Here is a 72,089-nt window from a genome sequence, read left to right as displayed (position 1 = left end):
AGTACAATAATCTCACTGCATGCTCATCTGGATTTGCGGAGACAATGCCAAGGTTCAAAATGGGGCAAATCAAATGTGAAATTGGGGTGCAAATATGGGTTTGGGTTGGGTAGTTTTTTCAATAAAGAAATGGGTAGAACTTATACTTGTGTTCCGGCCTCTTTTTTATTTTTATTTTTTATACAGGAGTTGTCAAAAGCCCAGCCCAAAAGGAAAGCCCAAGTTATACGGGCCCCATAAGCAAGGTGAGGTCCAAGTCCTTAGTAAGGGTCAGGGGCGGAGCCACGTTGCCCCTTGGGGGGGCCGCGGCCCCTGCAAAAAAATAAAAAAGTTCACCAGCATATATACAAATTTTAATTGGGCCCCCCCAATGATGTACATCCGGCCCCCCTCTCATTTTCTGTTCAAGACTTCAATTTACTCCCAGGCTCTAGTTTCTATCTTCTAATAAAACAAAACATAGCCCACAGCCCACTTATATTTAAATACCCAACACACTAACCAACAAAACAACACTTTATCACTCATTCTCCAACTCAAAATCAAAAGATTCAAAACCCTTTCTTTTGTTTCTCTTTTTACTCTCTTCTTGTCTATTGTGTACACGCCACCGCCCACTCCACTGGTTCCAGCAGCCCCTAAACAAAACAAAACCCTCAGCTCAGCTCGGCTCTCCTCTCAAACTCAGTCCTTACAATCCTAAAAAAAAAATGACCATTATTTTCTTTCTTCTTACTTTCTTAAAATAAATCATTTAGAGTAGGGGCGTAGCCAGAGCATGAGTTTTTAGTTTCCGCTTCATCTCTTTTTAGTGTTTTTTTTTTTTTTTCTCAACTATCTACACTTAAATATTCACATGCTCTTTAATTTTTCATAGATTTTTAGAGAATTATATGGTTGAAGGCATGGGCATGGGGAGGTCGTTTATGATGAGTCTTGAAGGGAAGATAAAGTTCGCACTTTGTGAAGATAAAGTTTCTAAGGTAATTTTTTTATTTTTTTTATTTATTACCTATTTTTGATTAGTTAGATATCATGTGGCAGTTAGTGTTGTTAAATTATTTGGTTTATGTTGTATACTTGGGTGTTTAATTTTTGCTTTTCTTTGAGGAGTTATTCTTAATTAAAAAAAATTAAAATATAGGAAAATTTGAATAATAGGAATGATGATGGGTTAATTGTTTAAATTATGGTGGAAATTTTATTTTTTTTTCTTGAGTCTGAATAACATTCATATAATTAAGTAAAAATTTCTAATTAAGATTTTATTTTTTAAGTTATTTTCAGGTTAATTTTTGAGTCATATTCTTAAAGTTAAAAGAATTATGAGTAAACAAAAAACAATTGATGCATTCTTAATGAAAAAAGATGTTAGAAATTCAAAATTTAGGACACCTGTGGCCATGGAAACAAATGTGGTTCTAGAAATAAATGTCGATACTTCAGTGCCTAATGAACACGTACCCCTCCAAATGTTCAAGAATTTAATCTAAAGAGATAGATCGTGATCCAGGATCACGTAAATAAATATGTGAATTTCCTATCAACAAACAAAATGAAATCCGACAAGCTTATCTCAAAGAAGATCTATATCAACCTAAATATATAGACGGTCCATACAACGATGATAATCATTATCGTCGAAAATTGGCCCCCCCATGTAAAAAATCCTGGCTACGCCCCTGGTAAGGGTCTACAAAGTATTTGAAAAGCTATTCATGGCAAAGCATGCCAAGGCAAGCCCCATATCAAAGCAAAGGTTCCCAAATACAATGAAGCGGACTAATGAAGCTTGGAGAGATCAACCTTGGTTATGCACTTATGCCACGAAACAGAGAATGTTTGAGTGATAGAATGGGAAGAGGCCCAACAAAGGGTTCAACAATCTCCATATCCGCTACAACAAGCCAATGCAGACATGATTCTATTCCAAGTATGTGCTCTGCTCTTAAAGGGTGAATGACACAATCTGCGACCTAAGCATGCAGAATATATAGCACAACTCATTACCATCGAAGGCTCAAGGAGATAAGGTTTGGTTGGAAATAGTATTCTGCTGCGGCTTTTAATTAGCTAATGTTTTTGTTGGTAAAACACATCATTCCAGAAAGCTTTCACACGGACACATATATTATAAATTTGTTTACGTGACACTAATAGTATTTTTGTCATGTCAGCTTGTGTGATTTTTTTAGTAAAATTTTGTACCACTCTCTCTGTTCCATCAATATAAACCTGACACATGTCCACTATCAAGTTAAATTCTGCCATTTTCCCTCTCCTTATTTCAATGACCAAAATAATAATAATAATAATAACAATAAATTATAAATCTCATCACAACACCACCACCACCGCCAAGAACTTTTGTCAGCACAGGCTATCGAATTTTAAATAATAAATAAAAGTATAGGTTGTTGCATATATATATATATATATATAGCCAAAGTTTTTAGAAATAGATTTTAATTAGATTCTCAATTTTATGTCATGTGTTCTATTTAATTTTAATTTTGTGCCAAGAAAAGTATTGAGTGTAAAAATTGAAGAGTTCAAATCCAATTAGATTCTAAATTATATTTCAATTGGAGTCAAATTTTCCGCCATGTGTCTATCTAAGCTTTTAATTTTTGTGGCAAGTGAATTATTACGTGCAAAAATCAAAAAGTCTAAAACCAATTATATTCTAGATCATATATATATGATGCCGAAAAATCACCAATGAGCCACACAATTCTCGCACGCTCGAAACAACACCTGCATAACACAAAAGTTGAAGACCTTAAGAGGAGTACCGGTGTGGTACCGGCCAAATACCTTCCAATGGTCAAGTTAGAGAAATCTCTTGCTCACAACTCTAAAATACCAGAGTTGAGGTGAATTATGCGTACTTTGGCTAGTGAGGGTATTGGGACTTTTATAGTAGCAGAGGGTTAACATCCTTTCCTTGAGTCAGAAATCTTTTCCTTATAGGAGTCTTTATAAGCGTATTTAGCGGAACCCTTTCCTTGTAGGAGTCCTTTTGATTAGCACTAAACGTGAAGCGCAAGACATTTCCTTATATGCACAAACGTGGGGACCAAGACAAACCACGTTAGAGTCGTCAGCTTCGCCTACTCCCTTTAGCTTTATTGGTGTTAGCTACCCATCTTCGTTGCCTAAGGTCAACTCGTCGGCTATGTGGTGAGCTTCGTGGACTCCCTAACATTATCACTTACTAATGGATCTCGACGGAGGTTTTCTTAGCCTTTTTAGCTTGTTCTCATCAGCTTCTTCTTCAGCTTACTGTCTTCAGCTTATTATCTTTAGCTTACTGTCTTCAGCTTACTGTGCCCAAGATGCAGCCATCAGGTATGGGGTGGAGCTGTAGACTTTACAACAAGGTTGTCTCTCATGAGTGAAGCTGACAACCTTGTTATGTCCATTGCATTTTGTTTTGTCATGGATTAATTACAAAATTACCCTTATCAACTGCCCCCTACTTTATAGCCTCGTCAGCTTTAGCTGACAGGTTTTGGAGTTAACGTCGTGGAAGGGTCATTTATGTGTGATGCCTCAAGCTACCTTTCTTAAATGCTTGAGGACGTGGCGCGAGCTGATTGGTTCCGCTTCTTAACGAGCGTGTCGCTTCGTCTTTCGTGCATTCTTTGCCTATATATATATTTCAACTCATCCCTCATTTCCTACTTTTTAACCCCTACTGGCTTTGAGAGAGAGGGAGTTCGTCGCCTCCTGAGCTCCTTACTTCCGTCATTAGCTTTTACTCATGTTTAGTAAGCTGACGGCTTTTCCACCGTATAGGCGTTGGTTCGTATGAAGGCTTTGTAGGATAGGGGCTTCGCCAAAGAGGGAGTGATCACTTGTCTGCACAAGCGCATCAACAAGGAGGTGTAGGAGCTAAAAAAAATAGTTGAAGGAGGAGGGTTGTCAGAGTAAACAAGAACAAGAAGCCAAAGCGATGGTGGAAAAGGAGCTAACAGCTCTTCTAGGCCAGGTGGAGATGGCCAGGACTGATGCAGTGGCAGAGTTTAAGGCTTCGCAGCCTTTTATAGATGCTTGTGCCGTCTATTATGGTGACAGGTTTGAGGACTGCCTAAAGCAGGTCAAGTCCGTCTACCCTAACTTGGATTTTTCCAAGGTCACTATGGACGATCCTCTGTCGTCGACACCCGTGGGCGATATTGTCTTTGAAGAGAGTGACGGCCTCACCGAGTCCGAGGCAAATCTGAAAACTGACAATGTTATCCTCGCTCAACTCGCTGTGGATCAGCCCGTCGACTTATTGACCCCATCAGCCAGTCCTCCTACAGTTGAAGACCCTTCTACTCAAGGCGTCTAGGACCTTCCTCCCAAGGGTGACGAAGACCCACGAGACTCCCCGACCTCTTGAACTTAGCCTTTTCTTTTTTCTTTTTTTTTTCCTTTTCTTTTTTGGGCTCCGTTTGTAACAGCAACATTCTATTTATGGTATTTCATATCCTTCATATGCGTGTTGCTTTGTTGGTATATGCTCAAGATATGTTTGCATAAGTTTAGAGATGCACCCGTCTATTTAGTTATAAATCCGTTTGTTTGTTGTGGTCTGTAACCTTATCCTGATGGGATGAACCTGCTTACGAACTTAATCATGGACCCATCTGCTTAGTTAGGTCCTTCCACTTGTTGTTGATCCGTCCATTGTTTTGTGGACTTTATTTTATTAACCCATCTTCGTGGGATGAACCAAATTACAGACCTGTCTGTGTTTAGGTCCGTCCATTTGTGGTGGATCTGTCCACTGTCTTGTGGACTTTGTAATGAGGTCGCTCATTTTTTGGATTTAGTAATAATCTCGTCCACTTTTGTGGGGTCGTCCACTTTGTGGACTTAGGCTCGTCTACTTCGTAAACTTGGTAATATGCTCGTCCACTTTGTGAACTTAGGTTGGTTTGCTTTGTAAGCTTGATAATGGTGTTTGTCTAACTTTTGGACTTACATTAAACTCGTCTACTTTGTAGACTTTGGTGATAGGCCCATCCACTTCATGGTCCTAGGCTTGTCTACTTTGTAGAGTTGTAATAAATTCGTCCACTTTGTGGACTTAGTAGTAGACTCGTCCAATTTGTGGACTTAGTAGTAGACTCGTCCACTTTGTGGACTTAGCAGTAGACTCGTTCACTTTGTAAACTTAGCAGTAGACTCGTCCACTTTGTGGGCTTAGCAGTAGACTCGTCCACTTTGTGGACTTAGTGATAAATTCGTCCACTTTGTGGACTTAGTAGTAGACTCGTCCACTTTGTGGACTTAGCAGTAGACTCGTCCACTTTGTAAACTTAGCAGTAGACTCGTCCATTTTGTGGGCTTAGCAGTAGACTCGTCCACTTTGTAGACCTAGTGATAAATTCGTCCACTTTGTGGACTTAGTTGTAGACTCGTCCACTTTGTGGATTTAGTAGTAGAATTGTCTACTTTGTGGACTTAGTGATAAATTCGTCCACTTTGTGGACTTAGTAGTAGACTCATCCACTTTGTGGACTTAGTAGTAAATGTGGACTTAGTAGTAAACTCGTCCACTTTGTGGACTTAGTAGTAGACTCGTCCACTTTGTGGACTTAGTAGTAGACTCGTCCACTTTTGGACGTAATCATGAATTTGTCCACCTAAGGACTAACTAATTTCGTCCCCATAACAAATACGCCAGTTATTTCTGAATACACTCCTCTTATTATGATGAATGCATATATAAGTAGAAAATCATTCCAAAATGAATAAACTTCAGTTCTTTGGGCTTAAAAAGTACTTGTAGGCAAAAGTAAACTAAGATAAATGACTAAAAGAAATAAACTAGGAATGAGGAGTAGCGTTCTTCATGTTGTCTTCTACTAGTAGTACTTCTTAAGATGCTCGGCGTTCCACGAATGGCGTAGCTTCTGCCCGTCAAGTGTCTCCAAGTGGTAGGTTTCCTTAGCCTTGGCGGACCATCGGGTTTTCAAGGGTGCCGATCTTGGTTGTTTGCTCTAGTCGAGAATCATCAAGAAGTATATCTTCAAGTCTTTCAATAGGTTCTGCCATTGTCTGATGTTCCTCTATGCTCATGGCTTGGAAGTGGTCATCCATTTCCATCATGTCTACGTAACACTCGCGTGCCGCCACTTGATCTCCCCGCTACTCCCCTATTCCATAATCAGTAGGGAACTTGATCATTAAATGGTAGGTTGAGGTTATAGCCTTCCACGAATTGAGGGTAGGTCATCCTATGATGGCGTTGTAAGCGGATGAAAGGTCGACCACGAGGAACGTTACATTCTTAGTGATTTGCTGGGGATAGTCGCCCACAGTTATAGCCAAAGTGACGACACCAAGGGGGAATATCCTCATCCCTCCAAAGCCAACGAGTGGAGCGTTAGTTGGAACTAGTCGCTCCCTATCAATCCCCATCTGCTGGAATGCGAGGTAGTAGAGGATGTCAGCCAAGCTACCATTGTCAACCAGAACCCAATGCATGTTATAGTCTCCTGCTTGTATACTAACGACGAGTCCATCGTCATGTGGGTGGTGAAGACGTCGTGCATCTTCTTCCAAGAATCCGATGAGGGGGTTGTCGATCCGCACCATCTTGGGTATAGATCCTGTCAGCTGGATGTTTTGAACCATCCTGAGGTAAGTCTTACAGGCCTTTTTTGCCGACCCAGGAGTCGCGGTGCCTCCTACGATCATTCTTATATCTCCCATGGGTGCTCTAGGGCGCTCGTTCTCCCATCGAGGAGCTTGCTTCTGTGGTGGGTCCGTTTTCTCCTTGCTGACGAACCTCTGTAGCCTTCCTTGCCTAATAAGAGCTTCTATTTGTTGCTTCAAGTCGTAGCAGTCAGCTGTGTCATGGTCGTGATCACTGTAGAAGCGGCAATATTTGTCCCTTGACCTCTTGTTAGGATCTCCCTTCAGCTTGCCGGGAAAGGTCAGGGCTCCTTCATCCTTAATTTGCATCAGCACTTGGTCGATTGAGGCAGTCAGCGGGGTGAAGCTTGTGAACTTCCCCGCAGGTGGTTCAGAGCGTCGGTCTTCATGTCGTTCTCTAGTTCTAGCCATCTTCTACCTCCCATTTGGCCATACGATGATGACTTGCATGATTTGGCATAATTTATCACTTCTCAACTTTAAAACTTTAGTCTAATTTTATTTATTTTTGTTGATTTTAGACTTCATTATTGTTATTTAAATTTTATTGCAGATTTAAAGAAAATGAAGATTTATTCAAATAAAAGAAATGTTTTGGGCTAAAAAGAGAATATTGGGTTGAAGAGAGCAATGTTTTGGGCCGAAAAAAGGGCAACACGTTTAAGAAAAGAAGAAAGAGGCGCTGGAACAAAAAGAAAAAAGAGGCGCTGAACTGAAAGAAGAAGGGTCGAAACTGAAAGAAAAGAAGGGAGAAAAAAACGCTGAAAGCTGAAGCAAAAAAAACGCTGAAACAGAGCAACGTTTTGAGCTAAAACAGAGGCTGAAACAGAGCAACGTTTGGGACTGAAACAGAGGAACGTTTTGAGCTGAAACAGGGGTTGAAAAGAGGAACGTTTTGGGCTGAAAAAAAGGGCAACACGTTTATGAAAAAGTGAGGAAGGCGCTGAAATGGAGGGAAAAAAAGAAGAAGAAGAAGGAGGCGCTGAACTAAAAAGAAAAGGGAGGCTGAACTGAAATAGAGAAGAACACGTTCTTTGCTAGATAGAGAGGCCGAAACTGAAAAGGAAAGGCTGAATTTAGGGGACAACGCTGAACAGAAAAGGAGAAAGCAGCAGAGACGGAGACAAGATATTTTCTTTGAGAGGCCATTTTTCCTTATAATCTTCTCAGAAAAATTATGGTGAATTCGTTTTTGTTGAGTTTAATTTTCAGCATGAACTAAATTTTCTTTATTCTAGGAAAATGATGTAATCTAATTCCGAACTATGCTTGCTTTTCCATGTTAATTTGAATTATTTCTCTTCATGTTTGTTTGATTTATTCTGAGCTTATTGCTTTTAATTAACCGGCCATTAATTAGATGATTTTGATCTTGTGATTTGCTATCGAAAGAGGGAATTATAGGATAGATCTTGAATATTTCGGCATAGGTAAATATAGAGATCGAAAGACTTGTATGAACCTATGTAGTATTAAAATCATTGGTCTTAATGCTTTCTTGCTTTATTAAATTGCATACTCTTGTGTAAATTGATGAACAAGAATGTTTCCAATTGACCGTCGAAAGAGGCTTTTGGATGTTTTTTGGAGATTGCTAACAAACAGAGAGAATTAATTTCAATTAGCTAGATAAATAAAGCATAGTGAGGGATTAGGTTAAATCGATTTCCTAGAAGTTTTCTTCCCATTAATTTGATTTTCGAGCATTATCGTTCTTTTCCTCTGCGGACTTTCTTTAATTTGATTTTATTTTAAATTCCAATTACAACAACCTTAGTGACTTCTCTAGATAAAATCAAGATTAGCATAATTTTGGTATTTGTCAAAAGTAAGTTACCAATCCCTGAGGACGATACTCTTCTCATCACTTTACTATAAAACTACGATACTGTGCACTTGCAGTTTTGCACCGATCATACGTCTTCTTGTCTTTCCTTCTTCTTGGGCCTCTCCTCTCGGGCCAGAAGCGCATCTTCAGCACTCATGTATTTGGTTGCCTTGTAAAGCATATCTGACATAGTCTTCAGGTCGTTTTTGTATAGAGAGAATAGAAACTTACCCTTCTGCAACCCGTTTGTGAAGGCTGCTACAAGTATCTTGTCATCAGCTTCATCGATCGAGAGCGCTTCCTTGTTAAAGCGGGCTATGTAAAATCTTAGCATCTCGTCTTTTCGCTGCCTGATGCTCATCAAGCATGCAGTAGACTTCTTATACCTATGCCCCCCAATGAAGTGCGAAGTGAACTGGGTGCTTAGCACCTTGAAAGTACTGATGGAGTTAGGCGTCAGTCGGCTAAACCAAATTTTCGCGGGACCCTTTAGCGTTGTAGGGAAGGCCCTACACATGATTTCGTCTGCTATTCCTTGAAGGTGCATCAAGGTCTTGAAAGTCTCTAGGTGATTTAAAGGGTCCTTGACTCCGTCGTAGCTTTCTATCTACGGCATGCGAAACTTCAACGATAGGGGGAAGGAATAGACAGACGTGGTGAACGGCGAATCGGTTCGATGGACCAGATCATCAAGGTCGCTAGACACCCATCCTTTGAGGGCGTTCATCATAAAGTTCATCTGTTCCTTCATCATTTGCATCTCCACGACAATGTGGGGTGGAGCCGTATTAGTGACGGATAGACGGCTCATGTCTTGTCGCTCCAGTCTGCTTGGGGAGTTACTACTTTTTGGCCCCTCTTGGTCTCTTCGCTCAGCATTGGTACCTTCTTGGTCCTCCTCTTAAGTGTCGTGCCCTATATTCTTTTGGCGCAACTACTCTTCCAAATCGTTGTTTTGCTTAGTGAGGCATTCCTCGGCTGCAGTGAGAGTCTGCACCTGTCTCTCGAGTGTAGTTGGGCGTGGTTCGTCTCTCTGAACGTTGTTAGTGGTCACCATCGAGGGAGTAAGTACCATGCAACTCTTTGTCTGAGAAGCAATAGTATAACTTACAAGTCGTAAAAAATTCCCATAGACGGTGCCAACTGATGATGCCGAAAAATCACCAATGAGCCACACAATTCTCGCACGCTCGAAATAGCACCTGCATAATACAAAAGCTGAAGACCTTAAGAGGAGTACCGATGTGGTACCGGCCAAATACCCTCTGACGATCAAGTTAGAGAAATTTCTTGCTCACAACTCTAGAATACCAGAGCTGGGGTGAATTATGCGTACCTTGGCTAGTAAGGGTATTGGGGCTTTTATAGTAGTAGAGGGTTAACATCCTTTCCTTGAGTCAGAAGTCTTTTCCTTATAGAAGTCTTTATAAGCGTATTTAACGAAACCCTTTCCTTGTAGGAGTCCTTTTGAATAGCACTAAACGTGAAGCGCAAGACATTTCCTTATATACACAAATGTGGGGACCAAGACAAACCACGTTAGGGTCGTCAGCTTCACCTACTCCCTTCAGCTTTATTAGCGTCGGCTACCCATCTTTGTTGCCTAAGGTCAACTCGTCGGTTATGTGATGAGCTTCATGGACTCCCTAACATTGTCACTTACTAATGGATCTCGACGGAGGTTTGCTTACCCTCTTCAACTTGTTCTCATCAGCTTCCTCTTCAGCTTACTGTCTTTAACTTACTGTTTTCAACTTACTATCTTCAGCTTATTGTCTTCAGTTTACTGTGCCCAAGATGTAGTCGTCAGGTATGGGGTGGAGCTGTAGACTTTACAACAAGGTTATCTCTCATGAGTGAAGCTGACGACCTTGTTATGTCCGTCGCCTTTTGTTTCAACATGGGTTAATTACAAAATTACCCTTATCAATATATATATATATATAATGAGAAATCATTATATATTATATTTTAGAAATATATGATTTAAAAAGTATAAACTAATACTATGTATAATTTGATTTTCTTCTCCAAAAAATGTATAATATGAATTGTATAACTGTGATTGTTTTTAATAGGCCAAACAATTTTGAAACTAGTTTTTTATTAAATAAAAAAACATTGAAGTATGTGTTAATGTGTGTATTGGTTAAAATTCATATGATTTGGTAAAAATATTTAAAATTATTGGCCCATACCTCACTTAATATGCTAATTTCTATAAAATAAATATTAGCTCATTAATAACAATAAATTGATATATATATATATATATATATTGAGAAACAAACACACACACATAGGGGAGAGAGAAATGAGTTTTAATACAAAAGTACATCATAACTCTACTCAAAAACCATGAAAACTTTTAAGGGAATGTGAGAGAAGTTATACTACACACAATACACTCTTTTAAGCAATATGGGACAATTATCAACTTTTTTTTTTAGAAACAAATACATACGCACACAAAGGAGAGGGAAATGTGTTCTAATTCAATAGCACAACACAACTCCACTCAAAAGTTATAGTAACAATCATTACATATTATTTTCATTTTTGATAGATGGCAATAGAAAATAATTGAATGGTCAAATTGTGCATTCAATTGACGCGTGGGTGGAGTGGTGGATTGTCAATTTGTCACACTGGGGCGCACTTAGCATTTTTTTTTTTCTTGAGTAATAACTTAGCAAAATTAGAAAGAAACAAATCTGATTTGGGCAACAAAATTAGAATAAGGGATGGTTTATAAATAAAAAATGTGACAGTGTGATGATGTGGGCTATTTGTTTTTGATAAATTAATATTTAGAAAAAGTTTAACTACAAAAGTGGTTGTAACTTAAAACTACAACTTTACTCAATATCTTTTTAATAGAGGTGAATTTTGACAAATCTACCATTGAATTACATCTTCTTTTTATATACTCCATGCTTGCAAAATTTCTAGAATATTGAAGATCAATAGCTATGTCATCAATAAATTGTTTAAATTGTAATTTTTTGTAATTTAAAGGTATGCATAAAATATAAGTTTATAGATTATATAGTAAATAATATCCGATTGACACAAGATTTGATACGTATATTAAGAGCGAAAAGAACATGCAATTCAACGTTAAATTTGCAAAATATGTAATCATGTTTATTTTATTAAGTAAGACTATAACATTAGGCTACAATTAATTTTGTAGTTAAATTTTATCCTTAATATTTTATTGATCAATTTGGCCGAAATTTTCTCCAATACAGTTGAAATGACTCCAGTATAGTTTTGTGTGTGTGGAGGAGAAAATAGAACGACTCTGGAATAGCTGGTATTTTTATTTAAATCAAGATGAAATTGAAGTGTTTTTGACTAGCCTGAGTACCAGCTTGAAAAATACTGGCTAGTAGAGCCAATATGATAACCAAATCTTGGTTTCCTTTTAGAATCTACATTTTGGTGGAGGTCGTCACATTCTAATCCTAGAATTAAAATTATTTTATATTTCATCCATGAGTGTTTGTATAATGGGCGATTGTACGTTGAATTTGAATGGCCTTAATTGAAAGACAATAAACTATTAGTAGCTTTTGCGAAGATTTTTTTTGTAAAGGAGTTTCAAGATATGACATTTGCTTCTAATAATAGCTATTTATCATTAGACGAAGATTGATGGCTTGTGTTTTGACAAATTCGGCTTAACATGAGAAATTTACAAAGGAAACAGTACCAACTAGAGGATAATGGGGATTATAAAAAATATATATTAGCTGAAAGATGTTAAATTTTGAGTCCACGCAAGTGAATTTTTCCATTTAAGTGTGTGATAGAGTGTGAGGAATTTGATTGCAAAAAAAAAAAAAAGGGAGATGGCAATCAGACTGCTAACTGCTTTACTGCAATAATATTATATGTACATACATTATGTTCAAAGATGACGTTGGGTACTTCCAACCATGCCTAAATAAGCTAAATAAATTTTAGTAAACAAAAATACAAATGGCAATCAGACTGCTAACTGCTTTACTGCAATAATATTATACGTACATACATTATGTTCAAAGATGACGTTGGGTACTTCCAACCATGCCTAAATAAGCTAAATAAATTTTAGTAAACAAAAAACAAATCGACACACATTCTAGATGCTTACAGCTCCAAGCTCGGCTCTTTTTCCTTTTTTAATAGTTCCGTATAAGATTCCGCAAAGCACGTATACCTTTACGTGCAAAGGGCACAGCGTTAAAGAATAAAGCGGCTGCCAGTGGTACCATCAAGGCAATGATCGGTAAAAAAAGAACAATAAAAGCGGTCCAATCTGGAGCCTGGAATATGAGTAGCAATGAATTCAAATAGCATAAACAGAGGATAAGACAGACTCCGCTTAATAAGAACCCGATGATTTCGAATGGTGGAACGAGGACAACCATTATAACGTTTGAGAGCACAAATATCAGAGAATTAAAAAAGAAGAAGAACAAAATAAGTTCTGATGTCGTAGCAATGGCTGACCCTGCTATATGTGCTGCTGTGGTATTCAATTTTAACAGATAATATTCCCTATGGAAGAATGTATCTGTGGTATTGGGTCCAAACAGATCATCTTGCCAAAGTCCCCCAGGAGGGGTGATTGCCGCTTGATAGGTCACTGTTACAAGCAGTGCAGCAACCACCAGCAACGCATTCCGCTTTTCGTCTGTTATTCGCTTCATCACTTGATTACCAATAGAGTAATAGTTTTGCTCTCTCACAAATTACGGGCAGCCTTAGGTAAAGTGTATAAGAAGAAGTAACTGTAGGAATAGACATAGATGATGCTGTTAAAGCTCCAGCACCGTCTAGTATAACCCTCATCCCGCCGTTGTCACCTTCTTGTGTTTGTCCTTGCCGCAAGATGTACATGTCCAACGCTGTTTGACCCTCTATATTCTTCTCGTTTACGTTGAGAGATCTCCGACCCCAAACTAATACGTGACGCGATTTCCCACGCCAAGCTAATAAGTGACGCACAGCCTGTATGCATAGTGTTACAATACTGTCACTAATCTCATCATCTACGTAAAATATTACTCAAGACTCTCCACCGCCATCCCTTTTTTTTGAGACCAAGGTTATAGACGTATGAACCATATATAGAATATAGATCCTGTTTAAATAAGGTCGACTGTCTATCCCTTTCTTATTTCAAATTCATAAGATTTCTCTCTTTTAAATCATGTTTTATCTATATATATATATATATATATATAACCGAAACTTCTGAAACTCCCACAATTTTTCACATCACCATTTTAATTTATAAAAAAAATTAATTTTTTAACTAAATAGTAAATACTACATGAAACCTTTGACAAACCTGACTATAGCCTATAAGTTTTCTGTCAAACACGAAAACAGATTTCTTCCAGAAAAATATTGAAAACCCCAAACACCCTCCCCAATTTTCTTCTTTTTTTTTTCCCACCCATGACATAGCCACCGTTGTCTGTTGTTGTCACTGTCAGCCACCATAGCCATCAAGTTTCTATCTTTTCCACTCTCTCCGTTTAACTTCAACCTGATAGTTTTAGAAAAACCCCTATATATTTGGTAAATCCTTCAATCTGTGGCCCTCTAAATACTAACACACAAAAAACCATAGATAATACATTCTAAATCATCCTAGATCATTATTTAAAAAATAAAAAAACAAACAAACAAATTAAACTACATTACTATGTCTGTGCTGTGCACTCGCACGGTCAATTGCTCACCTCATGTCTATGGTCATCCTCTCAACTCCAACTCCAGTCCAAGCCAACACCATTGGTATATATCTCTCTTGTGCTTTGTTTACTTACTGTTAAGTGGTTTATTGCTTTTGTTGTCATTCTTTTGACTTTTGAGAAATCGTGTTCTGTATAAACTTATTGCTCTACTTCAACAATTTAAGTTCCTTGACTTCTAAACATGTGGCTGTCTATTGATTTCATAAAAATAAAAAAATAAAAAAAATAAAATAAAATAAAATAAAAAAAAAAAAAAAAACCTTGTGGCTGTCAAGTTTAAAGTTTTACCGTGGTTTTTTTTTTTTTTTTGAAAAATTTTACCGTGTTGTTGAGAGAAAGAATGTTATATATAATCTAATATAGTATATAATAGGCTATAATATATATGTACATATAAAATAGTTAATGTATTTATACAAGGGTATGACTTTTGAGATAAATACAAACAATTACTTAATAATAATTTGATTGTTCACACTTTTTTTTTCTTTTTAAATTAGCTGTATACATGAAAACCATTCAGAATTTGTGCATATTCTTTATAAAAAAAATGTTCAAGTTTCAAAAGCTATTGCTCAATCATCTTTTCAAAATGCATTGTTTTCGCCTGAATAGACAACTCTAAAGCTGATCATGTTCTCCAACCTCTACCCACTGTCAAACACTGCCTTCATCAGTCTTAGAAGGGTTAAATTCCTGTGTGACCTCATTTTCGGTGTCCCGATTAACATCTGTGCTCACATATTTCAGATCATTGGGAAAACAGCGGCTCGATCAGCAACACGAACAATTCTTCCATCCTGTAGTTTAATCATGAAGATTATCCTTCGTGAAGGTGTTAGTCCTTCATCAGATGAGAAAATTGTGCCTCGTCCTCGACCAATATCCATATACACTCTCCAAGCAAGCAAGTGTCACTCCTCCAAGAAACCTAAAAGTGAGCCATCTACACATGCATCGCCATTTGCTCATGCTACAGTTACTCATGTACAATCAACTGGGGCTCCATCTGTTCCCCCTGGATTTCAAACACCGAAGCAAAGTTACTTTATTGAAAATGTGCTTCATCGGATTTCTGATTTGGAACGGCTCCTTCACTCTTTTCACAATCAAACTTAAATGCGTCTCGGAACCATTGAGTTACAACTAGATGCTATTCAACAAAAGCTGGAAGGAAGCCTTTAGCTATTCGTGCCAAAAAGGGGAGAGCAGCATAAGAATGAAAAGGAGTGTGCTGAAATGNGCCAAAAAAGGGGAGAGCAGCATAAGATTGAAAAGGAGTGTGCATACTGAAAGGGGGAGTTATTATAGTTGTCATTCTCTCTTACATATACACTTGTTTTGTCTATTGTGTTTATTGTTATCTGTCTACTAGTTTTTATCCTGTGTTGATATGGTTTTAATACTTTTGGAAAACTTGTGGTTCATTGGTATAGTTATTTATTTAAGATGTTATTCAGTATATAACATGATGTTATTCAACATTAGTTTTTGTTTGTACCTGGTACCTTTGTAGGTTTTTAAGGTTCTTAGTTTATGTTTGTACCTGTTGCTTTTGTAAGCTTTTAAGGTTTTTAGTACTTGCTGCTAAATGTTATGCATTTTCTTTAAGTACTCTCACTCTTGTGCCCTTGTGGGATTTTATTCCTAGATGCATATACTTTATGTACTATGCATTGGTTGTGTGTTGGTCATTCAAGTGATTGGCTTTGTGTTTAGCAGCTTAAATGTCCGGATGTTCATTCCAAGTGTAAATGAGCATTGTGATCACTTGTATGTAGTGATTGCCTGTTTTGGTCTTGCCATGGTCTATTGCTATATTCCATTTTGCTTAATCGCATTGAGCTTGCTACATATGCATTACAAGTTTTTTGCATACAATGAACTTATTGTGTTGTTGTATTTCAGGAGATACTTGTTCTTATGGTTCAAGAGCTACAAAGATTCTAGAGTTAGATGTGAATGAGTTTTTCAATTGTTCCCAACTCACGCGTTAAGTCTAGAGTTTGTTATAGGGTTTTGTCACGGAATAGCCAAAGGGGGAGATTGTAAGGTTGAATTTTATCAATCATCTTGTTGGCTTTATTCCGTGCCAATTTGCTTGTAATTTAGCACTTAGTAACCATGTATTTAGGTGAGATTCATATAAGGGTAGTGTGTGAGTGAGTGAACAATTGCTCAATAATGTGCAAAGAAGTAGGGACTCGCGGCTAGGACTCGCGACTTGCAAGCCGCCAACTGCAGCACATGTGAGAAGCATGCGAGAAGGTGAAGGGTCATGCCAACTGTCACACTATAGGACAAAAGTCCCAAGTTGGCCAGGCTGTTAGCTCGCGACTTGAACTCGCGACTTAGACCAGTCGCAAGGCTAAGTCACCAACTTGCCCTATTTGGGAAAAACTGTCTCTTCGTATTCCAAACACACACCACTATATATAGATCCTTATACCCACGAAATGTAGAGAGCTTCCAAAGAGAATTTTGAGAGAGAAACCCTAGAGAAAAATAAGATTGCCTCATCCCCAATCTTCACTAAGAGACTCTTCAAATTCCTCTACTCTCTTCCTCTCCATTGATACATCCTTGAGAGGTTTTTGACCAAATCATTTTTTCACCACACCTACATCTGTAAGATGATCTTTTGGTACTAAGAGAAGCAGTTTGGAGGGAACCAATGGTTATTGATTGATGCTATGGGCTATAACGGAATCTGGTAAGCTAGAGAAGAAATAGGTTCGGCACAACCTTGAGCAAGAAGCTTGGAGGGCTTAGGTACCTGGGTAGATTAGGCTTAGAGGGTCTATTGCTGTTCATGTATCCCAACTACATTTTCTAGTGGATTATTGACTGCTTGGAGGGTGGCGGAGAGATTTTACGCCGAGGGCTTCGGTTTCCTCTTCGATAACACATCGCGTGTTGTCCTTGTGTTTGCATCTCTATTCCCTTTATCTTTGCATTTTATTTTCTGTTGTGGATGTGATTATAATTGGCTTAGATTGTTTATCAATTGGCGAAAATACACTTTTCGTCCCTACATTTTAGGTCAATTTTTATTTTGGTCCCAAAATTGATTTCTTTACAAATTTCAACCCTAAAATTTGAAAATCATTTTTAAAATGATCCCTGCCGTGAGCCAACAGACGGAACCCTCCTATGTGGCAGACGGAGTGCCCTTCTTGCTGACGTGTCGCTGATGTGGCTATTAAAATATTGTTAAAAATAGTTATTTGGCATTTTTAAATACATGTCAGCATTTTAATTTTTTTACTCAATGCCACGTCAGAAAATTTATATAAAAAAGAAATTAAATTTTTTTTAAAAAAAAAACCTTAAATCTAATTTAATTAAAAAATATATTACTTATCATTATTAATTTTCATAAGAACATTACACCTGTTCTTCGTGTTCTTCCCAATCAAACCCAGCAAGGAAGAACTCAACCCAGATTACAAGAACACAAACCCAACAACCAATAACTCAAACCCAGATCACAACACAAATGGAAAAAAAGAAGAAGAAGAAAGAAACAGAGATCAATCACAAACATACTCAGATCACAACAACACAAACGGAAAAAAGAAGAACAAAGAAACAGAGATCAAACACAAACATACCCAGATCACAACAAACAAACGGAAAAAAGAAGAACAAAGAAACAGAGATCAAACACAAACACACCTAGATCACAACAACACAAACGGAAAAAAAAAAAAAAAAAAAAAAAAAAAAAAAAAAAAAAAAAAAAAAAAAAAAAAAAAAAAAAAAGAGATCAAACACAAACACAGACCCAGATCCAAATTTTTCCCATTGTTTTCATGGCATTAAGACCCCATGGCCTCCATGATCAAAACCTCGAAGATCAGCCTCTTGATATGCTCGTTGTTGGTTAATATTGGGTGTAAGGTTTTGAGTGGAGATAAGATTTTGAGATTAGAGAGTTTGGGTTCAGATCGGCACACGGTGCGTGGAGGAGAAGAATCCGTCTCCAAATCGTTCACAAACCCAAACCACCGAAGCGGCGGCGCTCTTCTTCATCGGAAAAGGCAACAACCTCAACTCCCGAGCTAGATCGGCACGGTCACAAACCAACTTGATTCATCTTGGGTTGCTGGGGTTTGATCGTGGGATGGGTTTTGTGGGTCTTCAATTTAAAGGGTTAGAGATGAGAACAGAGCATCTGTGATTCGTCTTGGGTTGCTGGGGTTTGATCGTGGGAGTGGTCATGCTGTTTGGCTCTTGAGACCGAGAGAGGTGTTCAATGTGTGAGAGAGTGAGAGATGAGAACAGAGCATCTGTGATCTTTACGGCTTGAAATTGGGCATGGTGGAGGAAAAATTATCTGTGATCTTTACCGCTTAAAAAAAAGTAATTTTTTTTTGTTTGTTTTTCATTCTTTTAATTAAAATTAAAATTGAGAAATCTGGCTTTTATTTTTAATAATATTTTTAATAAAATTAAAATTAAAGTTAAAATTGAGAAAACTGACGTGGCGCTGAGGTGTATTTAAAAATGCCAAATAACTATTTTTAACAATATTTTAATAGCCACGTCAGCGACACGTCAGCAAGAAGGGCACTCCGTCTGCCACGTAGGAGGGTTCCGTCTGTTGGTTCACGGCAGGGACCATTTTAAAAACGATTTTCAAATTTTAGGGATGAAATTTGTAAGGAAATCAATTTCGGGACCAAAATAAAAATTGACCCAAAATGTAGGGACGAAAAGTGCATTTTTGCCTTATCAATTCTGTGTTTGGCTTATGTTCATGTTCCGCACATTAACTGTTTGATAATAAGCTTGAATTGGTAATTTGTAATTTGGGATCTAAACGTTCAAGGGTGTTTTACACACATATTGAACTTTCAAGTATAATATATGTATGGATTCTTTAGTTTCAATATTTTCCAAACATTTCACTCCATTCCTAGCTTCAGCTAAAAAAAAAAAAAAAAACATTTACTCCCAGTTTCAAAAGAATCCAGATCCTTTTCCTTTCAAAAATAAAAGGAGTAGTTGTCATGCCACCAGCCCAACGAATGGCTTACATGTGTGAGAATAATTATGCGCTTATAAATCTTATTTCAAATATTCCTAAACACCGCTCATGCCCCCCACCCCCCAGCAGAAACCCAAAAATTGTTATTCCTCAGAATTTGAATATGAAAGAGGGAGAAAAGGGGTAGTAAGTGACAACTCAGTAAATAACCAAATCCTTAGTAGTTGGATCAAGTATATTTATGAGTAAAATAAATGCACTTTTCATAAGATAAGACTTCAATAAACTTAAAAACTACAATTCAGTTTAAATGATAAAATTTACTTTTTAATTTGTAATGGGTTTAAAACATCAATTATATTTGCAATGCGTTTGAAAGACATCAAAACTATAAATTAAAAGGAATTCATAACCTTAAAAATTTTCTTTGGACTAGAAATATTTCAAATATTCAATCAGATTTTGAATTCTTAACAATTTTTATATAACTATGGTCATACTAAGTCGCAATTACTAGGCCTAGAATCATAGATCATCCAGGCCTGTGATATGCACCAAAAGAAATTGATTTATGTGTGCAATGTATAACTTTCATTGACTGAGTACAAAGCATAGTCAAATTGTACGTAAATTACCATTTTCATTTCATTCCATATCCAAAATCATATTTTATAAACTTAGTTTAGACAATTATATTTCATTCAAATTCTAGGTTGCCTTCACAAAATTGACGCTTGATCCAATTTTGAAGGGAATAGAACTTTCTAAATAACCAATTAAAACAAATAAAATTAAAAAACTTCAATTAGGGAGAAAATCTAGTTATTTTCTTTAAATCAATGTAGCTCAAACAATTAAATAAGATTTGCAAGGAAAGACCAAGGAAAATTTAATAGATAAAACATGTTATTTTAAGCAAAATATAACAAGGTAAGAAAATGTTAACTACATCAAGCAGAGATTACAAAATTCGCACTTCTCATCCCTAACCTTCTCGACTAAGATCCACAAACAAATACCAGCTAAAACAATGACCCAGTTATATCAATCTATCTAGATAATTTTATTTACTATCACTTGTTTGGTTAACTAATATCTTATGTATCCGCCCATTACGAAAGCTCTCTAACTATTTAAATTCCAAGTTGAGGAGTTTCTATATACATACCAATACCAAAAGTAAAAAGAAAAAAGAAAAAAGAAAAAAAAAGAATACATCTAAGATATCCTATATCAAGCTTGCCCAACTCAAAAACCTCTTGAATATGAGAAAGTATTTGGTATCAAATTATACTATGTTAGCGACATCAAAATTCAATAATTATGAGACATATCAGTAAAAAATAACTAACTCACTAATAATTGAAAGACATGTGTTAGTGGGTAATTATTTTTACATACCTATCTCTCGGTTATTGTATTTTGATATGAATGACGTAGTATCTTTTGATACAAAATATTTTTTCTTTAAGTATAGCCTACAATTTTTTTCTTTTTCTTTTGCCTTATAATAAGATTTAATAGATTAACGTTGTCAATTTTCCCAAATATTTAATGAACAAAAGTAACCATTAGGCACAGTTATTGGTCACTTATATTACCTACTCCACACTAAAATAGCCATATATCTATGCAAGCAAAGTCTAGAGAGGAGATTCCCATAACCTATTCAAAGATTGACAACCCCAAACGGTAGGAATGCAACCCCTTATGGACGAGGATTAGGAGAGAGTCTTGCATGTTTCTGAAACATGATGGATTTTCTCAAAGATTAGAGAGATGCAAGTTAGAGCCGTCAAGTCATCACAAAGTTTTACTTTTTTTTTTTAATCAACAGAACATGCCATCTCACAAAACTGCTTACGGCAGTTATCACAAAGCTTTACTTATTTCCACAACAAGGGTCCAATATAGATTTCATAAAAAATAAAAGGATAAATTTCAAAAAACTTTGAGCTAATACTAACTAGGTTCAAAATTTCTCAAAACTAACTAATTTAGTCTTTAAAAGACAATTTTACCCCTAAATACCTAAACGCTGTTCTCATCTCTCACCCAGGTGATGCCCATCTCTTCTCTCACGTCCTTCTCTCCCTCACAGAACTCTGGTCATCGGTGAAACCCATAACCCTCTCTCCCTCTAAGTTTTCTTTGGTTGTTAGGTTCAGATGATTTGGGTGTGGGTTTGAAAATTTTGATTTTGGGTATACTATTTGTAGATCTACGGGTTTGCTATTTTGATTTGGGTTTTGGAGTTTGGTTGAAGGGATGTCTTCAAATCTGGTGCATGTGGTTTGGATTTAAATTTTGGTGGGTGACCTTTCAGATTTGTGGTGCCCGTGTGGCTTAGGTTGGAGGTGGTGGCAACCATGGGTTGTTGCTGCACTAGGTTGGAGATGGTGGCAGCCGTGGGTTGTTACTGCACTGGGTCAGAGGTGGTGGCAGCCGTGGTTGGTTGCTGCACAGTTGTTTTTTTTTTTTTTTTTCCTTTTGTTGCTGCACTGGGTTTAGATGTGGTGGCAGCCATGGATTGTAGTTGATGTTACTGTTTTTCGGTGGTAGAAAATAGGGAAGAGAGAGTGAGAGTTGCTGCTAAACTAACCTTTAGTAGTGATGGTTGTTCAATGGAGTTGCTGATGCCGGTGAAGACTCATGGGTTTTGCAGGTGGCTAGGTTTGGTGAGAGAAAGGGACGACAGAGAAGAGAGTTAGAAGAGATAATGGTGTTTAGCTATTTAGGTACGAAGTTATCTTTTAGGGACTAGATTTTAGGGACTAGATTGGTTTTACCTTGAAAATTTGGACTTAATTGGTATTAGCTAAAACCTCAAAACAATTATCTGAATTTTTCTAAAAAATAAAATAAAATCCTCACAGGTCATAATTTGCTCTAACTTTGTCCTTTCTTGGTTTTCTAAAAAATAATAATAAAAAACTTTATCATTTCTTTTCTTTCCTCTATCTTTAGCACGGCCTGTTTTCACTAACTTTTCACTTTACAATTTTTTTCTTTGGGTGTACGCAAAATGGGGACAAAAGTTAGGAGATTATAATTTTTTGTTTGTCTGTTTGGTTTTAAGGAGAAAATGAAGTGGATTTTGATGGAGCTTGGGTGTTTTTTTTTCCTAAACCTACCAAAACTCAACCCCCTAATTTGGGAGAAAACATTGGAGAAAACATGGTAATAAACATAATTATATATCTTCCCTCTTCTACCCTTCTCTTAACGCCTCAAATTCACTATCCTACCTTCACAGCAAACTAACCCAAAAGGCAAACCCATAATTTCATCATCAGAATTAATATTAGAGTATAAACCAAAGAAAACCTAGTTTTGAATTGAATTTCGCCCAGAGAGAAAGAGAAAGAAAGCATACGAAGCGTTCGTGCAAGATCAGGAGGAGACTGAAATAAAGCCTCAAAGCTCTGGATCAACTGGACCATGAAGGCACAATTTTGTACTATAATTCTTGTGCCAATAAACAGATAACAAAGGGATAGGGCCATTATTGTAGAAATCATCATTATTATTATTATTATTTATGGAACTGCCAGATAAAAAAATGGACCAATGAATTTTATTTATGAGGTTTTTTAATAATTTACTTTAATCTACTGATCACTTTGATTTTCTTATTAGCTCATTAATAGAGTTAATTTTATTTTTTTAATGACATAAAAGTAAAAGTAATAATAATAAATAATAGAATTATATTTTAGAAGTGTTAAAAAGTAATACCAAAATGACCTCTTCTAATTATCTATATAGATTCATGCACTGTACTTTAATTATGCCCAATGAAACATAACTAAGTTTGTAATTACAATTTACCATTCTCATGTTCGGTTCCCCCACTTTCGCAATTGCATGTGTTGACTCTAAAAAAAAAAAAGTTCGTAATTACAATTTCTCATTGGAAGAAAAAAAAATTTTGACACACATTTTAGATGCATACAGTGCCCAATCCGGATTCAGATCTTCCACATTTCTTAGGGCTACCAATAGATTTCCTTAAATCCTAACCACTCTTTTATAATTTAAGAGTCTAGATTCTGCTATATCAGCATTCTACTAATAATACTCTTAAAATAATAAAATAATGTTGCAAACAAAACAATTAAGATTATTGCTAGTGTAATGCTAACATGATAAAATCTAGACCATTAAATCATTAAAGAATGGTTAAAATTTAAGGAAATTTATTTGGTAGAGTACCCTAAGAAATCTAGAGGATCTGAATCCGCCCAATCTCGGCCTCCTTTCTTTCTTTCTTTCTTTTTTTTTTTTTCTTTTATCAATTTTTCACCCATTAACAAATCAGCTAACCACTTGGCACTGAACCTTGCCGTATTTTAGAGATGGTCTTATGTTATGCCACACTAGCATTGGTCTGAGGTGTGACAATAATAATATAAATAATGCGAAAATCACATTTTCGTCCTTACATTTTCACGCGATTCTTACTTTGGTCCTTAACTTTTTTTTTCCACCACTTTTAGTCTCTATCCTGGAAAACACATTTCGTTTTGGTCCCCGCCGTTACATCAGAAACGAAAAATACACACGTGACAAATGGCAGAATTAAAAAAAATATTAAAAAAAATAATAAAAAATATTATTTGGCATTAAAAAAATAAATAAATAAAAACATAACTAAAAACCAAAATCTATATGAATCAAGATCTAAGTCAATCAAGAACAAGAACAATAAAAATACCAACCCAAATGATTCTCAAAAGAAAAGAAAAAAAAACCCAACCCAGATTTTTTTAGTTATCATTTAATTATTTAAATAATAATTGTTCTTCATCCCTAAGAACATGGTTGCATAGTGAAATATTGGTTAGTGAAGGATTTAATTCTTAATAGAAGAAAAAAAGAAAAATCAAACCATATGTGTGCTTAACATAAGCAAAACTCAAATGTATTTGATAGTAATAGTATAGATAAGCATTGATTCTTTAGTGGCCACAAGAAACTATTTCATAGTTTATGCTTCTACAACTAATTGCAAGTATTAAGAACATTACCTAAAACTCTTAAATTAAGTAGTTGGCGGTAAGTTATAAATCTGTAAAGCATTTAGAAATCCCATTAAATAAGCAGATCGAGTGCATTTCTAAAATCAATGGTCATGCCAATTTAAAACATCGAAAATGAAAAGATTATATCAAGATTTCAAGGTTCCATCTGAGCTGTCCATTGAAGTCCAAAAATACTAAAGCCCAAAGTTAGCAGCAGAATCAATTACACACCTGCTAGGAAAATCCACAATGAGATATAGATGCTTAATAATAAGATTGACATACTAATCTTAAATAGATTAAATTTAATAGCGCAAGAGGATTTTTAATCATGTGTCAAAAGGGGTAAAATTAGGTTCAATTGCAATGTTTTTTCATATGTTAGAACTTTTTAAGAACACTGGCTAACACAATAAGTTTCATTTTTTTTTTTCTTTTAACAAAAGAACAAATTGCAGTTTCTGAGGGAACCACCAATCTTCTAAGAAGGAAACCCAAAAGTCCAGGTGATGCACTCATCAGAAAGATTAATGAAACCATATAGCAAACCGAATTTTCTTTAATTTACTCCTCTATCGAGTCTATCTTATAGTCAACACTAAGAATATCTATCTAGTACCACCCTCCCTTAAAAGTTACCATGGCTTTTGAGTGGAGTTGTGGTGTGCCTTTGTGTTAGAATCCCTTTCTCTCTCTCCTCTGTGTGTGTGTGTGTTTGTTTCTAAAAACAAAAAAAACAAAAAAACAAAAAAACACAAAGAATATCTATCTAGATTTTTGCTCTCTTTCAATTTCCTCCACATGTACCACTCCATACCTCTAGATTATTATTTCTTATCGTTTGATGATTAATTTGTGGTCTGGTGATTCGAAAATGATTGATATCTAACAAATTAAATGTTGTGTCATGTTCCTCTCAAAAAAGAGTATGTGTCATGTGTGGACAATTCATATTTATGGACACAATCTTGTATTACAATACAATGAACAAATGCTAATTTTATTTGTAGTGACTTTTCAAAGTTTTGTTTGAGGGCTTTTAGATATTAGGACATCAACGTTAGAGGTTGTGAACATGTTAGCTTATTATCTTCTTCTTCTTTTTTTTTTTTTTCTTTTGAAGAAATCAAATATTATAGACTTGCAGCTGAATTCTCCATGATCTACCAATCAAATAAAAGTCATTTTAATGATAGGGATTTATTTTACAACTTACAACAACATAACAATTCAAATAATTTCTTGACTTATTCTATAAAAAATTAATTTTTTAATTCCATTATTTTCCTATTGAGTGTTCATTTCTTTATTATTATTATTATTATTATTTAAAATTTTAAGCTATTTCATTATTTCCCTATCTTACAAATCTATCATACCAAAAATTAGAAAAAACATATTGATGCTTATCAATAAAGTTCCAATTTATTACACTAAACAATAAAGTTGCAAATTTTTACTCACCAGTGGGTAGGACCAGTCATACATACAATACAATTTCAATTTTGGTTTCTTCCTACTACTTTCCCATTAGCTCCTCACTAGCAAACAAAATTTAGCACACTCTCTGTCTCTTCTATTTTCGATGAGTGTAGAGAGTTCCTACCTCACTTTCTTTTTTATTTGATATTTGTGGTTAGGTCAAAAATTCTGTGTGGCTTTTTTTTTTTTTAACACGCAGGCCAAAGTAGAAACTAGGATCCTGGGCCTAATACTTAATGTTTCAAGGGAATGTGCTTGGTTCACCGCAGCTAATTGGGCTGATTTCGAACCAGGTGGTGCACAGAGCATGAATCCTACAACACATACATGCTAACATACAAGAAATATACGCATTGAACAGCAAGAAACGGTAAAGGAATGAAATGACAAAGAAAGAACATAAAACAAAACATTAGGGATACTTAAAACAATGTAAAATACTTCATTACTTTCTTAATTGTGTAATACACTATGCTCACTAGGACGTGTTACAAGGTCCAAATAAGTTCAAAAATGACAGACTTAGATGGCTCTTCAGGCCTCTAAGACTTGCAAAGTTTGAATCCATTTGAATCCAAGTATGTTCTCTAGTGGCTGTTTGAGGATACTGGGCGGTATTTCCCTCTCTTTTCTCTCTCTCTCTCTCTCTCTCTCTCTCTCTCTCTCTCTTTTTGAATTCTGACAGAGTTTTCTCAAAGATTTTTACTCTAATTCACTGTTGTTGAATGCCTTTTTACTCTTGGCTGCTTCCCCTTTTATAGTGCCATCCTGCGGTTTCTGGGGTACCACTGATTCTCTCTATTTGCTCCCCTGGATACCAGAACTAATGTTGTGCTAGCATCATTTGTGGCTGGTCCTTTCCTCATTCCTCATTATTTTCTTCTTTTCAGGTTTCTTCTTCAAAAGCCTCTTGCTAACTTTTCGTTCTGAGGGGTCCTAGAAGGCTGGCTCTTTGTTCTTTCATTCACCAAGGTTTCTAGATTCTACTTTTTCAGACCCACCTTTTGGCTGCTTTCTCTTTTGTCATTTTTCCCAAGTGAGCTGATTCTTTTCGGCCAAGTCGAAAGATCCTCAGCCTCCTTCCTTCCTGGTTCTTCTTCTTGGGTTCCCCGAGGTACCAGGCTTTTGCTCATGAGTTGTTGGTTCCCAGGCCCTCTGACCCTTTTACTGCATCATTGGGTGGTTGATAAGGACATATATGTTCTTGTTTCTTGTGTTTCCTGGCACCCCCTCCTGAACTGTCTTAATCCAAACTTGACTTTGCTGCATGTCCCGAGGATCCCAGGATCCTGGGAATCCCCAGGTATCCTGGCCCAGTTCTTTCCCTAGGCTCCCCAGCAATTTTCTGACCTTGGCAGGCTAAGCATCTCTCTTCCCTTTGTTTTATCAGACCTTTACCCATTCATGGATTTGGGTTTCTCCTTATGACCCTTGATGGGTTTAGGCTTTTGGCCCATTTTTTTTTTCTATAGTTCAATCCTTTGTGCTGTTTTAGGCCTTTGCGCAATATTGTGATTTTTCAAACCTCAACAACTTCATATAGAAATCACAACTTAGAGCATTAGAGCATTCCCATCCGGAAATGCCATCCTATCCTATTTTACCATCCCAAAAAGTTTCTTTATCAATTATACCACAACATTTTACAATACTACACAGTAAAATAATATAAATTATACAATATTAATAAATAATAAACAAATTATCTATCACTCTCTTTTCATCTCAGTCCCTGCCTCTCTGAGTCTCTGTCCCTTTCTCAACAACCAAACAACCCAATCATCACCACACCACCACCACCATGCCCACCACGCCACCATTGCCCACTACCCACCAAAATCTCACTGGAACCAAAAACCCAAATTAAGTGAAAAAAAAAAAAAACCACCAGATCACTACCACATCCAACCCATTTGAACCCAAAAGATAAAAATCAATCCATGTCTCACTGCAAAACACACACAAAACCCTTCATTGGCATCAAACTTAACACAAAACCCACAAGAATAAACTAACTAGTAATACTATGAGTTTCAAAAACAAACAGAACTAACCAAATCCAAATCTAATTCAAGTAGGTAAAAAAGACATATTTACCTTAGAAAACATGTGGGTATTTACAGGACAGCCACGATCGACCAAGCAGTGTTCGAACTGGCCTAACACGGCGTTAACGGAATGCTTTGCCGTCCATCCAGTTCCATTAGAAATCATGTATATCGACTTCCACAGTCTCACCTCCACGTCATCGTCTCCGTCAATTTTCATAACTGAGTTACCCTCACTCTCTATTGCTACAACTGGAGGACGCTTCACTACCAATACTTGGACCTGTTGGTCCAGCCAGTCCAGCTTTCACTTGGATCGAATTGTGTGAGCCCTCGACCACTAGTTCAACTGAGCGCTCCCCTTCAGTTTTCGAGTTTATGGTATTGGTTTGGTGTCAGGTTCGGATGGGGTTTCATCGGCGAAACCACTATACCCACGACACCACTAGATTCACGCCGCCGCCAGACCCACGCCAGACCCACGACCCACGCCAGAAGAGCCCACCATGAGAGAGAGATGTGAGAAGAGAGAGAGGCCGTTGTGGAGAGAGAAAGGAGATGAGAAATAGAGAAGAGAAAATAAAGTGAGAAAGAGAGTCAGATATGTGAATAAAAAAATATTATTTAGTTTTACAATTGTGGTACAGTGTGATTCTACATTTAGAATCTCACTGTAACACAATTGCAAAATTTTTTTGCAATAGTTAGATTTTGCAAGACCGTTTGTTTGGGGGGGGGGGGGGGTTTAGGCCTTAGATGCTAAATACTACCAACCAATCAACATTGCCACCAAATCCAATAACACCCATGGAAAAACACATACAACAACAAAAATTAAACATACAACAAACTACATACAACAAAATCCCAAAACCCAAAACAAAAATTTGGAGAAAAACCTCCCAACAAACCACCCTCATCAATCCACGCCGATCTTTGCGTGATTGAAGTTGCCACTTGTCGTCGAACCCTAACAAACCACACTATCAATCCTCCTAATCTTTGTCTTGATCAAAGCTCCACTTGCCACCGATTTCTTTTCATTTTACTTGTCAAAGATCTCACAATTACCTATATACCCCAATCTCACTTTTCCACTTTGACTGATTTTCATTTGGTTCTCCAAAAGAAGAAGAAGAAGAAGAAAGAAGAAAAAAAAAAAAAAAAAAAAAAAAACAATCCCATGAAGGGTGTCTTTAGTTTTATTGAGTTCCACTCATACGCCGCCCCATGCTAATTAGAAGTGAGGAAGTATAGAGAGGCCGAGAAGAGAGAGTGGGAAGAGAGAGAGAGAGGGAGGGAGGCTGTAAGAGATGAGAAAGACTTGGAGAGAGAGAGAGAGAGAGAGAGAGAGAGAGAGAGAGAGATGCTTTTGAGGAGAATGAATAAAAAAAAGTATTTTATTTTTGCAAGTGAGCTATGTACCATATAAATTTAGAGGATGTACTGTAGCTCAATTGTAAATTTTTTTTTACAATTACAATACCGGTAATGTATCTTTTAGTAGTTTAATCTAAAATTTAGCATATCCAATTTTTACAACTCTGATAGTGTGCTCTTAGATGATCAAATCAACCAACAAAGTTCAATAATTTTTGCACTAGATTCGAATATGAGATATATAAATACCAAATCTGGGGCAGTGGATTGATGGCTCTACTTCCAATTATGCTACTATTGTTCTTGCTGTTGTCTGCCTCTCCTTGCTTCAAGTCTCAGAGTCTCACTCTGTCACTCTCTCTTCTCTTCGCTCGATTAGCCACTTAGGTTTTCTGTTTTTTCTTTTTTTGGGTCTTGCGTATTGTGGTGTTCTTAGTTTTCACAAGTTTTTATTTTTATGAACAAAAAATGGATAGGGGACGACCTGAATTCGCGTCTTCCACCTAGACATGTCCATAGTAACACCCTACCCACTAGGCCTAGGTCTGCTAGAGCGGGGGATCTAGATGATTCCCTTTTTTTTTTTTTTTTTTTTTTTTNAACATATGGCGTATGCCATTCCTAATGTGAATGCTCTAAGTATCCAGTTTCTAAAAACTATCTCATTTTACTATCTCAAAAGTTACTTTATCTATTGTACCATAGCATTTTACAACATAGCCAACATCTCAAATTTTATTTTTGCATACAACACATTAAAATAATATAAATTACACAATAAAATAATATATAAAAAAATATATCTCTCTTCACTCTCTAATTTCTATCTCTCCATTTCTTTTTTTTTTTTTTTTTTTTTTTTTTTTTGGTGCCTTGTGTGTCTTTATGTTGTGTAGTTAGTTGGGCTTAATTTTGCTATTGGTAATTTTTGTTGTTGGACTAATTTTTTTGAACTTGTTTATCTTAAATTTTAGATCTATAAACTATACTATTATTTAAGGGGCTTCCAAGCTGTCTAAGTCATGGATTCTAAGCCATGTACTCTAAATAAAACTCCAAAAATTTAGATAATTTTTTTATAAATAAAAAAACAGTTTTTTTTCACCTCGTTTCTTCATATCCCATAAAATTAGGCTCCACCTCTCCTTACACTTTCTAATTTTTTTTTTTTTTTTTAAATTATAACAACTTGGATTTATTTTTTATATAGTTGAACACGTGCAAAAAAGAAAAATGTGAGAGAGAAACAAAAAATGAGAGAGATTTTATGATGAATGAAATCTGTTAACCTTTATTAAAAAGAAAAATGAGAGCCTTTGAGCACGCACGTGGAAAAATTATATAGTTTTCATAGTAGACCACATCACTTGTCTACAATTTCATTAAAAGACTCCCTTTTGTTTAAAATTGCTGAGTCAACTTATGATAAAAAAAATAGTTAAATTGACTTAGTGAAATGGTGGACAAGTGACGAGGTTCACCATGAGGACCTTATAATTTTTTACGTATGTGAGGCTTTTTTTTTTTTTTTTTTTTATGGATTTTAAAAAGATCAATGATATTGTTAAAAGGACTAAATTTAATTTTATTAAACAAATTACTAAAACTAATACACATATAAATAATAGTATTTTTAAAAAAAAATATTTTGGGGGGAGGGGGGGTGGGGGAGGGCGGACATTGCCCCCACGTCCAACTATAGAGCCGTCCCTGGATAGAGAGCTATACACTTGTGGGCAATAGCAATTTGGACTGCTAGCAACAATTTTATTTCGAAATATGCATGGCGCAAGGACTACTACACTATTTCCAGAATGTAGCACAGCAAACTGGAGTATGGACTTGAATTTATATATATAGAGATGGGTTCAAGTTACACCTGGGGTAATTCTATTAGAGTTACACATTTTTTAAACCATTGGATTTAATTAGATCCAATGGTAAAAAAAAAAACTTTCATTAATACTAATATTCTAATTAATCTCATTTATTATCACTTATTTAATACATTCCATATCTATTTCTAAACCCAAAAAAATTTATACCTTTGACTCTCTCTCTCTCTCCACTACACGTCTCTCTCTCTTTCTCTTTGCACTTTTCTCTCTCTATCTCCTCCACGGCTCTTCCATCTCCATGGCCAAGTCGCTGGCAGCAAAAAAAAAAAAAAAAAAGCCACAACCACCGAACTTTGTTGAATAACACAAGTATTTCTTTTAGTTGTTCTCTATCTCCATGTTTTATCAAGTTGATTTCAGAGCATATGGTTGAAGATTTTATATATTTTTTTTTTTAAGTTTTGAAGATGTAATAGATGGATTGTTTTCATAAAAATTAGTAATCTGGGGTATGCTAACAATGAAAACGTTTTGGAGGAAGCCTGTTAACAATTCTGCCCAAAACGTGTTAATGCCTCCAAGGATGGCTTTCAATGAAATACACTTGTTGAAAAAAAAAAATTCAGTTTATTTTAAATATTTTCTAGGAAAGGAAGATAAGAATTCTTCGATAATTAGTATGTTACCTTAATCAATAGGATTGCATTGTTGTAATGAATTCGCTAGAATTGCACTTTTGTCTTGTAATCAATAGCATTTGTTATGATGGTTATAAAGTTGCAACTGAATTGCAACAACGAAAAGTGCAGTCTCTATAAAAATTTCACAACTATCACAAATACAAAATGATGGAAATATAATTGCTCAAACTAGAATTTTAAACTAATTTCTTCCAAAATATTGAATGTCAGTGTCCGGCAGCTGTGTTTTTTTGTTTTTATTGTTGTTGTTGCTGTTGGTTTTTTTTTTTTTTTTTTTGGCTGGTGGCAACCTATTCATGGAGGTGGAAGAGCAGTGGAGGAGAAAGAGAGAGCTTTCTAGAGAAAGAAACATGGAGATAGAGAACAACTAAAAGCAATAGTCGTGTTATTCAACAAAGAGGTCGTCGAACCGAAGAAAAAAAAAAAAAAAACCAACGACGCAGCAACCTGGCCATGGAGGTGGAAGAGCCATGGAGGAGATATAGAGAGAGACATGCAAAGGGAGAGAGAGAGAGAGAGAGAGAGAGAGAGAGAGAGTCAAGCGTATAAATGTTTTTGGGTTTAGAAATAAGTATGAAATGTATTAAATAAGGGATAACAAATGAGATCAATTAATATATTAGTATTAATGAGAGTCTTTTTTGACCTTTGAATCTACTTAAATTCAATAGTTAAAAAAGGTGTAACTTGAACACATCTCTCATATATATATATATATATATATAACCTTCAATCTTTATTAAGAAAACTAATAGGAACAACAGTCTTCCCTACACACAGACTCTAAGTCTACAGGCAAATTGCGATTATTTAAACTAAAAGACTTAAGGGAAAGCAAACACATTCTAGCTAGACGTGGCAAAACGAGTCGGGTCGGGTCAATCGGGTTTGCGGATCAAAACAAATCATTTTTAAACTGGTCAATTGGGTTGCGGGTTAGGTCGGGTCGGGTTTACCCATATTTTTCAAACAAGATTTTTTTTTTTTTTTTTTCAATTACAAAAACAAATCAATGACAAACTATTTAGAGAGAATGAATAAAATCAATTAAGCAAATGAATTGCACTTAATGCCACTTGTTAATATCCTTCCAATTCTGATAGTTTTGAGCATGACAAAAATTATTTATAGTCATAAATTCATGATGGAAAAAGTCTTCAATGATAATAGTTCACTGTTAAAATACATATAATTACAAGTTTACATCTTCAAAAAGAGATAGATATTAAAACAAACAAAACAAGTAAGCCAACAAAGTAGCAAATTATCAGTCTTCTTAAATGCATATGTTCCTGTTGCGTTTAAAATAATAGTAAAATTAGATCACTTAGAAAGATAAACTAAACAAAAAAAGATTTAAAAATAAACATAACATATTAAGTAAAGAAGAATAAGTAAATATTTTATAAAAATTACACCTCAATATCAATCTACTCAATGTTGGTAGCAGATTCAGCACTGCAAATATTCATACTTGCAAATTGTAGCTCAGTTGAATGAGATTTATTTTTTTCCAATATTTGTCTGACTCTTGACAGCCTTGGCCCTCGCCTTGTGTAACATGTGTGGTCTAATGGTCTTGTCTCATGGCAATTGGCAATCACTGAAGGGCCCTTGCCTTGTGTAACGTGTGAAGGCTGAAGCTAGGCCTTTTTTTTTTTTTGATGTAAAGCAGTGCACTGAAGCTAGGCTAGCTAGCTTTTGACTTTTGATGAATCAAATAGTCAATTTTTTTTTTTATAATATATAATATATTGATTATAAGTTTTGGTACTTTGTGCTTTATGCACTGAGTATTAGGACGTAATTTAAATATTTTTTTAGCGAATTTTTTTAACGGGTCGGGTCACGGGTTATTTGGGTCAAGTCGGGTTGACCCGCAAAAAATTAGGTCGAGTCACGAGTCAACCCGTTTTTACTTCGGGTAAAAAAAAAAAAATTGGGTTCGGGTAGGGTCGGGTCAGAAAATTCTGACCCGTATTGCCATGTCTAACTCTAGTTGCTTTATAGGTAGCTTGATTACAAACTCTACTAACCCAGTGAAAAGAAACACTAGAAAAAGACTTTTTTATACTTGTTAAATATATTAGCAATGCGATGTATTTTACAATATTGTATATGCTAGAGTGGATGCAGAAAGAGAAGTATAGAATAGGAACACCGAGAACAATAGGGCTACGTGGTTAGGACCTATGTTCACGGAGGAATCCCTTAAGGACTACATTTTTATTATGTAAGAGTGTAATACAATAACCTGTATTACAATGAATTATAACATGAATATATATAGGCGACTAAACCCTAAACTACTAGTACAAGTAAGAATGGGCTTGAGCCTATTACACTGGGCTAATATGTCTAATATATCTCTAATAAGACATAACAAATTACTAATCAAGTTGCTGATAGTCCAGTCAGGGGAAAAATCTGGTGATGAAATTGGGTCGAAGCAATCCTTTGCATCACCCTAAAAAATGATATGGTCTCAGCAGTGACGGCTCCGGGAAATTTTCCCAAGCTGTTCCTTAAGAAGCATAAATTACACAACCTAATAGAAAAAGAAATTCATATATTGACAACAACAACAATAAAAAAATACGTAAATATATAAAGTTTACAATTTTCTTTTACGAGTTTTCATATTTTGAAATCGTTGCATGATAGTTTCATTATCAATGCTACAAGCTACATCTCTTTTAATAAACACAATCAAGCAATCATTCATCCATTGATCTCCTATTCAATTGCGCAATTCATTCTTTATATATTTCATTTCTGAAAAACTTCGTTCTACTATTGCAGTATCGATAGGAATGGTCAAAACTAACTTCACAAGCAAGTAGACTAATGGATAAGTCTCATGCTTCCCTGTGTTCATTAACTTTTCAGCAAGTTCACTAACTCCTTGAAACTCTAAAAACACGTCATTGTTGCACATATCAAAAATGTGATTCTGAAGTTAAAAGTCAAGTGTCAAGATATTTGTCCCAAGAAAATCGGATAGATAGAACTTTGCAAGATGTATCAACTTTTCCTCATCAAAAGCCACAAATGAATCACTTGGATTCAGGCAAGCCATACAAAGTAGCAAATCAGTATTTGCCTCTGAAAACGATTATTAAGCTCTTGAAGTTGCATATCTATGACTATGTAGAATAGCTTAACACGATAATGATGTAAATTTGTATTTTGTTGGGTGTTGCGTCGTGGCCTCCCACTAACTACAAATATTTCATCCATGTTCAAGATAGAAATATCATGTGTGGTACAAAATGAAGACACTTTGTTGAGGTCCAAAAAAATCACAACCCAAGGCCCAAGGAAATAACATATTGGGATAACCCCATAAGAAATAGAACTAGAGAAATAAAAGAGTTGGGCTCATGAAATGAAGAGAAAAGAAGAGAGAAAAGAAGAAAAGGATAAGGGGCCCAAAGAGTTGGGATCCAAAAAAACCCATGAAGTGAAAAGAAAGACCCAGCCGGCCAAGATTAGTAAGCCAAAAGAAACCCAGTAGGAAGAACTGGGCCGGGATCCCCGAGACTGTCAAGAGCTCGGGATCCTTGGGATACACAACACAGCCTAAATAGGATTAAAACAGCTCGAAGGAAAGCACCAAAGAGCACGAAGAACGAAGGACAAATAAGTCCCTCTCAAACGCCCAGTGATATAGTGGAAAATTAGAAGGTATAAAGCAACCATTCATGAAAAAAGGGGCAGTATCTCAAGGAACCTAGAATGAGGAACTATAAATGGAAGTGGCTGGAAGGAAACTTTTAACCCAGCAGTAAAAGACTCCAACTACTTGGGAAAAATGACAAGAAAAGAAGGCAGGCAAAAAGCTGAAAAGGGCCAATAGCTAAGGTTAGCAACCTGAGGGGAGTTTCGGAATAGAAGTCAGCAAGAGGCTTTCAGCTTAGCAGCACCAAAAGGAGAAAATTATAAAGAAGAAGGAAAGGACCAGCCCTTTGAGTAACAAACACAGCATGAGCTCCAGTACCCAAGGAAGGGCAAAAGAGAGAAATCACTGGTACCCCGGAGCCCAAGAGTCATGCTATAAAAGGAAGAAGCGACCAACGGAGGAAGGGATAGTAGGAACATCATAATAGAATCATTGAAAGAACTCTGTTAAATTTAAGGAAAACAAAGGAATATCTCCCCGGTATCCCAGAAATAGCCATTATAGTACATACTCGGACTGAAAAGGTTTCAAACTTTGCAAGTCTTAGAGGCTTGGATAGCCATCAAAGTCTGTAATTTTTGAGCTTATTTGAACCTTGTATCACGTCTTAGTGAGTATACTGTAACCATAATCACAATCAAAGAAAATTAAGAAAGTGCCTCTCATTAATCCAAGGATCCCTAGCCACTGTTTTATATTTTTCTTAATTATTTTGCATTCCTTTGCTATTTTCGTTGTCATTTAATACAAATATTCTTACTTGTTAGTTTATTTGTGCTGTAGGAAACTTGCCCTGTGCACCACTTGGTTCTTAAACAGCCCCTTAGCTACGGTGAACCAAGCCCAGTCCACCATACCACAATTATTCAGCCCAAGATCCTTGGGCTTGTGTGCTAAAAATAAAAGCACTCTCATACACTTCAATCAATAAAGATATCCATTCATCATCTCTCATCACTTGCAATCGTTGCTTAGACACTTTAAAAAAATCCATAGCATTTACTATATCTTGATTTTTTTTTTTTTTTTTTTGCAATGCTATTAACAACTCATTTGTGATCCCTAAAATTTTTTTCATCAAGTGTAGAGCAAAGACAAATTCAAAAGATAGAATTGACCTCATAATAGATTGAGTTTCAACTTTTTGGTCAGAGAGACCATTTTCTTCAATAATCTCAAGTACATTAACAACAACAGCGAACATCAAAATCAAGTTGAGAATAGTCCCATAATATGATCCCCAACGTGTATCACTAGGACGTTTAAGATTTGTCTCTTGATTCAAACCTTACCCACTTCTAGTACACCATTCTCTAAATCTTCTTTAATTTTGACAAATTGTCCATCTCGAAAAGCGTCTTGTCTCTTACAAGAGCCTCCAACAACAGTTACTAAATTACTAACCACATAAAAAAAATTCAGCTATATTAATGTGATTTTTAGCAATAGCAACAAGTGTTAATTGAAGTTGATGAGTAAAACAATGGACATAAAATGCTAACTTATTCTATTTCAAAATTAAAGTTTTGAGACCATTAATATCACCTTGCATATTACTAGCCTTGTCATAACCTTGCCCACGTAGTTTCGATAAACTCAAATTATGTTCACAAAGCAAACATTTAATAGCATATTTGAGTGACAAAGCGGTGGTACTTGCTACATGTACAATACCAAGGAACCGCACTATTATCTCCTTCAACATGGGAAGTTAACTTCTCTTTCTGATTCCAAAGTTAACTTCTCACCTCCTTCTTGCTTACCAACATCTTGCCTAAATAGGTAGCAATAAAAATAAAATACTGCATCCTTGTCTATACTATATTCCAACCACTTTCTATTTTCATACCATTTGGATCTAAATCGATGGGGCTTTCCAGAAAAATATAGAGGGTAATCAGTATGATGGAAAACAGGTTGACAATGGTCTTTTTGTAAATAATATCTTCTTATTTCATCATGATTACTAGGATGATAAGATGATATCTTTTCTCGTAGCCCATGATCTAAAGGAAGATTTTCTAAGTTAAAGTCAACACGAATTCGCTTAGAAGATGAAGATGAATCTTGCATAGGAGATGAATCTTGGGTATGTGGTTTTCTTATCAAATATTTGTCCATAATTCTAGCAAAAGAATAAACAATAAGTTATAAGTTCATTTAAAATATTAATAAAATTATTAATTATTGTTGTTTAGTTGTTTCGTTAATTTGTTTGTTTTTTATAAACTATAATTTGTTATATTGTTGTTTTATTAATTATAAAATTATTAATTGTTGTTTAGCCTAATATAATTTAATTTGTTTGTCTTTTATAATGTATTGGTTAATTATTGTTTATTAGTTGCACTAGCACACATCTCATGTGCATTTACTGTTGAGAAATTTAGACCCCAGTTGATAGAATTTACAAGTTTTAAACCCAAGTTGTTAATTAGATTTATTATGAATAAAACTTGTTAAAACAAATAAACATCATTATCATGTCAAAATCATGCAGCGGAAAAATAAATAAGATAAGATATGATAACCCAAGAAAACCAATGAAACAAACTAGTTTCACAGTAAAAAACTTGGAGGAAACCTTCCCAAAAATCAATCCACTATAGTAAAGAGAAGTTTCAGATCTAGTACAAAACCTTTGTCCTTAGACTTTACAATCCCCGTAGATGAACTTACAGCAGAAACCTTTTACCACTTCAGAACTTCTGAACTCTTCAATATAAGAACACCACCCTTTTTGATGCACGGATCCTAGTACGTAACTAACCAAAGATGCATGGCTCCCAGTACGTGATTAACACACCAACTTGAAGAAGATTTTTGGTTGTAAAGTTTTTCACTTCATCAATAATGAAGATCTAGAAGCACTTGGTTATAAAACCCTAAGGCACAAAGACACAGTAGTTTCTTTTAGAGAGAATAAGGCATTAGTTACCTTTTGCATATGTTCTCCTTGTATTCTCTTATGTGATGGCCTTTAAAATAAGTCTTATATAGGTTTAGGGTTGTGAGAAAAGAAACCTTACACAAAAACAAAAACATGGGCCGAAAATTAAATCTGAATTCCTATAACCTCAATAGATACCTCGATAGATAGTATCTGTCGAGTCTCATTAAACCTCGATAGATACCTTGATAGCTATCTGTCGAGTAGTTGTCGAGCTTTAATGAATCAACATTTCTTCACTTGTTTCTTGGACAGACTTGCATGGCTTCAATACTAGACTTGAACTCTTATTCTTTGTAGTATTAAACACATCTTAGATCTACCCAAATATAAGAAAAATGCATTTTGTCAAAGGATTAGCCAATAACATAAAATAGTGACATATGTTCCTAACAAGTGAATCACATATGTCCTAACATTTACTTCCCCCAATTCTAGCCAAAGAATACCCGGCCCTATGTGCCCATCCACCCCCCACCCCACTCAATAGACAAGCCTTATGCCTGATGCCCCCAATCACAAGAGCCAGCTGCCAATCAAAAAATTTCACAATCACAATACACATTACACTAAAAGACAATTAATATATCACCAACACCAACACCAACACTAACGGATAAGATAAAGCCAAAAAGTAAAAAACAGGAAAAATATTAATAAAGTTAAAGCTTCAGTCAATCACAGTTCAAAAGAATCAGATAAAGTTAGTCTTAAAGAATAAAGAGAGAGAGAAACTCTCATTCATTTCATTTCAGTGATTTTAGATAAAGAGAGAGAGAGACTAAGAGACTGAGAGAGAGTTAGAGAGAAAAAGAGAGAGAAGTTAGTAAAATGAAATACCGTGAGGGAGCACCAGAGTAGGAAGGCCTAAAGGCTGCGGTTGAGGCAATGATGAGTGATCTCCGATGAGGGGCAAGCAACGAGTGATCTCTGATTGGCTAGCGAGCGACGACGACAACGACGACGAGCGAGCAACATGACCAATCTTCGATGTGGCGATGTGCTTTAGACTGGAGCTTGGCTGACCGATCTCCGATGTGGCAATGCTCAATCCGTCTGGTTGGCTTGAGCCTAAGGCATTGCTTTGTTGACGTTTTTGTCTTTAGGTTTGCTTTAGTGATTTCTGATTTAGTGATTTGAGGTTTTTGATTTAGTGATTTGCAGCGTATATTGGGGTTTTTTTTTTTTTTTTGAGAATCTGTGGGCTTGCCACTTGCTCTGTTACAATTTTTTTTTTCAAATTTTAGTTCAATTTTTTTTTCTTGAAAGTAGAACAAATAAATTTTTTTTTTTTTTAATTTGAAGGGGGGGGGGGAGGGACATTGCCCCACGTCCAACTATAGCTCCGTCCTTGGATAGAGAGTTGTACACTTGTGGGCAATAGCAATTTGGACTGCTAGCAATAATTTTATTTCAAAAAATGCATGGCGCAAGGACTACTATGCTATTTCTAGAACACAGCACAGCAAACTGGAGTATGGACTTGAGAAAACTAATAGAAACAGTAGTCTTTCCCATGGTGGTCAAAATCACGATCCGGATAGTAAAATCGCACGATTTTACGATTCCACCTTACCAAAAAGTTTAAAATCATAGCAGGATCACAAAAATGGTAGGATCGTATATAGGATCGCATAGGATTGTCGGATTGTATGAGATTCTACTGATCCTACCATTTGGCTTGATTTTTTTTAAAAAAAAAAATTTTAAGTGGGATTCATTTAGGTAAGATAATCCACCTAAACCCACAAGCCCAATGAGTTATCAAAAGCCCAATAATGAATTGAAACCCCAAATTTACCCCTATGTCAACATAAAATCTCAAAAAAACCTATAGTACTTAAGTTTAACATTTTCAAAAACAAAACCTAAAATATTTAGATGATGAAATGGGATATGACAATGACAGTGATTAGATTAGAAGAACCTTAGAATGAGAATTCTCTTTTGAATTTCATATTTGTAATTAGCTAGTTTACCTTAGATTACGAATTCTCTTTTGGATTACATATTGCAAATTTGTAGTCAACTAGTTTTTATATGCTAATTAGCCTAACTTATTTTGGATTTGGAACTTAGAATTTGGAAAGCATTTTCCATACGTGTAGATAATATTTTGGTACTTAGTTGCTAATTAAACATGTACTGAACTTTTTAGATACATTATGTCAGAAGTTAAATATATTTTGTTTCGTTAGAATGACATAAGAACAATGTAGTGTGTGCAAATTACATTTTATGATGCAATTTTTTTTTAATGGATGGATTCATATTTTAAGTGATTATATAACATACAAGGTCACTATCAATAGGTTTTTTGCTTAAAATCTGAAAATAGGTAGGATCTTACGATCCACGATCTGATCCTACGTTCCACAATCCTACATACCTCCTACGATCCTACGTAAGATCCCCGTTTTGACAACCTTGGTCTTTCCTACACATAGACTCTAAGTCTACAGACAAACTGCGATTATTTAAACAAAAAGACTTAAGGGAAAGCAAACACATTCTAGCTGCTTTATGGGCAGCTTGATTACAAACTCTACTAACCTAGCAAAAAGAAACAATAGAAAAAGACTCTTTTAGACTTGTTAAATATATTAGCAACACGATGTGTTATACCATATTATATATGCTAGAGTGGATGCAGAAGGAGAAGTATAGAATAGGAACACAGAGAACACAAGGGTTACGTGGTTAGGACCTATGCTCACAAAGGAATCACTTAAAGGCTACATCTTTATTATGTAAGAGTGTAGTACAATAACTTGTGTTACAATGAACTATAACATGAGTATATATAGACAACTAAACCCTAGACTACTAGTACAAGTAAGAGTGAGCTTGAGTCTATTACATTGGGCTAATATGTCTAATATATCTCTAGCAAGACTTAACGCATTATTGATCAAGTTGCTGATAGTCTAGTCAGGGGAAAAATCTAGTGATGAAATTGGGTCGAAGCAATCCTTTGCATCACCCTAAAAAATGATATGGTCCCAGTTGAGAGATTGTGCTAACTGAACAGCCCATAGAATAGCAGAAGCTTCGGCTTGTAAGGGGGAGAAGAAAATGTGCAGCTTTGTCCACACTTGTAAGACTTCTCCTTTGGTATTGCGAGTTATAGCGGCAAGGGCAGAAACATTGTTAGAGATGGTTGCATCTGTATTGATTTTTATCCAGCCCAAGGTAGGGGGGATCCATGAGTGTTGGATAGGTTCATGCTTAAGTAGGGTGGATTCATTGGGATTCCACAAGGAGGAGAGTTTGGACATTTTGAAATGGATGTGAGAAATAGCAGCTTAGATGTCGATGTGAATTCCTTGATAAAAGGCATGGTTTTTGAGGAGCCAAATTTCTTCAATGATTAAGGCCATGTTGAGAGAGATTAGCCACTGTTCATCTTTGGGACATGAGCAGTGGGCAATGCAAGTGGGCCAAGATTGGACTTTCATGCATGCAAGTGGGCCAAAATGATGAGGTATGGTATTACATATATCCACCCTCTCTCACAAGGGTGAACCCCACACTTGTGAGATCAACCCCATGTGAGAGAGTGAATACATGCCAAAAGATTAACCAAATGAACAAGTTTCTCTCCAAATTAATTTGGAGAGAAACTCTTCAAACTTCTCATATATCACTTTTTTGTGTGAGAATTTTGAAAATCTAACCTTTGAATTTTTTATTCTTTATATTCTTAACATGCATATCAAATTTCATTCAAATTAGATATTATTTTGTATGTGTCTAATATCCACTGTTTATAACCTCAGTTTACAACTACAAATGTTAGACTCTTTTGTAGTTGAACCTTTGTAGTTGTACTCTGGTTATATAATGTATTATAAACCTAGTTTAAAACACTAATGTTACTATTTTAGTGTGTATTCTAAAAGTATTACTATTTACTATAAAAAAAAAAAAACTTATTTTCTATACACAATTTTTAATCACATAAACTTGAAATTTAACATTTGTTTGATGACATAACAATTGATCTTTAATCTTCTTGAAATTTTACAAGTATAAATGATATAATAAAAACATGCAATCTAACAGTTAGATTTTCAAAATTTACACTCAATATAAAGATATATGAAGAGTTTGTAGGGTTCCTTTACAAACTAGTTTGGAAAAACACTTTGTTCTTAGGCCAATATCAAAATGTTTTGCTTCAATGGACAAATCGGAACAAGGTTTAAAATGGTATTCAAAACATTGATTAAAAATGCTCACTATTTTGTGACTAATGACCTATTTTATCCTAATATATAATCAGGCGCAAAGGCCACTTTGCTCATTATAATGCACAGAAGCAATAACGTTTGGATTACAAATTTTGAATAGATGACATTGGGTACTTGCCTTAGAAACATAAGCTAATTAAATTTTATACTTAAAAATTCTTGGTGGGAGAAGAAAATAAAATAAAAATTGACAAACATGCACATTTAAGATGCATATAGCTCTAAAGCTTGGCTTATATGTGTGTGTGTGTGTATATATATATATTTCCTATCAATTCTTCCTCCATGAATCAGCTAACGACTTAGCATTGAAATTTGCAATCTTTTAGAGACAAGCCTTATAAGACCATGCTACACAAGTAGCAGAAGTATTTAGTAGGAAGATACAAAGAAGCGGGCAAATAGAAACAGACCAAAAAGTTCCCAAAATCGAGTCGGGATTATGACAGTCAATGAAACCATATAGCAAACAGATAGTGAAATAAGGGATAGCCGTACTATTCGATAAAGAATTGTTGAGTATGAGAGCGTAAATGTCAAAGAATTTAATGACAAGAACACCCAAAAAGGAAATTTTCTAAGACCAATGGGTGTCCCTGCTTCGTTTGGAATAGGAGCACTTGAATTGAATTTTCTGATGGCCGGTTATGTGGTATTGGGTTCAGGATGGTACTCATCTTGCCAAAGCCCCCCAAGGGGGCTGAGTACTCCTTGATAGGTGACAGTCAGAAGCAGTGTAGCAACCACCAAAAGCATATTGCACCTGTCGTCTGATATTTCGGTCCATTCACCAATACAATGCATTCTTATTTTCTCAATATATGAGAATAAGGACCATCGTGCATAATAAATTACTTTAGGAAGAGATGAAGCTGGTAAAGCTCCAGCACGCCATAGCATAACCTTGATCTTGCGATTTTCTATTTGATTTTGTTGTCCCAACATATCGCCTGCTGTATTACCCTTTAAATTCTTTGTGTTTTTATCAACACCAGAATATAATAACTTCCTCACAGCCTGCAAAATTTAGTGATACAGCAAAAAAAATCATGATGTATTAATTAGTAGCAATTTGCAAAGCTAGTGAATCATTAACAGATAATGGATTATTTACCATATATATATATATATAATGGATTTTTGGCATGTTTTAGACATTAAGCTCTTAATTAATTATGATCATACAGTTAGACACTATTGATTTTCACAACACAAACTTTATAATGTTTCTTTAGTTCGTTAATAATTGAGGAATGGAGAGGGCTTGCCTTGGGTTAATTTTTGGATACTGCAATGTGCAATGTTGCGTCGCCTTTCTCATCCTTCCAGTTCAGGACTTTACTCTCCCATATTATGGTATTTTGAGACCAATTCTTTCGGAGCCTTCACACCAAGTGTAGAAAAGCCTCCAACTTGTCGTATTTCAAGGCAATACGCAGAGCATTCTCGTTTTGAATTGTCACATCTTTAATAGATTGGGGACAGACTTTGAGAAATTCGTCCAATAGTTCAAGGTGAATGTCTGTTGTTGCAGCATAATGCAGAGTCATACCCTCCCTACCTTGGACATGGACAAGGTCCCCATCGACCTTTAGAAGCCAAAGCACCATTTGGGTTTGCCCATTTAGTAAAGCAAGGTGAATGGGACTGAACCCATCTAGATTTGGCTTCCAGGCAAATGAGGGCATTAATCTCATCAGCTCCATGGCCATTGGGATGTGCCCAGCAGATGCAGCTATGTGTAAAGGAGTACCAACAAAAGGCAGCTGATCGATGTCCTCCAAAAGTTTGACATCCTCCCTAATTAGGATGAAAAAGGCATCAATATTTCCATGTTGAGCAACTTGCTTCATTTTCTCAATTCTCTCATCCATATTTGAGAAAGTTGCCATGTTAAGGTGTGATTTTCCTTGGTATGAACTTCTTGATATGTGGCTTGAATAAGTAGTGTCGCATACAACAAAGCCAAGTACAGCTTAATCCTATTTGGTTTGGGAGGTCTCCTCAAAAGGTCACCTAATTAAAATCTTTCACTTTGGGTTAAATTCTTATTCTTTCACGTGTTTGAATGGCTAATTATTTCTTTTTGATTTTGGATTGTGCTCCAAGTCAAGCAAGACAACTTTAGAGTAGTATAATTTAGCTCCCTCTTGATTCTTTCCTTATGTCATAGCCTTCCTTATTTTCGAGAGATCTGAGGGTTTTTGATTTATTTTGCATTTGGATTTTGAGAGAATATTTTGTATTACTATTGTGATCTACTTATTTATTTTTTACTAGTTTTTGTTAGATCCTTTCTAGTCATGCTTGGTATAAAGTTTTAAGGACTAATATGCAGCGCTTATAAGCGTGACTTTGATACCAACTGATGTAATGTGGGTGTGGCTCTGATAACAATTGATACTCCAATTTGCGTAGTGCTGCATAGTTCTGTATAGGTCTGGCATTATGAAGGAGTTTTCTTTTTCTATGTCATTTTTCTCATCCTTAAGACCATACTCTTCCTCCTCTACAAATTGTAGATTTTGTTGGCACTTTTTAGGCTGGTTGACAATGACTAAGGTGGCAAGCTGCTCTGATAGACTGATACACATCAAAGTGCTCCTCCGTTCACTAAAAGTGTGCCTCATTATCTGACAATGTGGGAATTTTGTTGTGGCCAATGGTTTGGATATGCATGCTAGAGAAGATTCAATAGCTTCATCATTTTTTTTTTTTAATTTATTTATTTTTATTTCTTTGTAAGGAACAAACAATCCGCATTTCAAATGTCATTAGATGTTCATCATATCTATATGATGTTGTTGAGTTACTGTAGTTTTTGAAATTTTTGTTTTGGTGTTGGCGAGTTTGTTAAGAGACCAAAAAAATGGGGGCTTTGTTAAGCTCAATGTGAACCCTCTTACAAACCCTAAAAGCTTAATTTATTTTACCTTTTTTTTTTTTTTTGGATAATTTGATAGTTGGAGGAGGGATATTTGAATTTGTACGTCTCCATTGAACATCAGAGAGTGTTAGTTTAAGTATAAGGCTCTTGATAATTTATTTTATTATAACAATAAGTTATCAATGTCTGTAAACGTATAGTTACAGAAACTCAAGTTATAAGTAGCCTGAACTTCCCAACGGCCTCTTAGGTGGATTGGTACCTCCCTGGGTACGAGGGGGGATTGTTTCAGGTAGTAGTTGGAGGATTTCTAGCCAAAATAGATAATGCATAGATGACATTGGGGAGAAGAAAACCAAAAAATAAAAATTGACATACATTCCAGATGCGATGCATACAGCTCTGTGGTTTCCATCTATTCTCATTGAGTTGAGGTACGTAGCTCTTCTAGCCCAACATTGAGGTATCCCCACTAATTACTTATCTTCTTCCAGGAACCAATTGGGAGACCCCTTAGCATTGAAACTTACAGTCTTTTATTGACTAGCCTTGTGCCACCATCTTCCCCAATTAGTTAAATCCATTCGTACCACGATATTATAAAGCAGGACAGAACCAGAAACTAACAAAGCACCTGCCTCAGTTGAAGCCTTGATGACTGAAGCCAAATAGCAAAAATATAGGAAGCAAAGGGCTGCTTGGAACATCACATAACAATACCCAGATGGAATGAGCTGAAATATAATTGTGAATGAAAGCATAAATGTCACAGAATTTAACAGCATGAAAAACCAAAAAGAGGTTTTTCTAGAACCAATGACAGCCCCTGCTTCGTGTGAATGTAGAGTAGTATTAATTTTGCCGTTCGGTGCTATGGTGTTGGACTCATTGGTTCCAGGCTTGTAGTCATCTTGCCAAAGTCCCCCGGGAGGGCTGAGTATTCCTTGATAAGTCACTGTCAAAAGCATTGTAGCAACCACCAAAAGCACATTGCGCCGCTCGTCTGATATTGTCTGCTGTTCACGAGTACGGCGTATTCGAAACTTCTCACGACGACCGACTTTGGGCCTCAAGTAATCTGCGTAAGAAGTAACTTTAGGAAGAGATGAAGCTTTTAAGGCTTTAGCACGGTGTAGCATAACCTTGATCTTTCTGCCCACTTGTGTTTGTTCTGATCCTTGCAAGATGTCCCTTGCTGTTTTACCCTCTAAATTCTTAACGTCTACATCAACATCATATGTTGAAGCTAATAAGTGACTCACAGCCTGCATGTGTAAATGTCGTGAAGCCACTGAATCATTAAAAGGTAATTTTTGGCATGTTTTTAGACATTCGGTTTATTGATCAATTTGTAAAACCACAATTAATTCTCATAATCCACCAAAAAGAAAATGAGAAAACCCATCTGAAAATAATATTGGTCAAATTCAAAATTTTAATATTTTTTTTTTTTACAAATTTGGAGGCCAATTTAAAGACTTTGTAAAAATTTAATTGATAATAAGAAAAAATATTCTAAAAATTATCTTAATTGATATCTTACCATAAACGAATCCTAATTTGATTATAAAATCATGGGTTTGATTTACTTCTAGTACTTTTTTAACTCATTTTGTTTTAAATATATAATGACAAGTGGTAGTAGATTTTAATCCTCACCTTTTATTTATTTAGTGGGTGATGTGGCAGTTTTTCATTAAAACAAAAGAAGATTTTTTTTTAAAAGTACTGAAAATAAGTCAAACTCTAAAATCATTAACAATACCTAAAATTAATGAAGCACAATAAAGTACAATACAAGCCGGCTGATTTTAAACATTTACAACACAAGCTTTATAGTTTCTTTAGTATGTAAATTGAGTAATGAAGAGAGCTTGCCTTGGGATGATTTTTGGATAATGCAACATGCAATACAGTGTTGCCTTCATCATCCTTCCAGTTTAAAACTTTCGTCTCCCAAAACATGGCATTTTTAGACATATTTTGTCGGAGCCATCCCACCAAGAGTTTAAAAGCTTCCAAATTGTTGAGTTTTAGAGCAATATGTAGAGTGGTCTCATTTCGAATTGTCACATCTTCAATAGAATGGGGACAAACTGATAGAAATTCAACTAATAGATCAAGGTGATCATCTATCCCTGCTGCAAAATGCAAAAGGGTGATACCTTCCTTTCCTTTCACATGGACAAGGTCCCTATCAACCTGTAGAAGCCTACGCACCATCTCAATTTGCCCATTTAGAAGAGCAAGGTGAAGAGGGCTAAATCCATCTAGATTTGGCTTGTTGACAAGTGATGGCTTTAATCTCATCATCTCCATGGAAAATGGGATGTTCCTAACTGATGCAGCTATGTGTAAAGGAGTATCAACAAATGGTAGCTCATCAATAGCCTCCAAAAGCTTTACATCCCCCTGAATTAACATGTAAAAGGCATCAATATTTCCATGTTGAGCAGCCTGCTTCAACCTCTCAATTCTCTCATCCATTCTAGACAAGACTATGATATATCAAGGTAGGGTTTCCCATAGTATGAAACAAAAGCGGTGGAGGTTGAAAGTTAGTGCAACTAGCTGGATTGAAGAAAATGATGGAAGTTGAAAGTTAGAAAGTTAGAGCGTCTATTTTTATAGCTGGAGTGAAGAAGTTAATGGTGTAATCATCTAAGTCTAAGAAGGAACCACCAAACTTCTAAGAAGGAACCCAAAAGTCCAGGTCATCCACTTGTCATAGAGATTAGTGATTAAGTAAAAAAAAGATTCACCTTCCTTCTTTTCTTCTCTTTCCTCCTCTATCTTATGCCGTCATTTAGGAGTTCATATAGGAATGAAATGATCATAAACAAATAGAAAAGATTGGAATGGAATTAAATGCATTTAAGTAAAGGAAAGAAATGGAAAAGGAATGAGTTAAATGTAATTAAATAATATTGTTTGGATGTTTTAAAATAAAGGAATGGAAATGAATAGAAAGGATTGGAAGGTAAGTAACCTTGTTTGGAGTAATATAGAAAGAAATGAATAAAATTATTTTATGAAAATATTACTAGGTAAGTAACCTTGTTTTAGTAAAAAAATTTGTTAAATCTAATTTCATTCCTTCTAATTCTTCTTACTTTTTGGGAGAATGAAAATTAGAGGTTTTAAAGGAATGAAAAGAAATGAGTGTTTCCTTCTACTTATTTTATTCACTCCTATTTAAACTTTCAAGCAAATAAATGAACTTTTCATTCTTTCTATTAAGGGTCTGTTTGGATTGAACTTATTGTTGTTGAAATTAAAAACTGAAAACACTATAGCAAAATAATTTTTAAATGTGTAAATAATGTTGTGGAACCAATTTTTAATATTTTTAAATGCGTAAACAGTACTGCTATAATGCATAAACAGTATTGCTACAGTGCATAAACAATGATTTTTGTCTCCTATACATTACATTCATGTGATTTTACTGTTCATGCGTTAAAAAAAAAAAAAAAAAAACGCTGAAACTGAAACGCGCAATCCAAACGGCCTCTAAACCTCCCAAACAAGATAATAGAAAAATATTCTAAACTTATTTTTTTCACCAATGAGCTTCTCACCTTAGAAATTTTTTTTCCCTTCACCTGAATATTCTTTTTTAAAAATCTCTCTCTCTCTCTCGTCAATATCCTCCACAAGCTTCACTCCAGACCTTATCTTTGATATATTATTACTTTGTAGTCTAGTGACATGACTTATCTAACAACTTGAAGGTTGTGCCATGTGTGGACAATTAATGTGAAAATATCATACCCAATGTATAGTAGTATGAATATTCAGCCAAAAAAAAAAGTTTGAAAGCTACCAATTAGTCAAGATGAAGAGATCAGAGAGATGTACACGTAATTTTGGCCAATGCTGGTTTGAGCAATAGCAATTTGGACTGCTAGCAACGAGTTTATTATGAAAAATGCATGGCGCAAGGACTACTACGCTATTTCCAGCCAGAACGCAGCACAGAAAACTGGAGTATGAACTCAACTTAGTTTTGAGACTTTCATGCAAGCAAGTGGGCCAGATCGACAAGATGTGGTATACTGGTATGGTATTACATTTATCTACCCTCTCACAGGGATAGTCACCTCACACTGGTGGGACCAACCATGTGAGAGAGGGTGGATATGCCTAGATAGGCAGACGTCAATATGTCTCATTCCAGACAAAGTTGGTATAAGGTCCAAAAAGGTATTCAAAATATTATTTTAAAAATGAACACTATATAAACTTTACTTCAGGGACTGATGATTAATTTTGGCCTAATTTATAATTGGGCGCAAAGAATTTAATGACAAGAACACCCAAAAAGGAAATTTTCTGAGACCAATGGGTGTCCCTGCTTCGTTTGGAATAGGAGCACTTGAATTGAATTTTCTGATGGCCGGCAAAATGCTATTGGCTTAAGGATGGTAGTCATCTTGCCAAAGTCCTCCAGGAGGGCTGAGTACTCCTTGATACGTGACAATCATAAGAAGTGTAGCAACCACCAAAAGCATATTGCGCCTGTCGTCCGATATTTCGGTCCATTCACCAATACAATGCATTCTTATTTTCTCAATATATGAGAATAAGGACCATAGGTAACGTGCATAATAAATTACTTTAGGAAGAGATGAAGCTGGTAAAGCTCCAGCACGCCGTAGCATAACCTTGATCTTGCAATTTTCTATTTGATTTTGTTGTCTCAACATATCCCCTGCTGTATTACCCTTTAAATTCTTAGCGTTTATATCAACACCAGAATATAATAACTTCCTCACAGCCTGCAAAATTTAGTGATACAGCAAAAATAATCATGATGTATTAATTAGTAGCAATTTGCAAAGCTAGTGAATCATCTTTAGACATTATGCTCTTAATTATGATCTTACAGTTGGACAGTATTGATGTACACAACACAAACTTTACAATGTTTCTTTAGTTTGTAAATAATTGAGGAATGGAGAGGGCTTGCCTTGGGTTGATTTTTGGATATTGCAATGTGCAATGCTGTGTTGCCTTCCTCATCCTTCCAGTTCAAGACTCTACTCTCCCACAATATGGTATTTTGAGACCAATTCTTTCGGAGCCATCGAACCAAGTGTAGAAAAGCCTCCGACTTGCCGTATTTCAAGGCAATATGAAGAGCGTTCTATTAGAGAATAGAATCCAAAACAAAACAAAACTCACAATGCAGATTAACAATACCTAATACAAACATAGACTAGAATATGTTAAAAAAAAATTAGTTAACTAAAAAACTGATAATAAGAGCAGGGAGAGAGAGAAGATGTAATGAATCTTGTTGCACATACCTGATTTTGGATTGCGAAGTGATAGCATTTGTCCAATACCACTTCCTGTTTCCCCCGGACCAAATCTTTCCTAGTTGCAAACTTTCTCTTTTCACTCGGTTTTAAGTCTTCAAATCCAGATTTTCCATTCTTGAAATAATATGGACATGGTGGCCTATGGATACGACATAGGACCAAAGCTGCAGAGCCAAAAAATTGACTATCCAAAGAAGATATCCATATCCTGGTAAAACTAAAATCTTCAGAAGCACAAGAGGACAAAACTGATGTTGGATTATTAAAATCCTTGTACATGGCCCTCCCAAATTGCTTGTCACTTGCTGTGAGCTACTAAAACATCTGAAAATTTTATCCATAATGGATATAACATAACGCTATCTATAATCAACAATCAGTTCAAAGTGTATTTCAGGAATTGATAAAATTAATTTCAGCCCCAAAGGAAATGTTATTTCATCACTATGATAATACCTTCTCAGAATCTAATCTAGACACTATAGAACTCTTTAGTTCCCTGAAAACCGATTTTGGTGGTGCAATCTTCCACTCCAGAAAAATATGATTAGCAGCTAAACTACTTCATTTTCACCCAATTAACATTAAAAAAGCAATAATGTATTCACACCAAAAGCTACAATTCTACAAAAGGGTGTTACCATGCTATTCTTCATCAGAAATCTTTTGCTTCTTCCACTTATACGCAGCTTCCAATCTGTTAAGATTAGTCGTCTGAGTTTCCTCTGGGAACATGTAATAAATGCATTCCTCATACCTGCCAATTTAAACTTGTTAGCACAGGCAAACAAGGAAAGCTTACAAAATGTAATGGAGCACAATTATATCTCAGACACCATCTGCCTCCTCTTTTTTAGCTTCTTTGGCAGCTTAGCTTGGACTAAACTAATATCACCAAGCTCACCAAAACTGCTTTCCATGTTCAGCCACTCTTTCCAATGGCTTTGCTCTTTCCCCTTTCAACTCAGATGCAGATGTTCTATAGTAGTTGTTGGCTTTCTCAAAAACCCATGATTCATAGAAAACAAAAGAAAAGTGTTAGAGCTTGTTTCATTGGGGATAAAATTTAAAAATAATCAGAATATCCACGGTCTTTTACTCTAGTTTGCAACCAAATTAAGCTGCAAGCAAGACACAGGTATTTATGCTTGGCTGAATTGATTGGAGTACAATGCAAGAAGAACCGCTTCCTGATTTACTTCACACATCCAACTTATCCTAAACACCCTGCTTGACGAAATCATAGTCCTTGATGAGTATGAAGCAAATGTAATATAACTATATTAGGCTACCATAAAAGCAAAAACTCAAGATAGTGATTCATAATTACTTTTGTTCAGCATAGGCCTCTGCTTGAGATTCATCTTCCAACCAATGGACACACTTCCAGACCAAGGCCCAAATTAGCAATTAGTATCAATGCCTAAACTACTCGAAAATTGAAAATACCAGCAAATATTCTTTGATGCCAATGGTTACTAACATACATTTTTCAAACAAATTAATAAAGCACTAATAAAAAAAAATTAGTTTGAACTTATAAATGCTCTTTCAAATTGCAGAACAACATCATATGAGAAGAGGAGAACAAAAGACTTCTTTTTTCAACAGAACTATCAACTTCAATATGAGAAGAGGAGAACAAAAGACTTCTTATTTCACATCAAAGAGTTGATGAAATATAGAAGTAAAACAGGAAAACCTCCAATATTGGTATAAAGATAACATAAGATTTATGCATTCACTATTCAATCTAGGCTTGTTTATTCCTTGTTGCAAAAAGGAATGTTCTGTTCTGTTTTGAGTTGGGGTCTGCCGGTCAACTACCGTCTCATCTAAGGTGGTAACAATTGATTCGGGTCATAAGATATTAATAAGTTTTAAGTAGGTAATCTACCTACCAAAATCCTTCTTTTTGCAGTCTTGGACCAATTGACAAAGAAGTGAAGATATTGAGAACAACATAGACAGAGTTTTAGTATTGATTAAAAATCCAACCAAAACTAATTGGAATAAGGATTCATATAGCGTCCCCAATCAATTTGGATTAAGACCTGGATAAGTTGACAAAGCTAATATTGATACGCATGGCAAAGCAATGTTGGGAATCAACAATTAAATCAAGTGAATCTAATTGTCACATTGAAAGAGTTTAAGAAACTTCTAAGAAGATGGGGGGCCAACATTTTATGCAACCTTGAAATCATACATTCAGAAAATGTTCGTAATCAATTATTGTAACATATTCTTAAGGAATCAAATGATTAAGAAACATGCAACAAGTTGTTGAAGTGAAAAATAAGCACTTGAATGCAAACATAAAAGCTACTAATCAAAAACCAACTCATAATTATATTAAATGCCCAATAAATGACATCACACAAATTTTTATGTTCAAGCATTCAAGCTAAATTAAAAGACATACAACATTAACATAAAACTTATTTTTATGTTCCAAAGTCCTTAACACTAAAGACATTCTAGGGACTTGTCACTTGTGTATATTAGTATATGCTCCATCAATTGCTGAATGTAGCAGTCAAAAAAGAAATTGTTTTTCATTTTCCATTACCAGGTCTGTAAATGTACTAGTAATAAGTATTTATCTTATTCTAATCTGACACAAGGTTATTTATGCCCAAGTTAGTTTACAGGCTTAATCTTTTTGTATGAATCAATAGCATCTGTGTATGATTTCACCTATATATGTAATGAAGGTGAGTCCGACTTGTTTCTGTAGCAATGAGCTTTGGGAGATTGAAAGTAAGAGAATGTGAGAGAAGCAAGAGCTTTATGCATATTTATTAAACAGGGAATGAATCTAGTTGACAAGATTCAAAATTAATTTAGCAGCAAGCTTTTTGTGCTGGGCAGATCCCAAATTGGGGCCAAGAATTCTTATCATGCACATATCAGATAGTAGCCTAACTTTCCTGTTCATTTAAAGCAAACCAATCATCCAAGGGGAAAAACAACCATGCCTTAAAGTCCATCTACCAGTGATTCAAGCATGAAGGCTATTTCTTTAACTTCCAATTAATCAACGTTCAAATTTGGAATAACTTCAAACAAAAAAACGAACTCAAGATCATGACTAGAGTCTAGAGGGAAAAGTAACAAAGAAATATAAAGGAACTCTATTTCTATTAAATGGAATTAAAACTGCTTCAATGTTTAAGAAATTTTGAGAAGCTGTTATACATAGTTTAATCAACCAAATACAAATAATAGGAAATATGAGAAGAAAAAAAAAAAAGGACTATAGCCTTAGGGGAAAAAACAAGTCTAATAGTGAATGTAAATCTCACAATGGTAGTCTCCTGGAAGTTGACGAAAAGGTCATATGGGGTTATTTTTCATAAAAAATAACCATAACAATTCAAGCTAAGCTAAGTTATATGGGGTTATTTTCATCAAAAACCTTAGTACAGTATGGATACAAATATGTACACAAATTTATGTACTGTACACCTCATGAAATACGTGTAATATGTATGTATACAAAACTGATCAATGCCAACTCCATATCAAATTTGAGGTGATGATCTAAATAGAATTTCTAAGTACAATTTTGACTCAACTGAAACTTAAATTTCAACTCTGACTAATTGAATTGCATTTTCACATTACCAGTAATATTATTAGTCATTGCACAGAGAAACAAACATATATTCCTATTCACTCCAATTCCAAGAACCACCAATTGCAGGTGAAATTAACCAAAAGGCTTCTTGTAATATACTAATTATCAAATTAGCTAAACATAAACATAGAATTTCCAAAATCAGCAACAAACTCTCTGATAAAAACACAAAATCCACAAAGTCAGCATCACTACTAACTCATATAATAAATTGAGAGGCATCAATTTCAAAGAATTCAAAACCTTAGATACCATAATACACAAAACAAAAATCAAAACGCAGCATTCTCCTTTTTTTCTCGGGAAATAAACAGAGTTAGGGAGAGAGGACCTGTAAGCAAACAGACAGGGTTAATATATGTTTGTTTTCTGAGAAATGAGAAAGGGTCTTCACAGCGGACGCGAGCATCTGTACTGTGGCGGCGTTTTGGCTCTTCGTCGTAGATGAAACTACAGATGTGCAAAGAAGAGCTTGAATGCGGGAAAAGTTGAACAAGGAGGGTTACATTAATTTACTTATTTTGGAGGGTTATTAGTGACCTTGAAATAAGTCCACCTAAATTTAAGCTCAGCCCAATTTATCAGTGTTTGTTACAACACTTACTATTGAACCCTTAAAAAGAGAGGGTCGAAATAAGTGAAGTTTCTTGGAGTGTTATTTCACGTCCTGCCCTTAGAACTAAAATTATTTTATATTTCATCCATGGGTGTTTATGTAATCGGCAATTGTACGTTGAATTTGAATGGACTTAACCGGAAGACATTTAGGTGTGCGACAATGTGAGGAATTTGATTGCAAACTCAAAAAAATAATGAAGGCGATGTCAATCAGACTGCTTTATTGCAATAATATTATACATACATACATACATTATATTCATAGATGACGTAGGGTACTTCCCACCATGCCTATATAAGCTAAATTTTATTCTCAAAATTTCTTAGTAAACAAAAAAACAATAATTGACTCACACAATCTAGATGCTTACAGCTCCAAGCTCGGCTCTTTCTTCTTTTATAATCCTCTTCCATAGAAACTATCACAATTTTATCCGAATAGAATTTGTTTGTAATTCTAATTCATCTTCTCTCGTTTGTTCTCTCTCTTCTCACTCTAAACATTTAAGAAGTTAGTAGTGCAAAAAGAGAAGAAGTTAGTAATAAATATTGCATGTTATGTATCAAAATAAATAAATATTGCGTAATATTCTCTCTCTAAACGTTTAAAGAGATCTATCAAAAAAATAAATAAACATTTAAAGCGGTTGTAGTAAATAAGGTGAGAGAAAATACAAATGCCCTTAAATAAATTCTCGTGATGCAGTAGTTGACTAATTTTAAGTATTAAATCTCATAAAAATTAATGGTCTATAAAAAGTGTAATTTTGTGTACTTACACTTGAACCTATCTCTATAAAAGATTCTAATAAATGTATGGTATTATTACACATTTATTGCTTTACCGTATACCAAAATATTTAATTCTAGAGCTTTCTCTCTCTCTCTCTCTCTCTCTCTCTCTCTCTCTCTCTCTCTTATTTATAACAACTATCTAAGGCTTAGTTTGAGGGACTTGGAATAGATCTAGTGCATCCAGTGCATTGGACCTAGTCAGATGATAACACATGTCTAAAAGTAAACACATGTCATCATCTCAATGGGTCTAATACTACTGGACACTGAACCTAATCGTACCCTAGTTTAGGAGTTTGTAAGGGAATGAAATAGAATAGAATGAAATGTATTTAAGCAAGGAAAATAAATGGAAAAGAATGGAATGAAATTGAATTAAGTAACCTTGATTGGATGTTTTAAAATAAAGAAATGGAAATGAATGAAAATAAATGGAATGTAACTAATCTTGTTTGGGAGTAATATAGAGAGAATTGAATGAAATCATTTTATGACAATATTATTATTAAACTCCTAATTTAAAATAAAGGGTTAAATATATAGGGGTATTTTGGAAGTTTTAGTAAAAAATTCATTAAATCTAATTACATTCCCTCTCATTCCTCCCAATTTCGAAGGAAATAAAAATTTAAGGTTTTAAGGGAATAGAGATGAATGAGTGTTATTTCCTACCCATTCCATTCCCTCCCACTTAAACTCCCAAACAAAGGAATAGAATTTTCATTCCTTCCATTAAAACTCCCAAACAAGGGAAGGGAAGAATATTTTAAAATTATTTTTTTAATTCATTTCCATTCCATTCTATTCCCTCCTTCCAAAGAAGGGTTTAGAGAGATTGAGCTTAAACAATAATTAAGCTATAGAAATAACTATATTACCATTCTATTCTAGTTAGAATGAACGAAAAAATCTCATATGTATTGGTATGCGAATTAGAACGATAATACCCCATGTTTCACCTTGGGAATAATTTCGGGTCATTTTGGTGTGTTTTAGACTTTTCTGATTCAAGGATGAAGTTAGAAGTTTGATTGAGGGGGGCTAAAGTATTCTTTTTTTTAAAAAAATCCAAATAAGCATCTATTTAGTATTAAGAAACTATTAAAACAAACACAAAATAATTGTTTCTTAATACATTATAATGCAATTTATCTATTAAAAGAGAACATAACCTTCTTTTAAATCTCAAAAATCATTGATTATTAAATTCGTACTATCAACAAATAAACAAATAATTGAACGAACAAAAGGAGGCAAATACAAACAAAACACATATTATGCAGACAACTCATCACTACAATTCACACAAAAATCAACTGATTTTATAAAATTTTAGCAACTAACCATTCAAAGTTTTAAACCAATTCCATTTTAAAAGGCACCACTAACTATCATCCAAAACAATAAAATAAAGTATGATAGTTACTAAGCCAATTCCACTTTAACAGCCAACTATTTATTTTATAATTAAAAAAAAAAACTATTTACCTATTTCTATTTGTCTTATATATATATATATATATATACACACACACATATATATTGAAGAGGATAAAAATCAAGGATGACAAATCCGTTCAAATGAACTTGATTGTACTAAATTGGTGAGCTATCAGAAATAAGACAACAAATGAAGTGATGGACGGATAGACCACATGAAGGATGGACAACCCCCCCCCCCCCCCCAAAATAATAGATGGATAGTCCCTCTATATGGACGGGTTCTGGGTACATGGGCCTAAGGCCGACGAATACCAAAGCCACATGGCACCCACATGGAAATATCTTGCGTCCCGCGATTAGCCCTAGTCAATGGAATCCTAACATGGGAAGAATCCCGCAGCATACGCACGTTTATGAGGATCTTCCCTATAAGGAAACATCTTCCTATGCAAGAAACGAAGGTCGGTTCCACATTACTATAAAAAACCAAAGGCCCTAGAAAACAAGGTTTGCATAATTTACCTTAGCCTTGACACTCTAGAGTTGTGAACACTCTCTAACTTGACCTTCGAAGAGTATTTGGCCGGTACCACCGGTACTCTCTGTAGGGTTTTCTTTCTTCTTTATTGTGCAGGTTTTGTTTAGAGCACGTGAGGGCTATGCAGCTTACTGACAATTTTCAGCATCATATATATATATATATATATATATATGTTTTTGGTTAAAATTCATATAATTTGGTAAAAATATTTAAAATTTATTGGCCCATGTCCCACTTAATATGTTAATTTCTATCTAAAATATTAGCTCATTAATATTAATAAATTTATATACTTAAATGACATGTTGTTTTCATTTTTGATATAGATTTGGCAATAGAAAAAAATGAGTAGTCAAATTGTGCACTCAATTGAACACGTGGGTGTAGTGGCGGATTGTCAATTTTTCATGCACAGACACACTTAGCAAAATAAAAAAGAAACAGATATGAGGATGTTTTGGGCAACAAAATTAGAAGAGGGGATGGTTTTAATATCTGAAAAAGTGACAGTGTGATGATGTCATTGATGTGGGCTTTTTTTTTTTTTTTTTTAATCCTGATAGATTATTTTATTGATCAAAAATTTTTTTTTTTGGTGCCGAAATCTGATATTTTTCAAGTATTGTTTGTTTGTTAATTTATATGTTTTTTTTTTTTTTTTTGTATAAACGGGGAATATATTAGATGAACATAAATATTACAAGAACGGCCAAAATGGCCAAATACCACTTATTTTTGAAATTTTTTGCAAAAAAACACTGTTTCGGAAATAAATAGGAAACTACCACTTTTTCTAGAACTTGAGTTTCAGAAACTTGAGTTCCTCATCAATTCTGCCATCGTGGCACTACTGAGTTGGAATTTTTGAGATTAAAAAAAATTATGTGGTACTCGAGCTTGGTAAACTCGAGTTCCATGCAACACAATACACGGTACTCAAGCTTACCAAACTCGAGTACGGTGTAATTTTTTTTTTTTTTTTGGGGTTTGGGATAATCGACAAATAAACATAAAGATAAAAATAAGTAGCTTTTTTATGTTTTTATTTATTTAAACAGAAGGATTGTAAAATATAGAGATTTTAATTTCAAAATGTGAATTTAATTTCTACATTAATTAAAATTGTTCATTGTTTTCTCATAAAAATTGTTCACTGTTTTCTGTATAAAATATTTCTACGATTTTGCATAAAATTATTTTTCTATTCAGCATTATTTAAGAAATTATTCACTCTCTTTTCAGAATAAATTATTTTCTGTTTACTGTTTAAAAATTGTTCACTGTTTTCTCATAAAACACCTAGTGAAATCATGTTTTCTAAATTTAAATGTCAAATCTGAATGCTTTTTCATGTTTGAATTTCACAATAATCAAATATATTTTTCTGCATTGATGAAATCTGTTTCTATATTAATAAAATTTACTCTCTGCACATCATATTTATGGTATATTCAAATCTACTTACTGCATTCATAAAATCTGTTTTTTGCATTAATTAAAACTGTTCATTGTTTTCTCATAAAAATTGTTCACTGTTTTCTTAATAAACTATTTCTAGCATTCTGCATAAAATTATTTTCTATTCAGCATTATTTAAAAAATTGTTCACTCTCTTTTATGCGTATATTATTTTCTGTTCACTATTTAAAAAATTTTTCGCTGTTTTCTCATAAAACACCTAGTGAAATCGTGTTTTCTAAATTTAAAAGCCAAACCAGAATGCTTTTTCATGTTTAAANTCCATGAAAGAAAAATGAACGATTCGTATAAATCACCTAATGGAAAATGCCTCAAAAAATTCGAATTTGTAAAAAGGTTCGAATTAGTTGAATGTAGAAATTTGAGAAAAATTGATGGAAAATCAATGAACGTAGCAATGAAAATTCAAATGAAAATTGAAGAATATACCAAATTAAGATGGAAAATTAATTACATTAGATGTACAGATCATCCAAGTTTGTTTCCAAATTTGAAGTCGTCAAATGTACAGAATTGTGAAAATTCAATATAAAACTATGTACTAATGTACTAATCATCCTGATTTGATCAAAATTTCAAAATTGTTGAACATACAAAATCGTGAAATCTTAATGGAAAATTAAAATTGTTGAACGTACCAAATCGTGATAATTCAATGGAAAGTTGTGTACATTAGATGTACAAATATTCTGGACTTGTTGAGAAATTTGATTTCGTTGAAAGTACAAAATCGTGAAAATTCAAGAGAAAATTGTGTACATTAGATGTATAGATTGTTCAAATTTGTAAAAAACAAAATTTAGATTTACAGATTGTTCGAATTTGTTGAATGTATAAAATCTTGAAAGTACGAAATAAAATTGTGTAAATTATATGTACAGATAGTCTGAATTAGTTGAAAGGTTTGAATTCGTTAAATGTACAAAATTGTCAAAATTTAATGGAAAACTGTGTACTAATGTATTGATCATCTAAATTTGTTGAAAAAATTGAAATCATTGAATGAACAAAATCGTGTAAACTCAACAGTTAATGAACAGTTAATCTTTAGATTTGCAAAAGTTGAATGTACATAATCATCAGTTGTCAGACATTAACAACAAAATTTTGTATTACATTGAACGTGTAGACATTAACAACACCGTCTAATGTTTGTAGGTAGAAAATTTTGGAAATCATCAATACTTGAATTTGAGAAGTCTGAAATATCTCTTTCATCGTCTAACGCAGTAACTTCATTAATAGACTTGATGGCTCACTCTTGTACCTTCCCCTTTAGATGCTTCTTAGCTTTTTGGATTGCATGAAAACGGTCTAATCGCCTTTGCATTTGATTGTTCTCTTGTTCAAGACGAGTAAGTATGTTGGCAGGTTCATCTCTAGGTAACTCGGCTGAGTGTGCCTTAGGAACTTGTAACCCAATGCCATCGACAATACACCTCCAACTCACACCTCGTATAGGGTTGACCATGGTGGTTTTGCTATGGTGAACTCTATTGTGGTGGTATCTGTACTTAGTTTTGTAGGTTTGTCGACCATGATGTGCCCAACGCTTCCAAGACTCTTGTACGTGTATATTGTCATATTAAGGAAATCTCTCTTCTTTCTAACCCATTTCCCTCCATAGTTTCATAAACTTGAGTTCCAGAAAAAGTGGTATTTCCCTATATAGTTCCGAAACAGTGTTTTTTTGCAACAAATTTCTGAAAATGATGGTATTTGGCCATTTTCTACCGTGGACTCTTGTATTTCTCTTTAATTTTGCTGCCCAAATAGTTGTATTTTTTTATTATAAAACAAATAATTTGCTATTAAAGGAGAATTGGTTTAGAAACTTACGGTAGTAGATTGTCTGTCTTTATTTTTATTGATCTGGATATATTGTGTGGAGCCTTTTAAAGTGGAATTGGTTTGAAACTTTGAATGGTTAGCTGCTAAAATTTTATAAAATCAATTTATTATAGTGTGAATTGTAGTGCTGACCTGTGTACATAGTATGTATTTTGTCAGTATTTGGCTCTTTTTGTTTGTACAATTATTTGTTTATTTGTGGTTTGTCTTTACCTATGGAAAATGAGTTAGTACATATTTAATATTGATGATTTCTGTCATTTAAAAGAAGGCCGTTTTCTCTTTTAATAGATAAATTGTATTTTAATATATTAAGAAATAATTATTTTGTATTTTTTATTTGTTGATAGTTTCTTAATACTAAATAGATGATACACATTTTTTGTTTATATTTTAATCCCCTCAATCAAACTTCTATCTTCGTCTTTGAATCCAAAATGGCCGAAACACATCGGAATGACCTGAAATTATTCCCGGGTGGAACATGGGGTCTTACTACCAAAACAAAATGGTAATATAATAGCCATTTCTAAGGTTCTACACTTCTACTATTTTTAAGCTTAGTGTCCGTTTATAGCTTATTTAGCTGTTTGCTAAACCTTTTGCTGAAAGCGTGCTAAATTATATTTGTACTTTGAAAAAATTTGAAAAGGTGAAAAATAATGCAGGAAAAAATGAAGTTTTAAAAAGCTGTACACAAAAACTAAAAGCTAAAAGCTGAAATTGATGCCAAACAGACTCTTATCTCTCTAAAGGTTTTATTTTTTTGCAAAATTTTTTCTTCTTTCTTAGATAGTTGTAATAAATAAAAGAGAGAAAAAAAAAATGTTCTAGAATTAAATAATTTAGCAAGCAATAATTGTGCAATAATACCATATTTTTATTAGATGTATATTTTGCTAGCACATAGAGTATTAGAAGTGAATTTAACCCAGTGAAAGATTTTTTTAAAATTCACATCCAACAAAGAAATATTGTGTAATGTAAAATAACTTAGAGTTACACAAAGTGTAACTAGGACCCAAATCCACATGTATATCATACTTTCAAATCTAACGCCGTCTAAAAACATGAATCTATTATTTCTCACATTACTTTGGATTCCGACTATCTTTCTTGTACTCATTCTCATCCTCTCTTTGTCATTGATTTTGAAACAAAGGAAAGTTAAGAAAGCAGCCAAATTTCCCCCAGACCCTCCAAAGCTTCCCATCATTGGCAACCTCCATCAAACTGGAAACGCTAGCCACCATTCCCTGTGGAATCTCTCTAAACAATACATACCTACCATGCTCCTACAATTAGTATTTGTTCATTGTATCATGATACAAGATTGTGTCCACAAATATGAGATTATAGTTTTATTGAACGAGATGAAATTTGATGAGCTTACAAATATGAGATTATAGTCATATCTCTTCATCTTAACTAATTAGTAGCTTTGAAACTACTATACATTGGGTATGATATTGTTACATGAATTGTCCTCACAACACAACATTTAATTTGTTAGATATCAGTTATTTTCGCGTCACTAAACCACAAATTAATCATCAAATGATAAGAAATAATAATCTAGAGGTATGGACTGGAACATGTGGAGGATATTGAAAGAGAGCAAAAATGAAAAACCTAGATAAATATTCTGAGTGTTGACTGTACGATAGACTCGATGGAGGAGTAAAGCAAAGAAAATTCTATTTGCTATATGGTTTCCTTAATCTTTCTGATGAGTGGATGACTTGGACTTTTGGGATTCCTTCTTAGAAGATTGGAGGTTCCCTTCGAAACTGCTATTTGTTAATTTGATTTAAAAAAAAAAAAAAGAATCTTATTGTGTTAGCCAGTGTTCTTAAAAAGTTCAAGCATATGAAAAAACATTGCAATTGAATCTAAGGTTACCCCTCCTACTCCTGCAGGGGGACTTTTGATTGAGTCCAATTCCAATATCACAGCACCACATAGAGCAGGGTCAACCATTGCTAGGACAATAGAATTTTTTTAATGTGTTCTTCGCTTGCAATACTTTGATATTTATGCTCTCAAATATCAGAGTATTGCCAAGCTGTTGAGCAGCATGTGTGAAATCGTGCCGAGTTGTTCATAAAATCTATTTTCTGCATTAATTCAAATTGTTTTCTACATGTGGTTCGTATGACTATAGTTGGCGTCTACATAAATTATTTTATGCTCACTATTTAAAAAACTGTTCGTTGTTTTCTCATAAAACACCTTGTGAAATCGTGTTTTCTAAATGTAAAAGCCAAATTTGAATGCTTTTTCATGTTTAAATTTCACAATAATCAAATTGGTTTTTCTACATTAATAAAATTTTCTCTCTGGACATCATTTTTATTGTATATTCGAATCTGTTTACTGCATTCATAAAATTTGTTTTTTGCATTAAGTAAAACTGTCCAGACAAATCAAGACAGTCCAGACAAATACAGACAGATGTTCAAAAGTTACTACTATTTACTAGCATGCGTAAAAAGAGATCTGATAGATTCCTAAGATTTGAAAGATTCCCAGACAGGCGCAGACAGACTATTACTCATTAGTACTAATTTCCATACCACCGATAGATTAACTTGAGTTAAATTTACCTACTCATGTTACTTTACCATGGTTCATTTCACCAATAAAAGAGATGGACTACGAAGACAGAAGACAAGTTTCTAAGTTTCTAAGATTCTAAACTTTTAAGTTTCAAGTTTTAGAAAGCCTTTTGTAATAACCTTCCCTCTCCCTTAGAAAGACTTTTGTACTCTCTCCCCTCTTGTAATCTTGTAACCTTTCTCTTCAGACAGTTTTATTTTCAAGCTTGAATTAAAGACAGCAGTTTGTTTTCAAGTTTATCAAAGACTGAAGTTTTTATTCAAGTAAGATTTTACTAGTTTTTATTTTCATATTCCATACTCTATTTTAACCTTATTTTGAATATATCTATTTTGCTATTTACTTCTTTATTATCTATTTTATCATTTTTTATGCTTCCCTATTACTACTGTGCTTTCTCCTGGGTAGTCATTAGTATTAGAGCATTCGGATCATAAAACACCTAATGAACAGTGAATAATTTATGCAAAAAAAAAAAAAAAACAGTGAACAATTTTTCAAATAATGCTAAAGAGAAAATACTTTTATGCAGAATGCTAGAAATAGTTTATGTAGAAAATAGTGAAAATTTTTTATGAGAAAATAGTGAACAGTTTCAATTAATGTAGAAAATAGATTTTATGAATGCAGTGAGCAGATTTGAATATACAGTAAACATGATGTACAGAGATCAAATTTTATTAATGCAGAAAAACCAATTCTATTATTGTGAAATTTAAACATGAAAAAGCATTCAAATTTGGCTTTTAAATTTAGAAAACACGATTTCACTAGGTGTTTTATGAGGAAACACGAATAATTTTTTAAATAGTGAACAAAAAATAATTTACGCAAACGCCAACTATTGTCATACGAACCACATACAGAAAACAGTTTGAATTAATGCAGAAAACAGATTTTATGAATACAATAAACAGTTTGGGCATGTGATTTTTACACCTCATTGTAATTTCCTTTATTCTTTCATTGGATTGTAGAATTGCCGCACAATACATAACATAAGCACGTTTAGGGCTCATTACTCAATCTCACCGACTATTGTTTGACAAATCCTCTTCTTTCTCCTCAGTCTCATTAAATGCTGAACTCCCTCTGGCCTTTCACTAATTTGCTTCATGGTCGATTCAAGCCTTTGCATAGCCAAATTATTGTCCAACCTCCTGCCAGCGTCAAACCCTTGAATGTCTTCATTTTTTTTTTTTTTTACAAGATATATTTTTTATGGTGGAATGCTTGAAATGAATAACAGAAACCAGTAGGTTGTAATAGTTATTCATTGCATGAGAAGAGAATAGAGGCAACCCCATATCCTTAAAGTGTTCAGCAAAGTGCTAAGGTATAATCTATAATCAATTTTTTTTTGGTTATGTGATAGCAAAATTATGATTTTAATTATCAAATATAAAAGTTGAATGCTTCTATTAACTGTGTATGATGGCTTAGATTGATTTTATTTGATATGCATTATTTTGTTTAAAGGTAGTATTTGTAGTTTTTTTTGGGGGGGGGGGGGGGAATAGAGAGATATTATTACTAGAAAAAAAAGGTCCCTCTTTCCCCATAACTTATAACATTCTACTGTAGCAGTAGCTATCACAATTAGATTGCAAAACTAATTTATTACCAGTGCTAGGTATGAGTAGATGGAACCCACTACCTGCTATATGATTTAAAGTATATTGGGCTGTTCATTTTCTACAAAATACTGATGTTGTTGGTTTAGGAATTGTTATAAAGGTAGCTTTGTGCAAATAATTGTAGGTCATTCTAAAAAAAATTAGGGCTGTTATTAGTTGTGTCCTAATTTGATCTTAATGTTGGCATTTTTTATGTTATTTTTGAAACAGAGTTTAGCAAGTCATCTTTGGTGATCTGGAGCTCCTCAGGAAAGTTGCTAAGCAGTTTGCAAGTACTTTCAATTCAAAGTAGACCCATAATTTGATTGTTAGGCTGCAGCAAAATGTCATAAGAACTGAACCACTGAAAAATATTGTTTTGTTCTTTTCAAATTAGTTGAGCAAGTCCATCTCTTCCTACTAAAATACACTAGGCAATTTATGTGTTTGTCACAATTTGAGCTATTTTATGTTTAGAAACTATATTTGTCTATAAATGTTGGCTAATTTTATTTAATTAGATTTTTTTTTTTTTTTTTTTTTTTGGTTGGGGAGTTGTATTAGCGATTGGGTTCTAGATGGGTTATTAAAATGAGTACTAGGCGTTCGATGAAATCCTGCAAAGAAATTGGGATAGAAAGGTTATGTTTGGGTTATTCTAAAACAAAATTAAAAGGAACTGGATTGGATTACTCTCCACAAATTTGCTTCCATGGAAGGATGATCACACCATTCTCTTTAGATGGATTTTTTTTTTCAATTGCTAGAAATATTTTTCTCTCCTTCATAGTGGATGTTACAATTTTAGTTGTTTAGAATAGACTTAAAAGAAAATCTATTTGTAAGACAACACATTTTTATGGATAGCATACTGAGTGTTATATACATTTTAAATTTGAAATTCATACCAAGTGTTATTTTAAAATTTGTAAATTCAATTGCATTAGCTACATACTTATTTAATTAAATTTATTTAAGTACAACTTTTGAAACAAAATGTTTCTCCAAATATTTACCTAAAATTATTTGAATATATTTGCTTTCTCGGATTCTAATTATTTCTATGTACGAAAATTTATTTGTGGACTCTTACAAAATTTACATTATTTCATTTCTATTTTGTTGAAAATAGATGCATTTTTTTTTTCAGGAACCCGAAAATACATGTACTTATGTAATTCCCGTGCATTTGCATGGGTTTAAAAGCTAGTTTCCTTAATATGCCAATATACACGTACAAGAGTCTTGGAAGCGTTGGGCACATCATGGTCGGCAAACCTACAAAACTAAGTACAGATACCACTGCAATAGAGTACATTTAAACATGAAATTTAAACATGAAAAACAAATTTGATTATTGTGAAATTTAAACATGAAAAAGTATTCAGATTTGGCTTTTAAATTTAGAAAACACGATTTCACTAGGTGTTTTATGAGAAAACAATGAACAATTTTTTAAATAGTGACAGAGAATAATTTACATAGAAAAGAGAGTGAACAATTTTTTAAATAATGCTGAACATAAAATAATTTTATGCAGAATACTAGAAATAGTTTATGCAGAAAATAGTGAACAATTTTCATGAGAAAACAGTAAACAGTTTTACTTAATGCAGAAAATAGTTTTACTTAGTGAACAGTTCTACATTCAACTAATTCGAACTTTTTTACAAATTTGAATTTTTCAAGGCATTTACCGTTAGGTGATTTATACGAATCATTCATTTTTCTTTCATGGAGTTTGTCCATTATTCATATGGTTAAATATTTAAAAAAAACACAAAAACCATTTAAGTGCAATAACTGCGCCAATGCTAAAAACAGTTTATGCAGAAAACAGTGAACATTTTTAATTAATGCAAAATCAAATTTTATGAATGTGGTAAGCAGCTTCGAATATATAGTAAACATGATGTGTAGAGAGCAAATTTTATTAACGTAGAAACAGATTTTATCAATGCCGAAAAACAAATTCAATTATTGTGAAATTTAAACATGAAAAAGCATTCAGATTTGGCTTTTAAATTTAGAAAACACGATTTCACTAGGTGTTTTATGAGAAAACAGCAAACAACTTTTTAAATAGTATACAAAAAATAATATACGCATAAAAGAGAGTGACACTTTTTTAAATAATGCTGAACATAAAATAATTTTATGCAGAATGCTAGAAATAGTTTATGTAGAAAAATGTGAACAATTTTTATGAGAAAATAGTGAACATTTTTAATTAATGCAAAAAACAGATTTTATGAATGTAGTAAGTAGATTTGAATATACAGTAATTATGATGTGTAGAGAGCAAATTTTATTAATGTAGAAACAGATTTTATCAATGCAAAAAAACAAATTCAATTATTGTGAAATTTAAACATGAAAAAGCATTCAGATTTGGCTTTTAAATTTAGAAAACACGATTTCACTAGGTGTTTTATGAGAAAATAGCAAACAATTTTTTAAATAGTGAACAAAAAATAATATACGCATAAAAGAGAGTGAACATTTTTTTAAATAATGCTGAACATAAAATAATTTTATGCAGAATGCTAGAAATAGTTTATGTAGAAAACTGTGAACAATTTTTATGAGAAAACAATGAACAGTTTTAATTAATGCAAAAAACAGATTTTATGAATGCAGTAAGTAGATTTGAATATACAGTAAATATGATGTGTAGAGAGCAAATTTTATTAATGTAGAAATAGATTTTATCAATGCAAAAAAATATATTCGATTATTGTGAAATCCAAACATGAAAAAGCATTCAGATTTGGTGTTTAAATTTAGAAAACACGATTTCACTAGGTGTTTTATGAGAAAACAGTGAACAATTTTTTAAACAGTAAACAGAAAATAATTTATGCAGAAAAAAGAGTGAACAATTTCTTAAATAATGTTGAATAGAAAATAATTTTATGCAAAATTGTAGAAATAGTTTATACAGAAAATAATGAACAATTTTTATACGAAAACAATGAACAATTTTAATTAATGTAGAAATTAAATTCATATTTTGAAATTAAAATCTCTATATTTTACAATGCTTCTGTTTAAATAAATAAAAACATAAAAAAGCCACTTATTTTTATCTTTATGTTTATTTTTCGATTATCCCCAAACAAAATAAAAAAAAAAAAAAAAAAAATTTACACAGTACTCGAGTTTGGTAAACTCGAGTACCATGCAAATTTTTTTATCTGCATTTTATTTACAAAATGTACTCGAGCTCGGCATACTCGAGTATTGTGTTGCATGGAACTTAAGTTTACCAAGCTCGAGTACCACATAGTTTTTTTTTTTAATCGCAGAAATTCTAGCTCAGCAGTGCCATGATGGCAGAATTGATGAGGAACTCAAGTTCTGAAACTCGAGTTCTAGAAAAAGTGGTAGTTTCCTATTTATTTCCGAAACATTGTTTTTTTGCTAAAAATTTCAAAAATAAGTGATATTTGGCCATTTTGGCCTTACAAGAACACCATGACTACAATACATAGAACCAACATCAACCTTTAATTTATATGTTTTTTTTGGTTGAAGTGAAGATAGAACGACTCTGGAATAGCTTAGCTACAGGGGCGAAGGCATGTTATCCTTGGCCGCCCCCAAAATTTTTTAAAACCTCCATAATAGTAGGAAGAAAAAGGTCTCACACCTTCTCATTTAGGAGCTGGCCCCCCTATAAGAAAAGCTTGGCTCCTCCTCCAGTACGCCAGCCATAAAAATTCCCCACCCTAAATCCCTACTTTTCATCTTTTGACTTTTCCTGTCCTCCTCTAAAACATGTCAGCCATATCCCACATTCTTCTTCTGTAGTGAGACTATATCCTATAGCTAATTAAAGACCTATGTTGTACTAGTGTGGGAATTATCATTAGAGAGTGGAGAGACTGTGAGGCTAATGGGCATCTTGTTGATGAAGTCCACACTCTCCTATCTATGTGCAGGTCTTGGAGTTTTAGTATAGTCCCTTGTTAAGTTTGTTAATAGGGTAGCCCAGCTATTAGCTTCTTATGCTGGGTAGTCAACGAGGATAATATTGCAGGGATAGAAGTAATTCCTTTGTTAAATGTTTTTAACAACCCCTAGATGTTGATGTACCTGTTACTTTGTCTCAAAGAAATGTTTGAATTTAATTGGAGAACCCAATGTACTACACTGAAAGTATTATACTTAAGTTTTTCACTTTTCCAAAACTATTACAATATTCCCTTCCAGTTTATACTTTATAGCCATCCAAAAAACTCTCCTCATCACTCGTTGCTCTCTCTTCAATTTCTCTTCATTAATTCTTCCTTATGATGCTCTCATGTAGTCACATTTTAATTAGCTTCTCTCCATTCCTTAAGAACGAGTTTTCTTATTTAAAGCTATGAAAATATTGAGAGGTACAAAATTCTTCTTCTTTCTTATTGATCTTTTAATTTGATTCCTATTTATTTATCTTATGATTTATAATATTCTTCTATACTTTAATTTCTATTGAGTTGAGAGGTATGAAATTGATTTTGAATTTATTTTTTACCATAGTAGTCGAATTTGGTTGAATTTAACTGCTATTTATTTTATGGTTGCATATAGTGACTTTGTTATATATAGTTTCTATGAATATTCTTTCTTGTAAATTTTAGTTACATTTAATGTTTTTTTCTTTTTCTAAAACTAATGCAGGAAGACATGTATGTATGTATGTATGTATGTATGTATATATGTCATACTTTTTATTTTTCTTGAGTTGCAAATCAATATGATATTGTTACCTTGGCCCCCTCAACCAAAATTTTTTGGCTACGCCCCTGCTTAGTTGGAATTTTAAACTAATATGAAATTGAAGTGCTTTTGTACTGACCTAGGGCAGCGAAAATTATATTATGTACCCGGCATGTATGCCGGGTACACTATATAACTACTCCTAAAGCAGGTATGAAAAATTCTGATTGATAGAGTACGTAATTGACACCTTTAATGGAATCAAACTGTGATTCTACAACATTTTTTATAATATTTTTACTGTAAATCTTAAATGTTAGGTTATTACTGGCTTTTATTGGTAGGTAAAAAAGTAAATTAATGTAAAGGTTAAAATTAGAATCAGTAGTAATTTACCATCTATGATTTATAACAAAAATATTGTGAAATTATTGAGAATATAACGTGTAAGCCCCTAGCCAAGACCCAGTTGGTCTGATTAAGGTTACTAAGTAGTCAGTACCCACTGTGATAACAAAATCTCGGGTTCGTTTTAGAATGTACATTTAAGGTGAAGGTCGTCACATCTTACACCAAGAGCTAAAATTATTTTATATTTCATCCATGAGTGTTTATGTAATGGACTTAATTGGAAGACACAGAAATTATTAAGTAGTTTTAGTGTTTTGACAAAGTTGTCTTAACATGTGAAATTTACAAAGCAAATAACTCCTAACTACAGTAAAATGGGAATTGTACAAAATTATATATTAGCAGAAAGATGATAAATTTTGAGTCAACGCAAGTGGATTTTGCCATTTAGGTGAGTGACAGTGTGAGGAATTTGATTGCAAACTCAAAAAAAAAAAAAAAAAAAAAAAAAAAAAAACCGATGGCAATCAGACTGCTTTATTGAAATAATATTATACATACATACATACATTCATTGATGACGTTGGGTACTTCCAACCATGCCTATATAAGCTAAATTTTATTCTCGAAAGTCATTAGTAAATAAAAATACAATTTTGACACATTCTCAGTCTTTGACACTATTTGTATCTAGTGCAATAACCTACTTAGGATCTCAATTTCTGTGTCTATATTCACATTTATTTTAATTTCTAAGTTTTTGAAATTTTTCGAAGAAAGAATATGCCATTACCGAGGAAAAAAAAATAGCGATTTTGGCATGATGCGTGGTAATTACCTTGTTAAAGTTGGCTCATACAGATCATTTGTTACTTGGCTACTTAATTGGGGCTTTTGTGAGCATAATAGAGTGAAACAGCGTATCAAAAAAAAAAAAAAAAAACAGATTGAAACAGAGAACATAAATGGAACAGAATGGTATGGTATGATAGTGTTTTTGGAATTTGAACCAAATAGAATTACTATTTATAATAAACACTGTTGTAACCCTGATTTCAGCTCTCCGTTCTCGTGAAAGTAGGCATATTGCCAAAACACATAAATTCCCTATGTTGATTTAGGTCTTTTCTCTTTTTAATTTGATCAAATTATTTCACAACATATCTAGAGTGGTGTTTATTGGCTAGAAAAACACAGCAGGAACCAAAATAAGAAAATTTTGGTTGGCATCTTCACCTGACTTGGCTAGAAGAACTAGACCTTATGTTAGGTGACAGTGCCATTACCGATTCTGGTCAAATTAATTTCTACTTCTAGGATATACCACGGAAAACACTGGATCATCACCTTTTCACGTCTGTTTCGTTTCCTTAGACTAATAAAGTAATGTTTATGGTTAACAATATTTTTCACAAATTGGACTAAAAATATAGAGAAGCAGGGTTTTTTTTTTTTTTTTTTTTTTTTTTCTCCACAGCTTGGACTAAAAATATAAAGAAACGGGGTATACGCCACATGTGACATGACGTCCAACCGGCCTCTCCTAGACCAAGAATTTATGTTTTATTATTTTAATTCTTTTATCGATATATATGCAAGCAATTTTTGAACTTGTAAATATAG

General features: G+C 34.2%; 4 protein-coding genes across 7 annotated transcripts; all 4 read right to left on the bottom strand.

The window, feature by feature from the left end:
* Window positions 1-6,228: 6,228 nt before the first annotated feature.
* LOC112033775 (uncharacterized) lies at window positions 6,229-7,065 on the bottom strand. The gene has a single exon (XM_024066549.1). It carries the CDS (start codon window positions 7,063-7,065, stop codon window positions 6,229-6,231), a length of 837 nt encoding a protein of 278 aa, XP_023922317.1.
* A 36,169-nt stretch (window positions 7,066-43,234) lies between these two features.
* Window positions 43,235-44,481, bottom strand: LOC112033777 (ankyrin repeat-containing protein BDA1). Its single transcript, XM_024066550.2, has 2 exons — window positions 43,981-44,481; window positions 43,235-43,606 (listed from the first exon to the last, which is right to left on the bottom strand). Exons 1-2 carry the CDS (start codon window positions 44,479-44,481, stop codon window positions 43,235-43,237), a joined length of 873 nt encoding a protein of 290 aa, XP_023922318.2.
* Window positions 44,482-46,012: 1,531 nt separating this feature from the next.
* Window positions 46,013-47,963, bottom strand: LOC112033766 (ankyrin repeat-containing protein BDA1). The gene is made up of 2 exons (XM_024066543.2): window positions 47,355-47,963; window positions 46,013-46,741 (listed from the first exon to the last, which is right to left on the bottom strand). The coding sequence occupies exons 1-2, from the start codon at window positions 47,961-47,963 to the stop codon at window positions 46,013-46,015; spliced, it is 1,338 nt and encodes a 445-aa protein (XP_023922311.1).
* A 1,559-nt stretch (window positions 47,964-49,522) lies between these two features.
* LOC112033780 (ankyrin repeat-containing protein At2g01680) lies at window positions 49,523-55,053 on the bottom strand. 4 transcript variants are annotated; one of them, XM_024066553.2, is made up of 5 exons: window positions 51,708-55,046; window positions 51,445-51,560; window positions 50,789-51,127; window positions 50,449-50,625; window positions 49,523-50,257 (listed from the first exon to the last, which is right to left on the bottom strand). In XM_024066553.2, the coding sequence occupies exons 3-5, from the start codon at window positions 51,080-51,082 to the stop codon at window positions 49,895-49,897; spliced, it is 834 nt and encodes a 277-aa protein (XP_023922321.1). In that variant the 5' UTR covers window positions 51,083-51,127; window positions 51,445-51,560; window positions 51,708-55,046; the 3' UTR covers window positions 49,523-49,894. The 4 variants fall into 4 exon arrangements, with proteins under 4 accessions (XP_023922321.1, XP_023922320.1, XP_023922323.1 ...); XM_024066552.2 differs by having other exon boundaries at window positions 51,445-52,030; window positions 52,134-55,046; XM_024066555.2 differs by having other exon boundaries at window positions 50,449-50,592; window positions 51,445-55,053.
* Window positions 55,054-72,089: the final 17,036 nt, after the last annotated feature.

The sequence above is a fragment of the Quercus suber genome, unplaced genomic scaffold (assembly GCF_002906115.3).
Source record: "Quercus suber isolate HL8 unplaced genomic scaffold, Cork oak 2.0 scaffold_30, whole genome shotgun sequence".
Taxonomy (NCBI): Eukaryota; Viridiplantae; Streptophyta; class Magnoliopsida; order Fagales; family Fagaceae; genus Quercus; species Quercus suber.
Note: the sequence above shows the minus strand (reverse complement) of the source record. Positions and strands in the feature narration are given on the sequence as shown.

Coding starts and splice junctions, on each gene's coding strand:
- LOC112033775 (XM_024066549.1), bottom strand. CDS start 7,065: ATGGCTAGAACTAGAGAACGACATGAAGACCGACGCTCTGAACCACCT.
- LOC112033777 (XM_024066550.2), bottom strand. CDS start 44,481: ATGGCAACTTTCTCAAATATGGATGAGAGAATTGAGAAAATGAAGCAA. Junction 43,607..43,980: donor TGGAGGCTTTTCTACACTTG/GTGTGAAGGCTC, acceptor TAAATTTTGCAG/GCTGTGAGGAAGTTATTATA.
- LOC112033766 (XM_024066543.2), bottom strand. CDS start 47,963: ATGGATGAGAGAATTGAGAGGTTGAAGCAGGCTGCTCAACATGGAAAT. Junction 46,742..47,354: donor TATCCAAAAATCATCCCAAG/GCAAGCTCTCTT, acceptor TTACACATGCAG/GCTGTGAGTCACTTATTAGC.
- LOC112033780 (XM_024066551.2), bottom strand. CDS start 51,082: ATGTACAAGGATTTTAATAATCCAACATCAGTTTTGTCCTCTTGTGCT. Junction 50,626..50,788: donor ACTTCGCAATCCAAAATCAG/GTATGTGCAACA, acceptor ATTCTCTAATAG/AACGCTCTTCATATTGCCTT. Junction 50,258..50,448: donor TATCCAAAAATCAACCCAAG/GCAAGCCCTCTC, acceptor TAAATTTTGCAG/GCTGTGAGGAAGTTATTATA.